The sequence below is a fragment of the Lissotriton vulgaris genome, chromosome 3_1 (genome assembly GCF_964263255.1).
Source record: "Lissotriton vulgaris chromosome 3_1, aLisVul1.2, whole genome shotgun sequence".
Lineage (NCBI taxonomy): Eukaryota > Metazoa > Chordata > Amphibia > Caudata > Salamandridae > Lissotriton > Lissotriton vulgaris.
The window spans coordinates 1,438,804,290-1,438,876,378 of NC_141689.1; positions in this window are offsets into that span (position 1 = coordinate 1,438,804,290).

Here is a 72,089-nt window from a genome sequence, read left to right on the forward strand (position 1 = left end):
TCGATTCCTGCATGGCTTGCATTAGCCAAGGCCTGTTTGCTCTGATCAAGAAGCCGACACCGCCATCAGCTAGAACCTTTGTGGGACAGCTTGTGACCAATGCTTGGACATCTTCGACCTCTTCGTGTCCACGTGGCTGCAGAGACAATCTTCACCTCTTCGCCTGTTTGCACCCGACATCGCGTGGTTCCATCCTGGTTCTACGGTAGTCCCTGGCTAGTGACTTTGAACATTGTACCCTCTGCTTTCAGGTCTTCAACTCTTCAGATCCACCCTTGGATCCACTGGAACTCCCCACGACGACCCGCCTGCAGCATCTTCATCTACAGGCTCCATAGACCAGCTTGAGGAAACCCAACACACTTTGAGACATATGCACCCGCTTCCTGTGGGTGAGGTAAACCTGGCACTCCGGTGCCCCTGTGTAGCAATACACCTCTAGTGTCTATGTTCCAAGTTTCTCGGTTCTAGGTCATCCAGAAGGTTCCATTTTCACTAACTTTGTAACTTTTACGCACCATTGACATTGCATTGGTGTATGCGTGTGCTTTAAGCGCTGCACCCGAGTCCCGCGGGCCTTTCCCGACTTCTTCACTGTTAGTCCCAAACAGCTCCAGCGATTCTCCAGGCCCTAGGCCTATTTCCTTTTCGATTTGTGGTACTTATACAACTATTTTAGTACATGCTTTAGGTGGCCCCTAGGGCTCATCCATATTGTGCAACTTTTGTATATTTAAACTATATTTTGTTTTAACGCATTTGCTTCTGTGCTCATAAAGAGTATAGGGGATTTGTAGTAAATAAATATATATATATATTTTAAATATATATCTGTGTGGTGTCCTTTCATTTGGTATTCAAAGGGATTGTGTACGGTAAAACAGCTTTCTTCACATGCCTTTACAGAGTTTAGCCTAAGACTGCTTTGTCCACGCTAATAGGATAGCTGGTCTATAAGGTTGACTTACAACCAATCATCATAAGGGTTGCTTGGCATGGTACAAGGTGATCACTAGAACTAGTGAGCATCACATACCAGGCCAACTTCTCACACACCTCACCTATTTTGCAAAATGTCATGTGTGACAAATGTACTAGCCCCTGTAACGCATGCTCATGCTGTAAGTGAACCACAGTGACACAATGCATTTGTGCGCACTGCTAAAAGAAGGGTAAAACGTATTCACAATGCTCTACAAGAGTCCCATAGACAGCACCACATGTCTTTTTTGGCATTTCACCTAGAAACTACAAGAGCATTATGGGGTTACATGTGACAGTGATTCTTACATCATATTTTGTGGAAAAATAGTATAAAGAGTTTGACGACCACTGTTATGGCCAATGTTTTAAATCTCACAATATTTATGGTATTTTTTGTGAATATATTTATTATTTTACATGAAAAAATATTTGGAACTGTTGGTTGCACATTATGCACTCAAGAGAATTGTGGGTAATGAAAAAATAATTCATTTTCTTGAATTTTAAATGTGTGGCAAGTGGTACCTTCTTTCAAAACATTACAGTAGAATATCGTGGACAGAATATCGCCTGACATAACTAGTGTGTCATAAATATGATTTACAAAAATATCGCCCTGTTGGACTTAGTAATAGAAATTTCTACACACAATGTAATATTTTTTACAAACAATTTTAGGACATGATATGTATAAATGACTACATTCTGAGAAAGGATATTCCGACATACAACCTTCTAAACACACTTGAACTGTAACTGGATGTGATTTAAATGTGGTTTAACCAGTATTTTGGCTTCCTTATCAGAGAATTTCTGTAAAATAATAAGCAAATATTGTGCCTTAATAATATTTATTTAGAGATTTTATGTCATCTATATTTGCTTCCAAGCACTCAGGTGTGAAGCAATCAGTCTCTGTGGATCTACAAGTGGGAGGATTAGCATCCAGTCAGCTAGATAAAAAAAGTTAATACTAGGTAAGAATATTAGGTAAGAATTAAAGGGCAAGGAGCATGGCCACTGACTCATTGTCAGTGAAATTGCTATCCCACCCTCGTAGCTCCACCATTAAGTGAGGCCTCCCCCAAGCCCCTGTACTCTTGAGTGTTGGTGTTCAAGGCTCTCATCCGCCCGCAGGTTATACCTGCGCCTCATCCCTGGTGGTCAGTGGACCTCTGTCTCCTTTCTCTCGCTCTGCTTTTCCTCTCTGTTTCACTAGTTTTTACCCTCATTTCAATCTATGCACCCGTCCACCACCCGACCGCGACCAGAGCCAGGAATCCTGGACCTCCGCACCGCCAATGCTACCACCCAGTGGCACTTCACGCACTCAACCCAGGCCACAACAACTGCAAGCTTGCATCACCAGCTGATACCCACGGACCCTTCAGCTGTCACCGCTGACGGCACACCTACAGCACTGCCAGAAACACTGACCCAGCACAACCCGCCCACAAGAAAACACCCGAACCGAATACCCTACAATGCATCCTCCTCAACGAAAGATCACTCCACAAACACACCACTGAAATCAGGGACATCCTCGACAGCACTATCCCAGATGTAGCATTCTTCACAGAAACCTGGACCAACACCACATCAGGACCAGGCATCTCCATCGCCATTCCCCAAGGATACAAGATCTCCAGGCAGGACCACCCCACCTGGAGGAATCACCATCATCCACAAATCCACCTTCTGCCTGAGCACACTCCTTGACTATCCCACAGACCTGATGGAACACCTGCACTTCAAGATACTGGCCAGCCCTACTACCACTCTCCGGGGAACCCTCATCTACAGACCCCCTGGACCCCTCGGACCATTCGCCAACTCTATCATGGACATCATCCCGCCGTATGCCATTGCATCCACCAACTACACTCTGCTGGAAGACCTCAACTTCCACCTCGACAACCAACTAGACCCCAACACCAAATCCCTCCTGGACAACCTCCACAACATTGGACTGCGCCAGATTGTGGGACATACCCTCAACCTCCACCGCCCAACATGAAACTCCATCACTTTCAACCACACTACCGAACTCCCATGGACAGACCATTTATGCATCCACTTCACCTTCAGAACACCCACAAGCCACAAACACCAGCACCTGCAGGAGAAGTGTGGCTCACTGGTTAGAGGAGGCGGACCTGGAAGCAGAGGTCAGCCCGGGACCAGGGTTCAATTCCCACCTCGGCGAGGTCTTGAGTCCTAAAATGTCCATGGACTCGACAATTCTCGCTCCGGTGCCTACTCGATTCACGGGTTCACACTCTGCAACTCTGGGCAATAGCTTGCTTAATCTCCACAACGGCCCCTCGCGGCGGGATGCCTGGCTTTTACCTTGCGATACCCTGCCGGGGTTATCTCACAGTGGAATACCAGGACGCGTTCCCTAAGCAAGCGCTTAGAAACCGCTTGGTGATTTGCGCTATATAAATTCCTGTACATTTACATTTACATTTACACACACAAAGCCCTCCACAACACCGGACCAGTATACCTCAACAGCCGAATCAACTTCCACGCACCCAAAGAACCCTTTGAGCAGCCCAGCTCTCCTATGCTGTGGTTCCCCACCCCAGAAAACCCAGATCAGGAGGCCTCTCCTTCTCCTTCCTCACGGCCAGAACATGGAACGCTACTACCGCTCCACCTCAGGCAATCAACAACACTCCTCATCTTCAAGAGAAACCTCAAAACCTGGCTCTTTGACAGATCCCCTCCATGATAGACTGGAACATGCACCTCCCCTCCTCCCCAGTGCCTTGAGACCCTTACGAGTGCGTAGTTGCGCTTAACAAACCCGTGATTGATTGAAAGGGCACCATATTAGGTGTTTTTGGTTTCCCCCAATGGTTTGAAACACACCCGCTCAAACACAAGGAGATGATGGACGGAGGACTGAAACTTTTCAGACAATCACCCCCAGTCACAGAGCTGGGTTGAATCCATCATTGTTCTTTAGCTCACTTCGCCACCCCCTTCAGACCTAAAAGCAGCAGTTTTGGCAAACCCGATAACACAAAGCGCTGAAATACGAAAGTGTCTTCAAAACAAGCAATCTGAAAGAGGGTTACGGGTGCAGCAGCACTTGTGAAAACTGAAGTGAATTTGCATATTGTTTTACAGGGTTTGAGGCATTCTCTTTCTAAGGAAATCTCAGGGATTACAAATGCTGAGTTTTAAAGCACACTGGGTTAGAAACTGTGTATGGTATGTGTCTCTGATGGTTTCTTAGCAACATATGTGGAGAATAGTACTGTTAAGCATATTTTATATTTTATCCAAAGGATAAATTGACTCGAGTGGTTTAAATTACATTTCTAATTATATTGGTATAAAAACAGAGATTTATTTGATGCACAAAACATAGGCACAGATACAAGTATTTCCCGTCCTCCAAGCTCATAGAAAAACCTCTAGCCTATAATCCCATATCTCATGCCGAGAACCTAGGGATCGTCAATGACAACAAACTCGACTTGACCGCCCAAGTCAGCACCATCACCCCTCACGTTTCCATACCCTGAAGATGTTGAGGAAGATTTTCTAATAGTTCCCAATCAGCACCCGGAAAATCGTAATGCATGTCCTCATCACAAGCAAGCTGGACTACGAATACTCCCTTTATGTCAAGATCAACAAAAAATCACCAAAAGGCTAAACACCATGGGGAGAATTTGTCATCCAGAATCACTTGAACGCTCCCACACCGCACTCACATCATACCACACCTGAAGGAGCTCCCCTGGCACCCCATAAAAATATGAGAGTAATTCAATCTCCTCACCCACACTTTCTAATGACAGGGGCTCAGCATACCTCAACAATCACCTCAGCTTTCACAAACCTTCCAGACATCTCTACTCATCTGGGCTCCTACTTGCATACATCCCACACATACAGAAAAACCGGATCCGGCACTCGAGCACTCTTCTATATAGCTCCTAAAGCATGGCATGATGGGCCACTACACATAAGAGCCTCCTCCTCACATCTTTTATTTTGCAAGAAACTAAAGACCTTGCTTTTGGAGTATTCCCACTAGATTCCAGGTGTGCCGAGACTCACACCTGCTGAAACAGAATACCTTCTTGGGTGATAGTGCGTTCTACAAATCTGTTTTTTTTTTTTTTTTTTTTTGATTTCAAGAAAATTTTATTGATAAAGAAGTGATAAAGAATAGAAGGAACAACATACAATACAAGTGATACAATTAAATCAAGAGAAATATAAAATCCCGTTCAATGTCCGTTCGCTTTGCAAGCACAGCCAAGACATTCATGAGTTGATCCACGATCACAAAATAGATCTTTTATTCATGACTGAAACATGGATGGGCCAAGCCTCCGATCCGGACTTGGTCATAGCCGTCCCGGCGGGATATACCACCCACAGACTTGATAGGCAAATCAAGAAAAAGGGAGGTGGCATTGCCATTATTGCCCGTGATACCTACACAGTAAGGTTCACTATTATTCCACAGACCTCCTGTGAAGCCATTGAATTCGCTATTAAATTGTCTCCATCTTACACTTTTAAAGGGATCCTCCTCTACCGCCCCCCAGGGCCCAGAAACGACTTTATCGGCTCTTTCAGGTCAATTCTGGAAGTATCTGCATTAGACAATCCTTTCACCATTCTGGGTGACTTTAACTTCCATTTTGATGTCCTTGACAATCCTGATTCAGCTACATTATTAGCCGATTTATCTACATTTGGCCTTGTTCCCCTGGTTCATGCTCCTACGCATGATGGAGGTCACATGTTAGATGGCATCTTTTCAAATGCCACAGGCTTCAAAGTCACACAAATACTCCCGCTAACATGGTCCGACCACCATCTTATTCTGACATCGTTACAAATACACGACCCCTTGTTTAATAAATCCAACTGCATCTCCCGCCAACCATATTTGGCATGGGAGGACATAGATGAATCCAGGTTAAAAAATCTGCTCACAGCTACCACCCCATTGTTATCCACCGACCCTAATACTGCTACTTCCCAATTTTACAACTGGGTTAGTTCAGCAGCCAAAGACCTGGTTCAAGTCAAGCAACGGTCACGCAACAGATCCACCCCCTCGGCCCCATGGTACACGGACGAACTACGCATACAAAAGCAACAGTGCCGAAACAGAGAGAGACACTGGCGGAAAGACTACTCTCAGGAATCAAAAGTCCTGTATAAAGAGTCAGTAGCCACATACAAAAATCTCATTATAGACGCCAAGAAAAAGTACTATTGTCATAAAATAGAAACTGCACATAACTCCAACAAATGTCTATATGAGACTACCAAACAGTTAGCAGGTTCATCTGCTGACCTAACTCCTCCCCGGTCTCAAGCTCTCTGTGACGCTCTGTCCAAGTTTTTTTTTTTAGCAAAGTTGACGACATATATCGAATCTTTGCTAATACTGCCACCAGCTCCCATGAGGCCTCTACCCAGCCTGAAGGACCAGTTCTTCATCAGTTTAGAGAGGTCACCTGCTTGCAGGTACTAAACACCATATCCTCCATTAAATCTGGGTCGGCCTTGGACCCTTGTCCGCTGAAGGTTATACGGCCTATGTTGGATGTAGTTCTCTCATCCATAACAGAAATCTGCAACTCCATGTTTTCCACAGGTACCTACCCGGATACCTTAAAGAAAACACTTATAAAACCACTCCTCAAGAAACCCACCCTTGATAAACAAGAACTCAAAAGTTACCGGCCTATTGCCAGTTTGCCTCTATTAGCGAAAATAGTGGAAAAAATTATGAACACCCAACTTTCCTTCTTTATCGAGGAGAACAAAAAGCTGGATGAATCGCAGTTTGGCTTCCGCCGATATCATGGAACTGAGACCGCCCTGGTCAAAGCGGCGGACGATATTAGATCTATCCGGGATGCAGGAGGCTCAGCCATCCTGATCCTACTGGACCTATCGGCGGCTTTCGACACGGTCGACCATGCCACCCTAGTCGACCGTGTCGAGAGCATGGGTATCCGAGGCAACGCCAAAAATCTTATTGCCTCCTTCCTGGCTAACAGGACCCAGGTTGTCACTGTGGGACCTTTTGAGTCCTCTCCCTTGTCATTGCCTTGTGGAGTTCCTCAGGGCTCATCCCTTAGTCCGACACTCTTTAACATTTATGTGTCGGACCTTGCCAAAGTCATCAGGGCACATGGGATGAGCCTGACGTCCTACGCAGATGACACCCAACTGGTCCTAGCTGTTAAGAACGATGGGCCACAAAAAGCCAATATGCTTAATCAGGGCATGCAGGCAATTGGCGGCTGGATGGCCGACAATTGCCTGAAACTAAACTCTGAAAAATCAGAAGTTGTAGTTTTCGGCAATCTTTCCCCCGGAGTGGTCCTCTTCATGGTGGCCTTCGTCTATGGGCCAGCCTCCAAACCCGGTTGATAAGGTCAGGAACCTGGGTGTCATGTTTGACAATCATCTGAACTTCCTACCTCATGCTAACCAGATCTCCTCCTCCGCCTTTTACAAACTCCGGCTCATTAAGAAAATTCTGCCCTTTTTACCCGAACATCTTGCCAAAACCTTGGTGAGCGCCCTGGTTCTCTCCACCCTAGAATACTGCAACGCCTTGTTTCTAGGTGCTCAGGAGAGAGTGCTAGCTAAAATGCAGGTTATCCAGAATGCAGCCGCAAGGCTTCTAGGGCGCATCTCTAAATACCAACCGGTCTCACCAACCATAAGACAACTTCATTGGCTCCCGGTGAAAAAGAGGATTAAGTTTAAGGCATTATGTCTAATATACAAGGCCCTACACAATGCCGGACCAGTGTTCTTCACTAAGCACCTAACCTACTACTGCCCGTCTAGAACACTGCGTTCCTCTAGTTCCTCTGATCTGGTGGTCCCCCGAACTAAAACTGTCAACTGGGGTGACAGACGATTCCTGGTAGCTGCACCGAAACTGTGGAACACACTCCCCCACTCAATTAAGACCAGCTCCTCCCTCTGGTCTTTCCGGAAAGGCCTTAAAACCTGGCTTTTCAATCTTTGATTTCCACCATCCTCTGTATTTAGTGCCTCCACGGGTTAAACATCGCAGTTATCTAGCGCCGAGATGCCTTAGGGCCGTCGTTCGCGCTTTATAAATGTTGTTATAAATAAATAAATATAAATCAGGGGCTAAACTTGAGAAGTAATCAAAGTAAAATGCGTTCTACAAATCTGTTTAACATAACATAACATAACAATCATTTTTACAGTACTCCACATTTATGTGCAGATGAACTTACACCATCCTTTAGTACTTCGTAAATGTACCGACGCTTAAGCACTCTCATGGTCACATTCATGTATTGATCACTGTCCAACTGAAGTTTGTGCCAATCAAATCTCAATGCCAATTCAAATGGTGTTCTTGCTAAATTCTCAGGCTGTATCCTTTTTTCAGCAACATAATTAGCAGCTTTAAAATCTGAAGCATCCCAAATCATTGAGTCACAAAACGACTCGGTTATTTCTTTACATAATGTGTGAAAACCTCATAAATTGATTCTCTTGCTAAATACTCATTGTACTCGACGGGTTCACTAGAATCGATGTATCGTCTCTTTTAGTGGGCAAGGCTGCCACTACGTCTGTGTCTTTTATTTGTCTGAGGTTTTAGTCAGAAGTCTATTTCAACCGGAGCCCCAATCTCATCTATTGGGACATAAATATTTAATTCTGGAAGATGAATAATTGATTCCTGGAGATGCCATATCAAATCAGAGAGGGCTAATTACAACCCTGTTTCACCACAGAAGCATGCTTCAGTTGAAAGGACACCCTCTCAGTATCGAATTCGGCTAATGCTGGTGTATCATATGTTTGCACGCCATGTTGCTTGCGTGCAGGTGCCCGGATGCTGGCATTCAGAAAATTCCTTGTCTGTAGGGTATAGTACGCGTGCCATTTGCTAATATCTCTGCGCTGTATTCCTCTTTGGGTACTAAAGTCATGCTAAAAATGCAGAAGTCGCACACAATATTAACAGCGACATGTCTTCTTTTATATTTGATATCCACATTTTCAGAATCCAGATTTCCTAGATAAACTGTATTTTCTCCATTGGGATAGTCCAGCAAGGACATCACTATGAGAGGTCCGGAATTCCTGATCCAGCCGGTAGCAGGGGTTGGTGGTCGGATTGGAAATCACGTGATGTGGGGTTATTACTGCACCTGGTACTAGTGGACATGGCAATCTCGCTTTCTTTACCAGAGACAAATACACCAGGTCTCACTTCGAGAACTTTGTCCTCAGTAAAAGGCCTGAAATTATGAGTCTCGAAAGCAGCGCAGTAAAGCCTGAATGCTATTTCACATTCTATAGAAGGACAGGGTTATCAGTTTGTATCCCTTCAGCAACACGTCACACATAATGAGAGGCGCTAGAGGCAGGTTAGTGGATGTGGGAAAATGGAGCTAAAAGGGAGAAATTGGTGGTATGGAGGCGGGGGCTGGGCATTTAAAGCCTTTGTATACTACCACAAAGTCGTCCTTTGAGAAAATTCGAAAAAACGTTTCCACGGAGATTTTCACACAAAATTCATATTGATATTTAGAAGTACAAGAAAAAAGTCAAAGTGCCTTTTTGTGAAAAGAAAAAAAAATGGCCCAAGCCACACCATATTTCAAGAAAGAGTAGCGTAAGAAATTTATTTACAGAGAAAATTGCTTTGACTGTGAAGAAAAATGAAAAAAATAATGGCCTGCTCTTGGGGCAAGGGAAGATTTGGAATTATTTATAGAAATCTGAAACGTAAGAAGGGGTGGCAATAAATATACTCCATGACATTTGTGGCATTACTTGTGAATCCGTCCTAAAATCTTCTGCTTGTAGTTTTTTTTCATTTTAGCATGTATTCCTTATTTTCTAAAATGCCTCATCCCCCTACCCGGAGACAAAATTGTGCCTGTCGTACTGCCTCTCATCACGGTGCGCCATGAGGAAAGCATGCCATGTTGAATCCTTGCATGAAAATGAATCCATGATATGCATACTGGAAAAGAAGACACAGCAACCATAGAGGGCCTATGCATGTCTCAGTAACTATAGACCCACAGCTAGTTCCATACACACATCTTTATTGTACATCGCAGAAGCAACAGCAAAATTAGAACAACATGTAGTAACAGATACTGCCTATTCTTTGCACAGCAAGAGATTTTTCAAGGTGTGCCCACACTCCCTGCTTCCTAAGCGGTTCTGCCCCACCCCCATACATTGAAAACTCACGACTCTAGGATGCCTTCACTAGAACTGAGGGAGACCTCCACGCTTTCGGGGACAAACACATTGTGACAAACTTCCACTCCCACAAGGTACGGTAACATTTTTAGTACCTGACTGTGATAAATCTGGCAATGTGGTGGGCTCTGATTGGAGCAAAGTTCTGGATGTATGTTGTACAATAACTAACACTTTGCAGGAAAGAACGAAGACCAAAAATATATTCAAGCGCCAGTAATAATGTGAAGCTCTTAAGTTTCCCTGGATATATTCAAATGCACTTTCGGAACATAATGCGTCATCAACATATCAGTGCCTCTTCTTTTTCAGTGTGAGGTTGACACTGACCAATGCGTGGCACACTTTCACGAGGGTCTCATCATGTTCCTGTTCAATTTCTACTAAATCCCTATTCACATCATTGTAGCTGAGCAAGCCAGGAACGCCTACAACACCTTTCTCTATCTCGTTCTGTTAATCTTAAGTAACAGATGGTATTCGAAAGCAGGTTTTGCATCTGAACAAACCCGTGCGGCAGCAAACAAGTAACATATGGTAATGACTCCTATTCTAAGTGAGGATAACCTTTGCTGAAGTTGAACCTGGATAATCATTTGGGCACCATCCATTTGGTGAATCTTGCTAGTTGCTTTACATGTGAAGGACAAGATACTACTTTCTTTAGATAACAAGGGTCAGCTGTCACATATCTAGGCAGGTTCTGATATGTCCTCTGGACTGTCTTTTTGGCGCTGGGACAACTGGATAAACAACTGGATAACCAAAAGGAATGGCCCACATTACTGTCTCAATAAAGTCCTCTTGAAGTAGTTTGTTTCTTAAAATCTTTATTTCGGTTGTGAAACCATAAAAGACAAGAAATAAAAAAGATTTAGAAAAAACGATGAAAAAAAAATAAATAAATAAATAAAATACATTAATAAAAAGAAAAAGATGTTTCATAATTAATCAATAACCATGGATAAAAAATGCATTTCATTGAAGTTTTAAAAATTGCAAATGAGCCCACCACATTGCAGCAAGAAATCGTGATGTAGCAAATCCTATATGCATGCTGGTGTCATGTTTTAAAAGCCTATACACATCTATTCAATGAGTTGCACCAATATTCTTACATAAGTGTTGTAGCTCTCTTCTTCTAATCTTTGAATAGACTTGGCAAACAAAGAAAACATGCAGTTCTGTTTCCTCGGCTAGACCACAGGCGGGGCAGGCCATGGGAACATCCTTAGACGATTTATTAACAAATGAAAGCAGGGGGAGACAACCATGTCGAAACTACAAGTAGAGTTTCCTAGCTATGGTTGGACGTATAAGGTCCAAGCACGGCTCTAGTTAGTAAATGGCTTTTATATCCATGAACTGGCGAGTCACAGAGCCGATGTTAGGGTCCTCTAAAATGATGTCAAATTTCCCCTTCCAATACTTGGTGGATAAATATGTGCGTGTGACCCTGGTGTGGGCAATTAGAGGACTCGCCCATAGCTCGGAACAGCCTATCTCATTTAAGCTTTTCTTGATATGCATAAGCCAAGGTAGCTTCCCTGCCCCAGGTAGGCTGACTTCCTCTTGCAATTTAGCTCTGTACTCCGCCAGCTCATTTGTTGCCCACAGACATCGCCAATACAGTAGCGGGCGCCTTGCAATTTCTTGTGCAATAGGTCTCATCCCCAAATCCATGTGCAGGGGCAACAGAGGGGAGCTACGCTGAAGCCCTATCAATTGCCTCAAAACATTATTTTCTGTATGGGTAATTGGCCTAAGATTCGAGTTCCCCCATAGTTCAGCCCCATAGAGAAGTGAGCTTCTGGCCTCCGTCTTATAGATCTCCATAGCCGGGGTCAGGGGTTTGTGGAAGGGCTTTCTAAAATGTTTAGCCAGACCCCCAGCTGTCTGCATTAATTTCAGATTGGATCTGGCCACTTGAATTTTCCAAGTCATGTTTTCATTTAGAGTGAGCCCCAGGTAGTCAAATTCTTATACCCTTTCTAACGGTACACCATTCATACAGAGATTAGAGCAGACATTCTTACTGGGGTTAAAAACCATGAATTTTTCTTTTTGTATGTTGATTTCTAAGCCCCTGCCCCTACAGAATTCGCAGAAGGCATCCAAGATTTTTTGCAAACCCATAGGGGATTTTGAGAGGAGCACAGTGTCATCTGCAAACTTAATTGCTGGTACACTCTTGCTTGCTAGCTTAGGGGCATTGATATTCTGAAATTATTTTATAGCATCCACTAAGCCATTAATAAAGATGCAAAATAGTGAGGGAGCTAACATGCATCCTTGCCTCACTCCCCTATTAACCAGAATGCGATTAGTGTGTTCCCCATTATTGCCAAATCTAATTTGGGCAAAGGTGCCATTATGTAATTTCCTAAGTAGGAGTAAAAGATAACGCGGAAGTCCCAACTCCTTGAGCACCTTCCATAGTGCCTCTCTGGGAAGCAGGTCGAAGGCACTTTTAAGGTCAATGAAGACCAGATATAGGCTACCACCCCCCATCTTTACTATCTTTCAATAAAGGAGCTGCAGCCTGAAAATCTGGTCTATCGTTGACATCTTGGCCCTGAACCCTGCCTGGAGGGGGGAGAGGATGTTATTATCCTCCATTCATAGTTGTAGGCGATCCAAAATGATCCTAGCGAACACCTTCTGAGAGACGTCGATCAGACTGATCGGTCGGTAGTTGTTTGGGAGAAGAGGTGAACCCTTTTTGAATATTAGTATCACCTCTGCACCCAGCCAAGTCTCGGGGGGTCAATCCCTTCCAGAATGGCATTAAAGACTACCCATAAATAAGGGCCTCAGATCTTAGGTTCCGCCCGATACAGGTCACCAGGAACCTTGTCAAGGCCAGCTGCTTTCCCTGGCACTATTCTGTCTAAGGATTTATACACTTCCTGCAGGGTGATCTTTATGGTGTCTGAATCTGTTTCTAAAATAGCTAAAATTTCCTGCCCCTGCCCTGTACATTCATCGGGACTTTGAGCATATAGGAGTTTATAATGGGCTTCCCATTTATTCTGCTGCTATATTAGGTTCGACAGCACCCTGTCCTCTTGCAGTTCCTGAGCTCACTATATTGCCAAAAGATTTTGGATCTTTATTTCCCTGAGCCTGTTTAAGATTTGTCCACTGTTCCTCTCCCCAGGAAATTTTAGCTGCATGAATGGCGTTTTTGTAAACAAGTCTTGCCATTTTTATAGTAGGACTACACTTTGATTTTATGGTCTCTACCAAGGCATTTTTCATTTTCTTACAATTAGAATCAAACCAAGATTGCAGTGGTTTACGGGCACCGATCCTACGACATTCTTTCCAAAAGACATCTTTCAGTCTCAGGAAAGCTTGGCGGTTGATTTCAGAAACCTTGCTCGCATGGGGTACTAAGTTATCTTAGTGCATGTACTCTAACATAGCCTCAAGGTCTGGGATGAACTCCCTACATAGTGTTGCCATTTTATCCTGGGAATTCTTTAACCATGACCACGTCACTCTTCTCCTGTTGTTACTGAGGAGAAACCCATCATCTTGAACAGTATGACCCGGGCTGTGTTCAGCCCCAGGGGAGATTGCAAAACTTACCATTAGCGCATTATGGTCACTGTCCTCACGTGGTATAACACTAAAATCAGAGGCTAACGACCATATTCTGGTTTCCAGCAGTATATAATCTAAAATAGAGGGATGGCCCAACCTGTTGTAAGTAAAACTACCTAGGGAAACCGCCTGTTGCATGCTCTCAGTGAATATCTGAGAGTTAGAGCTTTAATTTGAAGAGCTAAGGGGGACCATACCCTGATCCGAGGGATATTGGGCTCAGGAATAGCCCATAGTTCATTCTCTCCTGCACTGTCCAAATCCCCAAATTCCATTAGGGGCTCGAACTGACAGTTCAGATCGCCTCCCAGAATTTTAGCAGAATCTATGGGAATATCCGAGAGAAGATCATCTAAATGTGCAAGTACAGGGGACTCCTTGTCCGTCTTAACAGGCCTAGAATAGATATTAAATCAAAAGAATTTAAGATTATTAGGAAAGGATAGTATGAGGCAAAGGATATCTGGACTATGTGAATCCACTTGTCTAACATCGCAACCCAGATGGCAACCCACCCAAGTGCTAAGTCCACCTGAAGGCCTGCCCCTAGTTCCAGAAAGGGCAAGGATATAGAATGATGCGAAGTCTCTACGAACGGGGTGGTCTGTAGTAGGTATGGGCGAATTTTGCGAATCTCGCGTTCGCGAATTTTGCAGATTTGCGAACTCGCAATCCGCAAAATCTGCGAATTCTCGTGAATTTGCGGATTTGTTTTTTATGTTCGCACGGGTTTCTGCAAGTTCGCGAGAGTTTTGTACAATTTCGCAAATTGCGAAATTGTACAAAACACGTGCGAACTTGCAGCAACCCGTGCGAACACAATTATATGAAGAGAAAGAAGCTCCTGGTCACAGGAACAGCACGGGGATTGCGCTCATGAAAGTCAAGGATGCAAAGGCCTCTACCCAGCATCACAGCTGATTTTCCACAGTAGATTTGGGAAGAGGCACACCTGTCCCGCCTCGAAGACGCTCATGATTGTTTTTGGGCTAATGAATGAGTCACTGATTTTGAGCATCAACTAGTTCGAGCGACCATGCAAAGGCCGCCCTCTACCCAGCATCACAGCTGATTTTCCACGGTAGATTTGGGAAGAGGCACACCTGTCCAGCCTCGAAGACGCTCATGATTGTTTTTGGGCTAATGAATGAGTCACTGAATTTGAGCATCAACTAGTTCGAGTGACCATGTGTGTGTTACTATGCAATCGCCCTGAAGGGCGCAGGGGTCCCTTGAGTGACCTGTGTAAGGCTGTGCCTGTAACTATTTTACAATGGCGCCAGCAAGCTGCCAGCGCCGTTGTAAAATAGTTACAAAGTTAGCTTGCACAGGAAGCACTTAGATAAAATAAAGCAGCACCTGCTTCGTTGGTTCCTGTGCAAGCTAACTTTGTAACTATTTTACAACGGCGCTGGCAGCTTGCTGGCGCCATTGTAAAATAGTTGCATGAGTGGGGGTTCAACTTTTGAACCCGTTACGCTCGCGGATTTTTTTTTGCGGATTTTGAGGGAAATCCGCAAAATTCGCGGATTGCGGATTTCCCAAAAATCCGCAAAATCCCCGAGCGTAACGGATTTCCCGCTCATGCTTAGTCTGTAGCCCATGTTTCCTGAAATAAGCATATATCACAGGAATCTACAAAAAAAAACATTCTGGACAATGTATTTTCTTTTTAATACCAGCCACATTCCAGGATAGTAACTTGGTTCTACGGAGGGTGGACTGATTATCGGCTGAAGCCTTCATAACTAATACCCTCGTTGGTGGAACTACAGGATCGTTTACAGAGTTTTGAATAAAAGGAGGACCAACGTGCACTGCGTTCTCTACGATGCTTCCAGCTGAATTTAACGGTCTAATTAAAGACTGCTCAAGGGTAGATTGGATCTTGCGCGCTGCCCTTCCACTATCAGTGACAGTATTCAATTTTTCCGCTGCCCTCACTGTATTAGCTTCGAGCAGTGCTAGCCCAGCGTTGCTACATGGGGAACGTGGGATCGAAAGTCAATCCATCTATTCCAAACTCTCAAATCTGTTAAAGAGGGATAAATTAAATGGTTGGGGCCCTTGCATGCCTACCACCTGACCCCTCCCAGGTCGATGAGAAGGCCATTCCCTAATGCCATAACGTAACCCGACCCCTGGACCACAGGCGAGACCATGATTGTAGAAGTAAGTGAGGGGAAGAAGTCTGATGGTAGAACCCCCGTTAATCAGATATAAGACTTGTTGTACCAAGGGGGGGTTTCTGAAGTTGACAACTACACAGTCCCCACTAATGTCTTTAACCTGGTTGCCAATCCACTTCACCCTTCGGGTCATCAAAATGTCAACAGCATTGGCATAAGGGAACTGATATTGTCCAGCGAGCAAATGAAGACATTTATTTTTAAGTTCCAAATGAGTTTCTGTTTTATCTTCACCCAGTGAGTGCACTCCAGCAAGGACTAGTACATATGGTACACTTACAGGGGACAGATTAATGGAAGGTAGCTCTTGACCTCGGTGACCTTGAGGTGTGAGGGCTACTCCCGGGACTGTAGAAATCTCCTTTCGGCCAATGGGACCGTCTGCCTTTGCCACTGTAGTACGAGCTGTTGTATTGCTAGAAGTTGCTATCCCCATGTCTGCAATATGAGCTGTAGAACCTTCCCCTCTACTTTTCTCAGCAGACTTATTGCTCAGACTAGTACGCAAAGTTGGAGCTATGTTTCTCCCATGTGTGTTGGCTGGGAGTGGTAGATTTGATTGTGCCATGTCTATGCATGTGCAGGACTTGGTCATACTATCCAAACGGGCATGGATTAGGGCAAGAATTTCTTTTAAAAGCCAGCTGATTTGATTGAATAATGCGTTGGAAAATGAGGCAGCCCATGCAGGAATCATTAGTTCCATTTGAATTGGAGGCTCCCAGACACTCTGGTTGGCTCCTACCGACATAGCGGTTCCATTGTTTATTTTCCTCTTTTTGCCCCCCACATTCTTGGGTTGAGGATGATGATTTGCCACACTAGCATTAGCAGGGGTTTTGGTACGCCCTCTATTTCTGGTAGTTGCTTTGCATGTAGCTTCTATGGTTGGAGCAGGTGACTTAGGTGTAGAGACCTGACTTTGTATACTGTCACCCCTTTCAAGGGGAAGTGAAGGGTTAGATGGTGACAAGGCCAGGGGAGGTCCGGAGTTATAGACAGTCAGCGCTCAGTCCGCTGAATTTCTGTGGCCACCACTCCTATCTCCCTTTGTAGAATCTGATTGATTGATGTCTGTGGGAGAAGTTGAGGGGTGGAACAAGGGGGGGCATGGCATAAAGCTTTTACAGTTTCTTTGCCCATACTCAGCTCTATAGTGTCAGCTATGTTTGTAGGGGCTTTCTTGATACTAAAAATGACAACAAGCCCAGAGAGACAACTTAAGTTAGGAGAGTAAATAGTGGGACTTACAGTTGTGGCAGATGTTCACTCCTGCTGCATAACCCCTGGTCAGAACCCCTCAGCTCCAAATACTTTCCTCCAGGCGCGATTTTCGAACCAAAGGGGAATGGCCCAGTCTCCTCCGACCACTGACGGGCAAAGATGGGCCTTCCCTTGGCCTGGGCTTCGCCCGGCACTGCCCGCGCACGTCCCGCAACGCGGGTGCCTTGCACTCCTTATAAGCGCCTCCTGGCGCTTTCTCACCGCGTTGGCACTGGTGGCGTGCGTGCCACAAATGCTGCCGATCAGTGTAGTCCGGACCAGGCAGCTGCGGCAATGGCGGTGGTGGCAGCTAAGTTCCCGGGTACTCCCTGTAGCAACAGCAACAAGGTTAGTGATCCTTAAGCAGGGCTCCCGCTCCACTGGGGGCCTTGCACTCCTTATAAACATCTCCTGGCGCTTTCTCCCCGCGTTGGCGCTGGCGGTGTGCACGCCGCAAATGCTGCCGGTCAGTTTAGTCCGGACCGGGCAGCTGCAGCAATGGCGATGGTGGCGTCTAAGTTCCCGGGTACTCCTGGTAGCAACAGCAACAAGTTTAGTGATCCTTGGCAGTAGTTTGTTGATTTCTTCTTCTACCTAGTGTTGAGTATTGAAACAAAGGCCTCAGGAAAGTTGAACAACAGGGTCTTGCAGTTGCAATGTAATCGTCCCATCGGTCAACTTGCCTATACCTTCAGAAAGCTTTGTGAACATTTGCATTACTTTACAATCTAAAGATGTTTCAACCCTTGGAATGAGCTCACCAGCCTAATAGCAGATGTAAAACTCGACACGCAACCTGTGTCAGTAGCTGCCTCCATGATGTAAATGTTGAATCCCCTACATTGTGTAACATGGAATAAAAAAGAATTAAATAACCTTTGCAGACAAGTGATATGTGTCACCAATATGAGTATATTTTCAGATTCAAGAGCTGTTTTTTGTGAGGAAAGGTGCCAAATTCTGCACAAGTCATTCCATCGGTCTAGCTGCAGTGTCCTTAAGGAAAGACATTTTTACACCGTCGACCTAAATGTTGAGCACCGATTAGTTTATGTAACTCTCTTCCATTAGGACACTGCTGCTGATGGAGTAGTCTTTGCCTTTTGTAGATTCTATTTGCTCTGACTATGAAGAGTCACTTGTATTGTTGTCCCCAAGTATGAGTTTTTTTATCTGCTAGGTTCGGCCATGTTATACGTTTCCCTTCAACGAAACCACGTCTAGAAAGAGCTGAAATCAACATCCTTGGATAATCCCTTTCAAAGTTCATCTTGGACTTGCCTATGTTTCTAAATTGATCTTTATGACCACAAACAATGCATCAATTACTGGCCACACTTGGAGTATATAGCTAGAGGTGCATTAGGGATGGAACAAGCTGTTTCGACAAAGCAGATACACCAAGCACTGTGTCAGGATGTCTGGAGCAATCCATTGCCTCAGTTTGGTGGTTAGAAGTGTACACAGCACTCGTCATTTTCAAAATGTCTTCCCGATTCCTTGATGTCCTCAGTAGTTTCTTGCAAAATACAGATGACCTAGCAAACATTTTTGACTTGAGTCCTTCTACGTGTATGCTCATTGAACTTTAAGTATTTTGTGTGCACTTTCGAGTACCTGATGAAGGAGCAGATGGTCTCTCCTCGTTTGTGCAATGAAAAATATATCAGTCTTATTCAATATCTTTTTGAAGAGGGACTGTCCTTGAGAATGGAATATGGGCCACTATCTGCAGCTCAATTATCAAAAATATTGATATGTGTCGAGTCCCAAGTAGTGCATCAGAAGGCATCTGTTGAGTTATTATTCATTCACAGTCAGGATAGCACCCAATGCCTCAGATCTTTGGCTTCTCTAACCCAGAGAGGTCCCAGCTTTCTGGAATCACTTAAACTATAGCAACACACTGTGGGGAATTCACAGGTGTGAAAGCACTCTACTTCCATAACACTGACACGTGGCAACACAGATTCTTCCTTCAGCAGCACCAGTGCCCGGTCATCATCATAGTAAGCCATTGCATCAACATTATCAGAGCCACATGTAGCTGTATTCACTCTTTGGCGGGACTGAAGTACAGTAATTAAGCATGGCTTGTGAAGCTGCCTCATCACCAGTTTAGTGTTTCAAGGAGTACTGACACGACTGGTACCATTAACACATCTTCATTGCATTTTTCAGAAGCAACATCAAATATTAGAATGATGGATAGCAACCATATGCTGTCTCTGGTTTTTGAAGCGTGAGGCCTCTTCTTCAAGGGATCCATTCACTTTGTTAGCTGCGTGAATGTTCTGTAGGCATCATCCTTGCTCTAATTTGCACATCACGAGTTCAAACTCACCCAAGTACAACACATAGACTTTGTTAATGCACACACAATATGGGTGACCTTCTAGAACAATTCGGTATTTTAACAGCAGTGTCTGCAATACACATCAAGTATACTGTCCCTGGTTGCGCCGTAGGACATCATTGCCCCTTCATGCCTTCACTGGGAAGAGCACGTCAGTGAAAGACATGACTGCTATTTGTAACCATGAGTCCCTATTTACCTGGATGCAGAAGGGCCTCTATTTCAATAGGAAAAAGGCGTTCACCTCCACCTGGGCGCAGTGTGGTACTGCAACTCCTGGTACAACTACGCACGGGAAGGCTGCGATACAGATAGTCAAATGTGTGGAGAGACTCCAGATGGACGCCATTGACGGTCGGTAGGGAACAAGCCGATGAACAAGGATTGAATACTCCTGAACTTGTTTCCTTGCTGGAAAGCCAACGTGGATCAACGCGACCCCCCCAGAGGGAATAGCATCGCCTTATCCTCCCCAGGACCGTAAAGACTTCGCCGGACCCGCTTTGCGGGTCCCGCAGCGCCTCGTGTGACAGAGGCTGCATTCCAGTGGGAGCTACGATCACAGAGCGGGCAGGTAGAGGAGCCGGCGGGGCTGCGAGCACAGGCAGGGACTCCAGTATCCAGGAGCCCCTGCGCACCCATTTGACACACCTGGGCTGCTCTCCCCACTGGCCACACCCCCCTGTCCACCAACCTATGACAGACACTGATAGAGAACTAAACGGATCACGACACCCGCTTCGCGGGAGCGCGCCGGGAGAAGCCCGGGACAAGGGCGGGACCGCCTGTGGCCGTCCGGGGCCGCAGGAGGCCGGGCTGGGCCATCCCCCTGACAAGTGATCCGCAGCTCCTTCTCCAGTAAGTGATATTGACATACTGTATCCTATTGGTGCGAAGTAGGGCAATGTCTGCCCCAACAAATATTGCTAACAGCCGTTCAACTACTCCACCGGTTGAGAATGGTCCTCTGCCCATTGGCCCTTTAGATAAATTCTTTTTTAATCGTTCATCGTCAATTGACAAAGAGTTATCACTGGCCGAGAGGCGCGCAGAGCGCAGACTATCAATTGAACTACTTAAAAACTCTACGGACAAGCACCTAACTCTAACGTATCCCACCCTGGTAACTCCATTATCTTCTGTAAATCTTCCAGTTGCCAATGAACAATTTGAGAGACAGGCACAAATAACAAACAAGGAAATTGTTACAGAATTGAACAATTCCAGTGGGAGTAATATTCACCCTATATTGCTCCCTGACTCTGGTGCCAAGGTTACCCCGGCTCAACTTAAGCTCGGGTCCAAAAGGAAAAGATCAGGCCCACTGAGAAAATGTAAAATGGTGGCCAAACCCCCTCAAAAGCATAGGAAGCTACACAAAACTGTGAATATTGGAGAGGCTGTTACTGAGGAAAACCATAGCATAGAAAGTGTTCCGCACGTAAATCTTGCTCCTTTGGATAGCCCAGACACAGAAGAGAATACTTGTACTGAGTCTGCCTTACCAATTAATGATACGTTGTTATCACTTGCAAATCTGCTCCCTGAGCTAGAAAAATTACTTAGACTAATACTTACCCCCATAGAGGATAGAATTGTCAAGCTTACAGATAGGTTAAATCATTTTGAGCAGGCAACATTAGACAACTTTTATTCTACAAAATCCTTGATTAAAGTTAATGCTAGGGTGGATGTAAGTACAAAGCCCCAGGGCAATATTAACCTTGCTACTCAGGATAAAGGAAGAAGGTCTCAAAACAACTCCCCTTTACCTTCTAAGTCAAGTAACTCCACTGTCAACACAACTACAAAATCTGTTGATTCAGTACACATAGGCCCTGTCCAACTTCAGCCTAACACTACAAATCCTCCGCAGTCTATGGTACTCCAGTCACAAAACCCATCACCTGCTGCTGGTTCAGGGGCTATAGTACGCCCCCCAGCGGGTAAAGCTCCCGTACCTGCAAAAGCAACCAACAACAAGCAGATAGTTCCAAACAACCCCGTGGTCGGGAAAGGGGCTAATGTATGCCCTCCAGCGGGTAAAGCTCTAGTACCAACCCAACCAACTAATGACCATCAGATGTTGAAACCTGCGCCCCACCCTGTTCCTACAGTTTCTAAATCGATCCCACCTCCCTTGACAAAGCCACCCCACAGAAAACCCCCAGTGAATCTTACTCCGGATTCCTTCCCCTATGTAGCAGTCCTTATAAATGTTCCACCATTATCTATAGGTCAGAGAGAAACCTTCCAGATGCTCAAAAATAAGATCATGCACTGGTTAAGGGAAAATCGTCCTCTCCCTGGTGACATTGATGGGTTAATCATAGGGGTAAGGAGAATAGACTGGATAGGGTATACACCGAAAAGCCTGGGTGGGGACTGTATTGTGGTCAATTTCCAAGACCCAAGGGTGGCGGGATGGATAACTACGCAGGGATGGGGTACAAACAAGGGAGGTATCGGAATTGTAGACCTTACCTTTTTTTACCCGCGCCCAACCAGTGTACTGACTAGCCTGCTTAATGAACCCCTAAACCACCCTACTGTACCATGGCCAATCAGTTCCATACCAGCTCCATCATTTGGCCATAATTATACCACATGCACAAACTATAACCCTCATGTTGGATGGCAGGACCCGGGATGGGGATGTTGACAAACCAACAAAGAAAGGAACAGTAGGATAGGAGGGAATAATAATGAGTCCCAAGGGGTTTGTGGAGATCATGTAGGTACTACTGTTACAAGCTTAACTGTTGGTTACACAGAGATGGGGAGTTCTGTTGAAGAAGGTGGCACTGGGTTGGAAAATACAAATGCTAGCGCTGTGACATTACCCTTAACAACAGCTAACATGATTGTTGATTCCACTGACGACCCTGGGAAGCACATTAATAACATCGAAAGTCTGACGATTTCTCAAGTGTGCGCCAACATTAACAATCATGATGGGATTGAGTCTAGCTTTGGTACACTTCTATCTTGGAATGTTGCTGGGTTGGGTAGTAAGTTAGACTCCCAATCTTGGGTGGAATATATCAGTGGGTTCGATGTCTGTTGTTTCCAAGAAACCTGGGCTTGTGACCCCCTTTTTTGTTTTGGTTATTTAAACTTTTTCATACCAGCATCAAAAGGTGGAAGGGGTCGGCCTAAGGGAGGCCTTACTGTTTGGATAAAACAGGACTTGGACATCACCATCAAAATGTTGGACCTGGGAACTAGCGATTTACAGCTGCTAAGAATCTCCACGGGCAAGGGTTCATCAATGGATTTGTACAACATTTATGTAAGAGGCAGTAACACACCCAATTCTTCCACCTTAGAGTTGCTGTCTGCCTCCTTAGAGACCAAGTCCCAAGATAGCATGGTAATAATAGCCGGGGATCTCAACAGGACTTTCGAACCTTTGGACTGCACAAATGATCCCCTAGGGAAGGACGAGGACAATCTTTGGGGAGTACCTTCTCTATGTTTAAACCCCGTCCATCGGTGGACAAAAGACATTTTATTGTTAAATGCTATTTGTATGGAACATGGTCTAAGAGCACTGAACGGGAGAACATCAGGGGATAAGGAGGGTAGTTGTACCTTTGACAACGGTAACAGCAGGAGCAGAATTGATTATATAATATGTAGTCTTCAGCTGTGGCAGGGGGTTATTGATATGGCCATTAGTCCTAGAGTAGAAAGTGATCATAACCCCCTTTGTGTGACCCATAGGTGGTGGAATGTTGGAGTGGGAAACTTGCACCTAATGAATGATCAAGTTCCAGTTATGAGTAACGATGAACGTAGGTTAAAATGGCCAAGGGTATTGGCAAACGAGGATACCATGACCTATATCAACCATGAGGTTGATAGTGCAATTTCCGCAATGGAGGCGGCAGATCCAATAGTTCCTGGGGCCAGGGGCATCACCGATATCCACAACAAGTTATTTTCCCTCCTCAAACCATGTTTTTTGAACAAGAGCAAGAAAGGGAGGAAAACTCATGATGTCGGAAGGTGGTTTGATTGCCAATGCAGATCGGCACGACTAGAATTGGGACAAGCTATTAGGAACAGGGACCGTGCTGCAATAAAAGAGACAAGGAAACTGTACAAGTTGGCCATTTTTCAAGCCAAAAAAAAATGGGACGAAGACCACTGGGCCGAGTTAAAAGAGGCTTCTAGTAATAAGGACTCCAGGAGCTTTTGGAAAATTATTAAGTGGGGTAGAGGAGGTGGTCCTGCAAAGCCCGATAATAATGTAGCTGAAGACGCCTGGGTTGACTACTTTAGACCACAATATGCCGAAGTCATCCACCCCGGGGTAGGCGAGGGCATAACGCCAGTCTGCTATCGACAATTTGTTTTCCCTCAAAGAAGTAGAAATCGCGATTAGCTCCGTGAAATGTGGGAGAGCACCAGGGCTAGACGGGATACCCCCGGATATCTTTAAATATGACATGACGAGATGGGCGAGGTACATCTTTATAGTAGCAAATGCCCTTGCCAAGGGGGGGGGTGGTCCCCGACCTTTGGAAAGGTGCAATTATTATTCCCATTCACAAGAAGGGTGATCGCTCACTGCCTGCCAACTATAGGCCCATAAGCCTAATAGCAACCATGCAAAAAGTAGTGGGGAGAATGGTTGCAAACCAGCTTATGGACTGGGTTGATGACAACAACGCCCTTTCCCCATACCAAGCTGGATTTAGGCGAGCAACCAGCACCATTGACCAGGTCTTCCGCTTCACCATACTGCGGTGGAAGACGGTCTTATTAGGAAGGGGCTGTCTGTATGTCGCGTTCGTCGACCTGCGGGCGGCATTCGATCTAGTCCCCAGGTTTAAGCTATGGTTGGTCTTGCAAAAGCTGGGAATTCCTGTAGACTTGCTCACACTAATTATGCGACTGCCTGAATCCAATTTCGCAAGAGTTCAGTGGGGTGGAAATGGAGAGTCAACCTCGGACTTCCCCGTGGAACGGGGTGTCCGACAAGGCTGTTCCATGGCTCCCTTACTCTTCTCATTATTTATTAATGGGATCGTCAAGAGAATGTTGGAGGCAAGCGTAGACGCTCCGTCGTTAGCGGACACCAGGGTCCCGATCCTGATGTTCGCTGACGACACCCTTATCTTGTCTAAGACCCCTGCGGGGCTGCAACGTGCACTAAATGTCTTCGATATTTTTTGCGTAGAGCACGGGCTTGAAGTGAACGTGGGGAAAACGAAATTAATGGCCTTTACCCCACGCCGTAGAATATATCCCAAGGTAACCCTAAATAACAGCAGGTTAGATACTGTTAAGGAGTTCACATACTTAGGGGTACAGATAGCAGAGGGCGCTGGCTGGTCGCATCATTTGGAAAAAGTGGCCATAAAACATCAACAGCTCTCAGGTGCTTTGAGGGGGGAACACCGCAAATCCAAGACAAAACCGATCAAACCCGCACTCATAGTGTACGATGCAAAGGTCTTAGGTGCCACCTTATATGGTGCGGAGTTATGGGCTTTGGACAATCTTGCGGCCCTACAGACATCCGAGAATAAGTTCCTCAGAGGGATTACAGGACTTCCACAGAGCACCCCCTTAATCCCACTGTTTCTGGAGTTGGGTAGACGCCCAATTGCCGACAGAGCACGACTGCGCCCTGTCCTCTACTGGAGACGTCTCTGGACGACTCCAGAGATCAGACAATATGCGGAGGGCTTTCTTTGGATAATCAAGGAAGATATCTTCCACAAGATAAAATGGCTTAAAAATTTAAGGGCCATGCTAATTAACCTGGGGTTCTCCAATCTTTGGAATAACCCTGTGGAAGAAGACTTCCCAAGCAAAGAAGCCCTCAAATCACAATACTGGGATTGGGTGGGTGGTAACCTGTTGAAAGAAGCTAGGTCTGACTCTATGGCTGGTCGCTACCTGGAGACAAAAAAATTTCCTATCCTAGAAAATTACTGGGATACTATTACGGTACCAATGGATAGGAAGCTTGTCTTTCAGTTAAGATCCGGATCTATCCCTCTAAAGAAACTGACGGCAGGTTGGCATAGATCGACCAATAGGTCATGCCCAGCCTGTGAAAATGCTGTGGAGAGTGTAGGCCACTTCCTATTTGTATGTAAAGCATACTCATCACCCAGGAGAATATGGCTTACGCCTGTATGCAAAAACTTGGGGACACGTGACAGTGCAGTGGCTTTAAGAATTTTGTGTACAACAACTCAGGAATCGATAGTTATTGGGGTAGCCAAATACCTGGGTTGGGCTTGGGCAATCAGGCGACGATTTCTGGGGGGGATTAGATAATTAGGTTTTCCTTTTAATTCTATGGTCTAAAAATGTAAAACCACTTTGCCATATGGAAATTTTACTACGCTTATATTGTATGAGCTGCACAGAATGCTTATATGAATTTATATCTGTAAATGTTATGTTTTATTCTGTAATGTTTTAAATTTCCTACTGTGCTTTTATGAGAAATTATCTCGAATAAAGCTTATACAACAACGGTACTGCATATGTCTGAAGTGGGGTGCCTGGGGTCACCCTGTCTACTGCCTGTTCACCACATTTATGAAGTAGACAGTCAGTGTGCCTTCCAACAGCTTTGTTGACTTTGTGTCCCCATCTGTAGCATATGGTAGGTGCAACGGGAAAGAGTTCTCTCATTTTCATGGGGCTGGCCCTTAGGTAAATGAGAGAATGAGTTGTGACAGCTCCATTGAAATACGTGTGTCAGAGGGATCCCTAGTTTAGAAGAGGCCGACACCTTTGATAATACCAAAGTGCCCTAGCTGTATAAGAAGGGGGTGCAAATGTTGGTGAACCACATGGGCGCTTCCTGTAATCCGGCCCCAGGTGCGTACAGACCTAGCAAAAATATTCAGTGTTGATCATTTTCATACACAGGTATTTGATTAAAGAAAAAAACCTCTGGCTTGAGGTGATGGCTCATGCTTCTGAACTCTGTAGGGTGTACAGCGGTTTATGTGTCTCCAGGAGCCTTATGTAACAATACCAGTAGTCTAGTTCTCTGCCCACTACACTGTGCTTCACAGATGTCTTTTTTTGTTTTGTATGAGAATGGGAAAAACATTTAGAAAGGTAAACCCACTTCCAGTCCCCTGAGGAGTACCATACCTCATTCATATTTTACTCTATCACAACCGTAGCACCTGCTTTATCTTTCTCTCTCTATTCCTTTCAGCCTCTTTCTCACTGTTAACCATTCTCTACCACTATCCACATGTCTCAGTACCACTAACTCACTATTTGTCACTTTTCTTCACCTCTACCTCTTGCTACACCTTGTTCTGCACCACACCAATGTCTCTTTCTGTAACTCAGTGCCTTTATCTGTCTCTCTAACTTTACCCTTCTTTAAAAAAAGTTTTTTTAATTAAGATTGAAAAAGCAGTAACATGATATGACAATGGTATCTAGTACAGAGCAGTATAACTGTTAGTCAAGCTATAATATAAATATAACAAGTATCAATCACAATCTAATAATAAAGTATAATTAATTAGCAGCTCACATTTTTCGTTTAATATAAAATATGAAAAATAGAAAGAAGAAGAAAAGACAAGAGAGAAGTATAAAAGAAGGGAAAGAGGGAGAGAAGAGGTAGGAACAAAAAGTAGGGAGGAAAGGAGAAATAAAGCTAAAGTAAAAGCAAAAATATGCAGGCTATGATATAGATAGGTGTCAAGACGGAAAGGTAGTGAAAGGTAGCCAATATAAATCAGATTTAATTTTTTTGAGTTAACAAAGATGAAGAAACAGTAGATATGCTATGCTCATCACAAAAAAGATGACACTAGGTTAACATACATAGTTTAGAAGTATCTTTCCAACAAGAAAGTATAACCTTAAGAGCAAATGCAATAAAAAGATAAAATAGTAGAAACACTTGGGGGAAAGATTATCAAAATAAGCTGACATAGTTCCAAAGAAAATATTATGAATTGCTAGTGGAATGTTACATTGAAACATCTTTAAACATTTAGACCAGATAGATTTTCAAAAATTAAACACATGAAGGACAAAAGTATAGTAGATGGGGTAAAGTGCATCTGAAGAGGAACAGGACCATCGTAATTGAAAAGCAACTCGATCATCTTTATGAATAAAGACGGGAATCATAACAGCTCTATTACAAACAAAAAGCAAAGATTGGGTAATATTTGCAGCTTTTAAGGTATTGAACATTTTAAGCCATAGTTTATCCCACTGATGTACAAAAAACAATACAGAAAGGTCATGTTCCCATAACAGTTCAATAGGGGTGTTCAGTCTTACAAAAATAAGTAATAATAAAATCTTATATGTGAATGAAGCTTTGGGAGTGGAAGTATGATTAATAGTGTATATTGTTGTCAGGGGAGTGAACGGTATGGAACTGGGAGGAAAATTATTGCTTATTGAAAAGGATTGGAGAGCTAATGATAACTGGGTATATTCTTGTAAGGTGGACCTGGGCAAGTTACAGTATACTTGCAGTTGAGAAATTAAGTGAACCGATATGATGAACATGTGAAATGCCCTTTCTCTACAGTGCTCCAAATAAAATGATTTATGAGGAAATGTAATGAATGTATTATACAAAATTGATGATGCGAGAATTGATTGATAAAAATCTGAATCTTGGGAAGTGTTGTATTCATCAAATGTTGAGAATATTTTAAATATGTTTTTAGAAATAAAAGTACAGTTAGACATAAAAATTACATCATTAAACGAAAACTCATGTAACAAAGAACATTAAAAAACAACCCATTGTGACATGAGAGAGAGTCTTGATAGTCTTTAGTCAGTGCATAAAATTGTCAAATTAAAAAAGCAGTATGATATAGCTTAAAATCAGGGAGTCATATACCACTTTCACTCTTAGGACGAATCAATTTAGATAAGGCAATACGGGCTAATTTATTATTCCAAAGAAATCTGGTACAAATGGAATTAAATTGGGAAAAATAATAATTTTTAAATGTAACATGCAAATTATAAAAGGACATGAGGTACAATCATCATTTTGTTGGTATCCATTCCGCCCCACCAGGATAAGTGGAGGAGACCAGGAAGAGAGTGCATTCTGAAAATTAAGTTGTAAGCTAACAAAGTTATGAGTAGGCATCTTAGAAATAGTGGGAGAGAACCAAACACCCAGGTATTTAATTTTGGAAGGGCACCATGCTGCATTAGTATGAGTAAATGTACTAATAGCATGCAGAATTTAATTGTAAAGTCTCTGTTTTGGAGAAGTTTAATTTATAACTTGAAATATTGGAGTATACATTGATCTCTTGTACAAATGGATCAAAATATCATCAGCATAAGCTGAAAGTTTGATTTCAACAAAGTTATGTTTAAAGCCAGATATAAGGGGGTAACAACTAATGTGTTCGAGAAAAGGTAGCAAACAGAGAAGAAAGAGGACATCCTTGTCGAGTGCCTCTATGTACGTTAAAAAAAGGGGAGAAACATCTATTAACAAAGACACTAGCATGAGGTTCAGAGTATAATAGTTTGATGAATGAAATACATTTAGGACCAAAACCAAACCAGTAGAGAGTATTAAGCATAAATTGCCTATTAATACAGTAAAATGCCTTTTCAGCATCAAAGAATACGGCTGCAAGAAGATAATGGTATTTTTTAACCAAGTGCAAGATGTACAAGAGCCAGTCTACCCTTAATAAACACAGATTGGATGGGCTTAACAAAAAGGGTAACAACACTTTTCAATAAACTCTTGAAGAGTTACATTCTTTCGAAGAGCATTACAGGTATCAGAAATAGATGGAGGGTTGGGAAGGTCATCCCAAAAAGTTTTCATGTCACATTCTGGAGGAGTGGTATCTTCTGTATATAATGATTCATAATGAGATTGAAATGCATTAATAATATCTAGGTCAATGTCTTGGAAGGCGACCCTCCCACCCGCTGTTGGGGCATGAAAGAAAGACTTTGATTCCTCCATGGGACTGGACTTTCCAATTTTCAAAGCACTGGGATGCCCCCAGAAACATTCCAAAATATGGAAGTGATGGGCTTACTATCGAGGTATATATCTTGAAACTCTCCCCCAGCCTCCTGTGCCGAGGATCTGTCTTGATAATCAGCAGCTGGGTATGCACACCCTGATTCATTGGTCATATACTGATATGTCGCGACCTGAGTCATTACCACATATTACATGTATGTACGCTATGACACTGTTGTTGTTGTTTCACGACGTTTCATTTGTTTGACTCAGTAATATGTATCTTTTATTCCTCACCGACCTTATTGTAAAATGTTGACATCTTTATCAATGCCATCCCATGTATATGATGTATTGCCCTGGCCGCTCCTGGGCTCATATTGCCATTCAACAATAAAAATTTGTTGTGATAAAAAGTATAATATCTAGATCAGAGGACATTGTAGTATTGGTGAGTTCATTACAAATAATTCCAATATTTTTCCATTTGGATTTAATTTTTAAATAATTGTCCAACATTTTACCAGCTTTATTTTGACCTCCCTGATACTTAGATCTAATTTTGAGAATGATGTTACATGGATCATTAATAGCAAGTTTATTAAGGGTAAACTTTGCTTTAATCAATTCCTGTAAATTAGAGGAACATTTAGAAGTAAAATAAATATGCTCAAAAGTTTTAACATGCTGAAGAATTGAGAGGAATTGGAAGTTTAACCAAGTAAGGAATAGTAAAGGCTGTAAAGGAAGCTTTATAAGCACCCCAATTATTATGAGTAGAGCGATTACATTGGAAAAATTCCTTAATGAATGATGTAGCTTCCAAAATAAACAGTGAATTGTTAAATCTCCAACAACAATGTTTGGAATTATTGAAAGCTAAATCAAACAAGGATAGAACATGGGCATGGTCAGAGATAAAAATAGAACTAAATTCTGAAGATTGAATAGATGGGAGTAAGCCCTTAGAAAATAAAATATAATCAATTTTGGACATGGAATAGTGAACATTAGAAGAAAAGGTAACTTCATATGTAACAGGGTCAGAAGTTTTCCATAAATCAAAAAATGGATGCCTGGCAATGGCAGATTGGAATGCTTTATGGCATTTATCAGGTGTGAATTTACATTTGGATTTTCTATCAGTAAATGGAACTAACCAGTCATTGAGATCACCAGCAACAATAATATTGGGATTACCTATAGAAATCAATTTTAATGTAATACTGTGCCAGAATTCAGGATCAGATTTGACAAGACTGTAGATATTCAAAAAAGAAAATAGTCTGTTATAAATAGTGGCAGTAAGCAATGTTCATTTGTGTCACATTCAGTTGATAGGATTTAAATATTTAACAAATTATGGCATAAAATAGCAACACAACCATTATGATTAAAAGCAGGAAGAAAAACAACCTGGTCAACCCCTTATGTGAGTCAACATCATCACAATGAGTTTCCTGTAAAAAAGCAATATGTGAGTTAAGGTTTGACAAATGCGAAAGTATCTTTTGATGCTTAACCAGCTGTCCCAGACCACAAACATTCCATGAGGCAACATTAAACATGTTGGGGGATAAAAATAAGGACATAGGAACAGGAACAACATGCTGCAAAAACAAAAAGGGAATACAAAGATACCATATATTAACAATAATGTGACATAGGGATAATGTAAATAGAATAAAAAGGGAAGACAAATAAACAATCATACAATCACAGGAAAAGAGAGAGAGAGGAGAGTAGAAAAGAGAAAAGAGAAAAGGAAAAGGTCAGAAGAGAAAGAAGAAGATGAAATAGGATGTGAAAAAAAGGATGAAGAGACAGATCAAGGATAAATATTCAGATCTGAAGCAAAAAGAATGGAGAATGAAGAATGAGCACCAAAAAGAAGAACAGCATCGGGGAGAAAAAACATAAGAAATATGAAACATAGCCAATATAGTGAGAGAAATACAGAATAAAGAATGAAGAAAGCCAGGCGCAAAACAAAATGCTTAGGAACATTGAGCATTAGTATCCATTGTATAACTAGAAATATTTTGAATAAAGGATCTTAGCTTTGCTGGATCATCAAAAAAGCGAGAGACACCTTCATGGGTGATTTTACACAGCATTGGATGCAGAATGCCATAATGAATATTGAGTTGTCTCATTTGAGGTTGAAGGGCTAGAAATTCTTTTTGTCTAGCATTTGTGGCATTTGAAATATCTTGAGAAATGAAGATATTGTGATATAACCATGCAAAGCAGCATTTTTCTTTAGCGGCTTTCGAAACATGCGTCGTGTCAGTGAACTCCAGAAATAGCATTATGATACCTCAAGGTCTACTACAGGGTGGTTGAGGACAGCCCAGATGAAGCGCCCACTGAATATTGAGAGATGGTGTGTCCTGAAGACAAAGAAGATCAGGTAAAAATGTCTTCAAGAAGGCCAGAAGGTCTGGGCCGTCAAGGTTCTCTGGTAGATCAAATAGACGAAGATAATTCTAACTGTATCAGTTTTCAAGGTCTTCAGTGTGCAATTTAAGTTTTTGAATTTCTTGATCTAGCAAATGAAGTTTGGTAACCATGTCCTGAAGATTACTAACCTGTTGTTCCTTTTAAAGCAACTTGCCCTCCATAATGATCCAACGGTCCTCAATCTGCTGTAGTTTTTAATTTGTTTTACACATGAATGCTTTAAGGCCCGCACCTCATCCAAGATAATGTCTAAGACAGGATTGTGAGATTACATAATTGGCGGGTCAATTTTTGCTCTTTTAGGTTTCGTGCTAGAAGAAGAGGATTTAACAGAGTTGAGTGAATCACTCTCCATTTTGACGTAGTGTAATGAATGCTGCTGAATATTTTGAAAGGGTTGAATCTTGCCCAAACAATATGATCATGGCATTTGTACAATGAACTACTAATAATAAAAGCACAGTATAGTAGTTTCAAAAAGAAAAAAACAATAATAGAAGAAAAATGCAGTATACACAAAAAATGGGAGATGCAAAATATAGAGTGTTTGGTTCTATTCAAGCCATCAATTAGTAGGAAACAAAGTTAAATGCATAAATTTACTGTGCGTCGAAGAAAATAATATTATAATACACAGTCACTCCATTATGTTACCTATGCAAAGAAATACCAGTTGTAGCAGAGAGACAGTAGGCATAGACGATTGCAGCACAGGCTGAGAAAAATGAGCTTTGCACACAGAAAATGGCAGTCACTCACTGAAAAGCACAGATCATATTAGCAGAGAAGAAATGGTGTTTGAAAAGACAGCCTTCATAAATAATGTAGTCCATGGCTGTAATAAATTAGTGCCAAAAGACACATTGTGTGGGAATGAAACTGTTTACCGGACACAGCTGTAAGGAGCAGCAGACAGAGGGAGTGAGCGGCATACTGAGGAAATGGCAGCAGCTCGCGTTTGACAGGAATTTCACCGCTGTGGCACCGGGTGCAGGAGACCCTCTAGCTACAATGCAAGGAGTAAAGAGAACAACAGGTCCTCATCGGAGGGCACCAGGAACACAGAGAAGATGACTAGAAATGAAATATCGGTTCTGTGTCGCAACGGAGCTTAGCAACCCACCGCCATCTTGCACAGCACAGAAGCCACACCCAATCCTAACTCTACCTTTCTAAACCTATCTATGCCTCCTAAAATGTCTAACTCTGTGAAAAAATAGAACAAACAAATTTGGAAAAGGAAAATAGATAATCGGGGAGAGAAAGGAAAGAAAGTGAAAAGGGACAATCAGAGGCCGAGCCCAGACGGAAGACGGAGTTTAAAGGGCTGAAAGAGGACTTTTGTGATGCGAACATGAAGGGCCATGGAACGCGAATGAAGAATCAGAGAGACCCCACTCCCCAGCACTGGATCTGATAAGTGAATCTGAACCACATAGACCTGTGGAGCTCTCTAGGGATTCATAGGAGAGACCCAGAACCCGCTCTTCTGGGAATACCACAGCGAGGGAGCTTTACTATACTTCAATGACTCTCTACTCCCTTTGTCATCCTTAGCCGAGCAGGATTTCATCTTGTGGACAGGTAAACAGAGTAGCAAAGAACTTAGATGAGTAGAATATTATCAAATAATTTCTCCAGTTGACATTGTGCAATCCTTATAGCAGTAATTCTTACAATGTTACTTCAAGATGATTAGTTTTGAAGGAGAACAATTTTGTGTGATAAAAACCACCAAGAATAGCTGCAACGCCAAGTCCTAGGGTGCATAGATTATTTAATTGTAGTATTTGCATGTCTGGCTGAAAAAAACAGCTTTTTCCTCAAGTGGGTGAAACAGTCTGGTTGTGTTTTATGTAGTAAGAGGTGTCGGGAAAACACTGATACATAGCACAGTTAGTGGATTATGTATCTTCTGTATCAACCATACCTAGATCACTAGTCTCTCTGAGTCCCATAGAGAGCCCCAAGCAGAAGAGGTATTTGTGGTATAGTAAGCAATGAGTACCAGGAAAATAAGACATGGCATCATGGACTCCGGTATGGGACACTACAATATCTTCTTTTTTCAAATGAAAGCACTTGATGAACACTACAATGGTTTTCCAACAAAACATTCAGCAAATTGCTCTAAATGAACACCACCCGAGCTACTGACTAATATATATATCTATATATATATATATATATATATTGTTTCCAATAGACCGCTTGAATTTGAAGAGATCAAAGGGCACAACGGGGAACTGCTGGAGGATACTTTAATAACCTGTTGCAAAGCGTAATGCATTTCGGCATTCACTGCCTTCTTCAGACGCTGTAGCAAACTAAAAACGCTGCCAAACCCCTCCTTTTGTCCTCCTATGGTCCTCCCCCAAACAAGGAAAGTCAGCTGACCACGCCAAATTCACCGGCAGCTGTAGTCAGAATACTGTAGACCACACCTCCCATCATGCACCAGAATGGTAAGTGCAGTGGCGTGGTCGTTGCTTGGTACACACTGAAATAGCAGGCAAAAGCGGGGGATGATGTATCTCTTGGTTGCCCTGTAATAATTGTCCAGTACCTCCTCAGGTCCCCAACACTCTGCCTCAATACACCGATGTCGGGTAGGGCTGAAAGCGTGGATTTTAGTGATCCCACCTTCCCTCAATGACGAGCTGCTCCTGGCAGTAGCCACTAGCCCACGCTGTTGTAAGAGGCTGTCCTGCTGTCTTCCGAAACCTCGGGGATTTTGTAGAGAGCGTTGCCACTCGCGTCAGCAAAAGCCGCAGCACACTTGGAGAGCGGGGCCTCTTGCGCCGCCGGCAAGCGCAAAAAATTGTTTACAATAGACCGCTTGAATTTGAAGAGATCAAAGGACACAACGGGAACTGCTGGAGGATACTTTAATAACCTGTTGCAAAGCGTAATGCATTTCGGCATTCACTGCCTTCTACAGACGCTGTAACAAACTAAAAACACTGCCAAACCCCTCCTTTTGTCCTCCTATGGTCCTCCCCAAACAAAGAAAGTCAGCTGACCACGCCAAATTCACCGGCAGCTGTAGTCAGAATACTGTAGACCACACCTCCCATCATGCACCAGAATGGTAAGTGCAGTGGCGTGGTCGTTGCTTGGTACACACTGAAATAGCAGGCAAAAGCGGGGGATGATGTATCTCTTGGTTGCCCTGTAATAATTGTCCAGTACCTCCTCAGGTCCCCAACACTCTGCCTCAATACACCGATGTTGGGTAGGGCTGAAAGCGTGGATTTTAGTGATCCCACCTTCCCTCAATGACGAGCTGCTCCTGGCAGTAGCCACTAGCCCACGCTGTTGTAAGAGGCTGTCCTGCTGTCATCCGAAACCTCGGGGATTTTGTAGAGAGCGTTGCCACTCGCGTCAGCAAAAGCCGCAGCACACTTGGAGAGCGGGGCCTCTTGCGCCGCCGGCAAGCGCAAAAAATTGTTTACAATAGACCGCTTGAATTTGAAGAGATCAAAGGACACAACGGGAACTGCTGGAGGATACTTTAATAACCTGTTGCAAAGCGTAATGCATTTCGGCATTCACTGCCTTCTACAGACGCTGTAACAAACTAAAAACACTGCCAAACCCCTCCTTTTGTCCTCCTATGGTCCTCCCCAAACAAAGAAAGTCAGCTGACCACACCAAATTCACCGGCAGCTGTAGTCAGAATACTGTAGACCACACCTCCCATCATGCACCAGAATGGTAAGTGCAGTGGCGTGGTCGTTGCTTGGTGCACACTGAAATACCAGGCAAAAGCGGGGGGATGATGTATCTCTTGGTTGCGCTGTAATAATTGTCCAGTACCTCCTCAGGTCCCCAACACTCTGCCTCAATACACCGATGTCAGGTAGGGCGGAAAGCGTGGATTTTAGTGATCCCACCTTCCCTCAATGACGAGCTGCTCCTGGCAGTAGCCACTAGCCCACGCTGTTGTAAGAGGCTGTCCTGCGGTCATCCGATACCTCAGGGATTTTATCGAGAGCATTGCCACTCGTGTCAGCAAAAGCCGCAGCACACTTGGAGAGCGGGGCCTCTTGCGCCGCCGACAAGCGCAAAAAATTGTTTCCAATAGACCGCTTGAATTTGAAGAGATCAAAGGCCACAACGGGGAACTGCTGGAGGATACTTTAATAACCTGTTGCAAATATATATATATATATATATATATATATATATATATATATATATATATATATATATATATATATATATATATATATATATATATATATATTTACCAATTCCCTCCAAAGTTGTGAAGGAAGCCAGGACACACGGAGTTCGTTGCAAAATGTTTAATGGCAGCAGAAAAAAGTGCGACGCGTTTCGCCGATATGGCTTGATCACGCTCGTCATATAAACATAGTCAGCCATTTTTAAAGTGCTGAAAACACACCCCCAGTGTACGCTTATCCACACAGACGTTGATACAGAATCGCCATCTTGTAATGTGTTAAATACCGTATACAATTATATCACAAATTATAATTCATCCAAATTATAACATATTATACGTTTGGGGCTCAACACACATGTATAAGATTGGTGCTCAGAAATTCTCTGCCAGAGTGTAATGATGGCAGGATGTTTGGTTGCCCATTAGATTTTGTGCTTGTAAAACGACATAGTCAGATATAATATTGCTGGCACAATTGTTAGGTGCATATCAATCTCATTTATACGAGTATGTGTTTGATCTCATAATTGCGAGAAGTCGCGATCACATGGTGTACTGTGATACGTGATCTGAGCGCTCATTGGATGCTGTAAATGTAACAGCGAGTAAGACCCCATGTGATTGGATTTCGTCGCTAGGCAACATGGAAAACAACAATTGTCACGCTAGGGAGATGTGACTCCTTGAACATCGCCCAAGTGGGCAAATAAATAATAATGCATATATCATAATGGCATTTATCAACGTGCGCAGACAGAATCTATTGAGTATCATACATACTGCCCCAATACGCTGTAATCAATCATTGTCCGCACAAAAATCAGTGACAATTCAAAAGTCCTCGCCCAAGTGGGCATGTATATTGTACTTCCACATAATGTTCCAAACGAGGTAGTATTCAGATCCAATCAACTCATAGTATTTCGCAATACCATATAACGTCTTCAGTAAGCACATGGCGTGAGAGGTTCACCACTGTTTTATTCATTTGGTGTTCTTGCTCCTTGTTGACATTCCCATTGGAGCTTCTGTTGCGTTTGATCCTCCTCTTCTTTGCTTTCTTGTTCCTCCGGTTCCTCCTCTGCTTCCACGTCCTCGACCTCTTTGATTCCCCTTGTCCCCCTGAAAAGTCTCTGTCCGGTTCTGACTCATCATCTGATATTGAGCTAAAAAATTCACCCTTTTCTTTGTGGCCGCTGCAGGTTCTTGGGTGATTCCAGAGTTGGAGGCGTCTGATAAGTTACCGTCAGATATAGAGGAGGATCAAACGCAACAGAAGCTCCAATGGGAATGTCAACAAGGAGCAAGAACACCAAATGAATAAAACAGTGGTGAACCTCTCACGCCATGTGCTTACTGAAGACGTTATATGGTATTGCGAAATACTATGAGTTGATTGGATCTGAATACTACCTCGTTTGGAACATTATGTGGAAGTACAATATACATGCCCACTTGGGCGAGGACTTTTGAATTGTCACTGATTTTTGTGCGGACAATGATTGATTACAGCGTATTGGGGCAGTATGTATGATACTCAATAGATTCTGTCTGCGCACGTTGATAAATGCCATTATGATATATGCATTATTATTTATTTGCCCACTTGGGCGATGTTCAAGGAGTCACATCTCCCTAGCGTGACAATTGTTGTTTTCCATGTTGCCTAGCGACAAAATCCAATCACATGGGGTCTTACTCGCTGTTACATTTACAGCATCCAATGAGCGCTCAGATCACGTATCACAGTACACCATGTGATCGCGACTTCTCGCAATTATGAGATCAAACACATACTCGTATAAATGAGATTGATATGCACCTAACAATTGTGCCAGCAATATTATATCTGACTATGTCGTTTTACAAGCACAAAATCGAATGGGCAACCAAACATCCTGCAATCATTACACTCTGGCAGAGAATTTCTGAGCACCAATCTTATACATGTGTGTTGAGCCCCAAACGTATAATATGTTATAATTTGGCTGAATTATAATTTGTGATATAATTGTATATGGTTTTTAACACATTACAAGATGGCGATTCTGTATCAACGTCTGTGTGGATAAGCATACACTGGGGGTGTGTTTTCAGCACTTTAAAAATGGCTGACTATGTTTGTATGACGAGCGTGATCAAGCCATATCGGCGAAACGCGTCGCACTTTTTTCTGCTGCCATTAAACATTTTGCAACGAACTCCGTGTGTCCTGGCTTCCTTCACAACTTTGGAGGGAATTGGTAAATATTACAGGCCTGTCGGTGGCCTAACCGGGACCGCGCCGCGACAGCCCCATATGCACATACCGGCACTGGAGGAGAGAGAATATATATATATATATATATATATATATATATATATATATATATATATATATATATATATGACTAAATGGTACATAAAGGCAAAGTGACTTGAGCGTTGAACACTTGTTTTGATTCAGTGATTAAGGTATCTTGACAGGCTTTTCTGTGGTGTCCCCAAGCACCATGTTCTACCCATTTACTCTATTTTGTGAATCACCTGGGCAGTAAGCGTATCCCTGGGGAGGGGTGGTCTCTTGGTCGTGCACTACATGGATGACATTTATCTCATTAAAAGAGCTAGGGCCAAAAACACATCCATAATGTAGCTAACTGTACTAAAGTCTGTTGGTTGATGTCCGTCCAGAAACTGACCTTGCTTGGTGGTAGGCACAATACAAACATTATCAGAAAGGCCAGTCCTAGATTTTCAGTGCACTAGGAGAAGGTGGCTAAGTACTCCCCAACAACCACAAAGCCACACAGAGCTACAACAGAAACACATTTTTAAAGTATACTGCGCACCTTTAAATAGAGCCATCAGCAATCGGTACAGGTAGATAAGTTAGCACTCATCAAGCAAACACAAACCTGCAGCCATCCTCTAGCCCATTTGTATACCTGTGAGTCAATGATGCAACCCAAATTAATGACTAGAGAGATTGCTTTTGAAAGTTAATACTTTTAAAGAAAGGAGAGGATGAAAAAAGAAACGAGAGGAAAAAGACTGTGAGAATGAAGAGAAAGGAAGTGAGGAAACAAATACGGAAGGAACAAAATCAAGGAAGAAAGGAAAGCACAGGGAATGAAGAAAGAACAGACTAAGAGAACTGAAGAAGAGAAAGACAAATAGAAAGGGCAGAATGTGAGGACGAAAAGAGAAAAACAAAGACAAAGGAAAGAAACAAGATAAGGAAAGGAAATTGGCTGAACGACAGAAGGAATGAAGGAAACTAGAAGAAAAGGAACAGAAGGAATGAAGGTGAGAAGTACAGAAAATAATGAAGTGATGAATGAAGAATAGAAGTAAAGGACGAAAGGAACCATAAAGTCAAGAAACTAGTGAATGATGGACAGGAACAAAAAGGAGAAAGAAAGAAGAAAAAGACAGGGGAGAATATATAGAAAGAAAATAAGGAATTGTTGGAGGGAAATGTGTTAAACAAAAACCAATATACAATTGACAAAGTAATATGGGTTTAAACAATTGCAGCTGGGGAGATCAGCCACCTCCAGGGAGGCTTTAATCTGATGTCCGAAGTACTGCCCATAGGCAGCGATATTAAAACTCTGGAACCACAAAAGAAAAGGTTACAAGTACATCATGTGTTTAAGCAATGTGTATACCGGACATACAAGATAATGTCAGCAGAGGTTGCAAATTCTCAAAAACAGAATTGCATGTAATGGGTCACATGATGAGTGGAAACCCCCATGTGGGTTTAGGTTCCTGGATTTAAAGTATATAAAAGCACATGTTTAAGTAATTGCACAACAAGTGGTCTGATCTTGCTAAAATGCTAATTGGGCCAGGCTATTTTACCTGCTAAGCTATCTGTCCTTTAGGTGTGGATGTGTGGTTTTGCAGAAGCATGCACATGTGCATCAGTATGTTCCAAGGCAGGATTGTGCATCTGGTATTTTTTCCTATGTACGTGTTTAAGCAAAAGGTGTAAGAGACGGCAACGTTTCAGAGGAAGTGGGCTCTTATGTGATTGGTGCATCTCGGCTTGTTCCCCTAGCAGATGGGGATTCAGGTAACCTATTTGTGTGACCTATTTGTGACTTATTTGGTACAATGTCTCACCTGAACTAAGCACTAAATACTCTGTCAATAGGGTGATCAGGATTCTAAAGCCATAAACTGGGACATGTCACAAAAATAGAAGATGGACTACAATTTTCCTTCAAGCGAGCGCACAGAATGACAGTGCCCCTCAGCAGAGAATTACAGAACAGACAGTAAGAACATACATAAAAAGCAATTTTGAAACCCAATAGGTTGCCTGTTAATTAAATAGCTTTCTTGAAAGAACTGCTAACTATCCCTGCTTTGTAAAACATAAAAAACACCGTCCTCCGTTTTCAATCGACCCTCTCTTAAAACCGGGACATGAGCTAATTTTCTTGAAAATCTGCTGCGACACCTGGTGAAAAACCAAGACCGTCCTGGCAAATCTGGGACACCTGGTCACCCTATCTGTCAAGTTTCCGGAAACTGAAGAGAAATGTGACCTATTTTTGTGCAACCGCTCAGCTTGCACTAACCAAAAGATGGTTTCTGAAACTAATGTGTGATGTGACCTGTCTATTTCTGGTACACCCATTGCATTTCAACGTGAAGATTGTTTCCATGTACAGGCCTGTCAATAATTACACAGGTTTAAAACTGTCATTTATCTGAAAAGTCTGCATGGGGGTCTGGGGTCTTAGTTCTGTGTGGGTCTCTATACGATACATCCCATTCTTCCCTCTATCATTAACCCCTATAGTTGATTCTTCAACTATTTCTCCTATCCTCCCATGTCTCCATGGCTGTCATTAGGTCCAGCGCGTATCTGTGCTGCACAACCATTGGTCTAATAGCACGTTGTTCTTCCTTAACAGCTTGGAATCATCTTTGATTGCCTTCATCAATTCCCACTGCATGATCTGCAGCCATCAGGCAGTTGCATTTGCCTGAACAAATGGTAGGTTACTGCCAAAGTTAGAGCTGGGCATCATTGAATAGTCTGTGTTCCTGCGAAATGTCTCCCCAAACTGCAGTGCCAAAGTACTCCTCAGCTCTTATCTTCACATGGTGATGCAACAAGATTGTTGGATGGTGATGAAGCGAAAGTGTCACCAGCAAAATTGCAGTTTTGTAAACAAGAAGTGAAATATCTTGGTCACTGAATTGCAAAGGGAACCAGAAAAGTGACAGTTGAGAGAATCAAAATGATTCGAGCAATACAACCACCGACAACACAAAGACAGGTGAGAATGTTTCTGGGAATGGTTGGTTACTGTCGACAATGGATTAGTGGGTTTTCAGTAATTGCAAAACCACTTCAGAGACTAACAAAAGCAGATATAAAAGATCCAATTAATCTGTCAAAAATTGAACTGGAAGCTTTTGAGCAGTTAAAAAAGAGCTTATGTGAAGCTCCTGCTCTGGGAATGCCAGATTATGAGAAAGAATTTGAACTCTACTGCAGTGAAAGAGAAGGTTGTGCATTGTCAGTGCTAATTCAGAGGCATGGGAAGTTGAGAAAACCAATTGTATATTTCTCAGCTGTTCTGGATCCTGTTGCAAAAGCTTTGCCAGGTTGCTTAAAAGCAGTGGCCCCAACAAGTGTAAGTCTTGAGCAAAGTGAAGGTATCATTATGGGATTTCCTGTAAAAGTATATGTACCTCATTCAGTTGAGATTCTTCTTACCAGAAGTAGGACTCAACATCTGACAAGTAGCAGACTGACAAAATATGAAAAAACTATTTTGGGTTCAGACAACGTGTCAATTGTAAGGTGTGTGAACCTAAACCCTTCCACATTATTACCTGATGGAGTTATTACTGAGGTAAGTAACGAAGATGACATTGATCATGAATGTCTGGATGTTGTAGATTACTGCACAAAACCAAGACAGTACATAAAAGATGTTCCATAACCTGAATCAGACATAATCTATTTTGTAGATGGATCTTGTTTGAGAAATGATGAAGGGATTCTGAGAGCAGCATACTCAGTGTGCACAGTCTCAGATGTTGTTGAAGGTTCACCTTTGGATGGAATTCGTTCCGCTCGAATTGCAGAATTAATTGGTTTAATTCGAGCTTGTGAAAATGCAGTTGGCAAAAGAGTAACCATAGTGACTGATAGTCAATATGGTTATGGTGTTGTTAATGATTATGGACAACTGTGGTCCAATAGAGGTTATTTAACTTCTGCAGGAACACCGATAAGAAATGCGAAATTGATTAAGAGATTGATTGATGGCATTCAGTTACCAGAACAAATTGCTCTAGTAAAATGTGCAGCTCATAAAAAAGGTGATGATTACATCACCAAAGGAAACGCTTTCGCGGATGAGATGGCAAAATACTGTGCTAGAAACAATTATGCAATCAATCGGGAAAAAGACGAAAGTCACACAATGAATTCTCTCATGCTAATTTCTGTAGTTGAAACATGGCAGGAAGTAAAAGACTTACAAGATGAGGCAAGTGAGGAAGAGAAAAACACATGGTTAAAAAGTGATTGCAGACCAAGAGAGGAAGATGGAATTTGGGTACACAAAGATGTAATTTCCGGACAGCACGATTGCTGATATGGCACGGATGTGTCATGGTCCAGGACATGTAGGAAGAGATTCTATGGTCAGATTATTTAGAGAAACATGGTTCAATACAAAGTTTAGAATAATTGCAGAGTCACTTTGTTAGAGATGCTTGACCTGCCAACAGATGAATCCCAACAGAAAAATTGTTGTAAGCCTGGGAACCATAGGACGGGAGGGTGGTCCTTTTACCAGATTACAAATGGATTTCATTGAGATGCCGAGGCATAACGGTCTAAGTTATGTTTTGGTATTTGTTTGTCTGTTTTCAAGATGGGTGGAAGCTTTCCCAACTCGTCACTCTGACTCAGTTACTGTGGCAAAATTACTTCTTAGGGAGATCATACCTAGGTATGGATTTCCAGTCACTATTGAAAGTGATCGTGGAACTCATTTTGAAAACAGATTGATGAAATTGGTTTGTGAAGCCTTGAATATTGAACAGAAGCTGCATTGTGCTTACAGACCAGAAGCATCAGGTGTTATTGAACAGATTAATAGAACCATAAAGAATAGGATTTCAAAAATGTGTGATGCTACAGGAGTAAAGTGGACAGATGCACTTCCACTTGTTCTAATGTCAATGAGAAGCATTCCAGATAAAAAGACAGGTCTTAGCCCACACAACATAGTGATAGGTAGAGTAATGAGACAAGCATTTGTTCCAGTTGGCAAACTAATGAGTATTAATGATAGTGCAATCATTGAATATTGCCAAAACCTGTCTGACGTAGTCAATTCTGTGTTTCATCACGTGGGAACAGATATAATATCAAAGGAAAAGATACAAGCTCATGATTTACTACCTGGTGACTGGGTGAGGACAAAAGTTCATCGAAGAAGGAACTGTTTAGCCCCAAGGTGGCAGAATCCACGACAGTTTATCTTAGTTACAACAAATGCAATCAAATGCAAGGGACTGAAAAGGTGGATTCATCCAAGCCACACAATTCGTGTGCCATCTCCTGAAAATTCTGATGAAGAGAGTGATACAACAGCTGATTCAGATTCAGAAGGAGACCCAGAATATCCTGATTCTGATGATCAACAAGAAAATCAACATCAAGAGAATCTAGATGAGAGTCAGAACTTGAATAAAGAAGATCTGAATATCAAAACTGGAAATCGAGGTGTTGATGATGATCTGCTTGAAGAAGAGTCTCTAAAAGAAAAGAGAGATTCAGAAGAAGCAGAAAATTCTGAGCGAGACGAAAATCTGAGCCAGAGTATTGAAAGGCAAAAAAGTAACTCTGTGAACAAACAGCTTGAGGCTGGGAAGCTGAAGGTGATTCCTGAAGAAGAAGAAGAATTACCAAGTACCAGTAAAGGTATTGTTTCAAATGGAGTGAAGCTGCCGAGTAAAGAAGTTCCTAGGTACAGATTTGAAGTCTCCGATACAGACACTGACGAAAGTGATGAAGAATCTGAAATAGGAAAATACAGGAAAAGAGCTTGGAAATCTGAATGTAACGAATGTGTGCCAAAGAAAAAAGTCTTGAGAAAAGGAGACATTTGGCCTGAAGACAATTTGAAATTCAAACTAGTGAAGAAATCAAAAGAACAAATCAACGAGATTTCTAGTCAGGGAAGTGAACTTGAAAAGAAAAATGAGAATGAAAATTAAAAAAAGATAGAAGTTATCTCTCGAAAGACAAAAAGAGCAATTAGGCCTAATCAGAAATATAAGTCCCCAGAGAGGACCTATATTATCATTCCACCAATTGTTGAGGTGGAAAGTAGCAATCAGGAAGATAGTGACAAGGATTGAAATTGTTAGAAATTAGTTGAGGATTTATTTCCTGGCATAAGGCTGAAGAAAATCTGTTAGGTAACTTTTTGTTTCCTGGCATAAGGCTGAAGAAAGCTTGTTAGGTGACTTTAGGTCGAAGTAATTGTGTTTAGTTGGAGAGCACATATTTATGTGACACAAGGTCGAAGAAAAGCTGTTTAGGGTTGTATTCTAAAAATAAAAATAAAAAAAAGGGGGGATATCATTTTTGTTAGTTAGTTACATAAATTTGAATTTAAAATTTTTGTTTTTGAATTTAGAAATGCCTAACTCAGATACTTCTAGGTGTTCAATTTTTAAGAGATGCTGTAAAATGACTTCAATTTGTGTGATATTATTAATTTTATTTTGGTTAATTTTAGCTGTGGTCTATCCTTTTGATGTTAATAAGCAAAAATCCAAGACTAATATAACTAGTAAAGTAGAGTCTAAACATGAGAAACATGCTGGCAAGTCCAGCAGAGTTATTAATCATGATCCAGAGTCTCATCAAGATAGATCTATTGGAGATTTTTCAAGCAATTCATTTTCAAGGCTTTTGTCTGAATATGTCAAAGTAATGAATTTTAAGGATTGCTATGTGTGCGTAAAATTACCTGCTTCTGTTTCAGAGGGGGTGACTTATAATATGTTACCTCTCATTTATGGCATTACCTGTAGTGTGATTGCTAGCCTGTTTTATCAAACTGGTCGTCTGGAATATTATTATTCAGACTTTGATGAGGTTTTTGCAAATCTCAAAGTTGTAAATAGCTTAAGCAAAGTTAGGCCTGCGAAGCAGATGAGGGAATTCTTTTTGGTTACTAATGAACTCAACTATGAATATGCCTATAGAAATAATTTAACATGCAAAATGAGAGCTGAAGAAAAGACTTTCCTAAACATGGTTGAGGAGAGAAGAGCTGTTTATAAAAGAAATGAAATGCTAAAACATGCTAAATCTAAATACTGGCAGTTAGAGGACGCAAAATTAAATGGTGTTAATACTAATGCAGCTATTCATATAGACGAACCAGTTAGTGGTAAATTTTGCATCAGAAGAGATAATACTCTTTATGATAATCTTTTTGTGGGTGCTAGTCAATGTGAAGATACTTATCGTATCGTAGGGGGATGGGGATTTAAAGGTGGGAAGGATCCACTTTTTCCTGGAATTTATTTTATCTGTGGTAATAAAGCATATTTTCGCCTTCCAGACCACTGGTACGGGACATGTTATCTTGGCCTGGTTTTTCCCCAAAATTTTCATGTTGACAGAAATGAAAAGGGTACTTTTGAATTTGGTGAACACTTGAATCTGAATAGGTACAAAAGAGAAAGTTTTTCAGAAATCCTGGGAGACATCTTTGGTGCTGTTATTCCTATGGTGAGGATTACTATGAATTCAATCAAAATCAAAAAAGTTTCCACAATTGTAGATAGGTTGTCAACTGATACTGCAAGTGGTTTTCAATTGGTTAGCACAGAACTTGTTGCTACCAGAAGTATGGTTATGCAGAATCGTCTTGCTTTAGACATTCTGCTTGCAAAAGAGGGTGGAGTCTGTGGGGTCTTGCATGTCCAACATTGCTGTACTTATATACCTGACAAAAGTCTGGATATAGAGTTACTTGTTAAAAATATAACACGTTTCCATGAAGAAATAAAACCTATGGAGGAGGAGACATTTACAGAGAAAATTGGAAAGAGAATGGAGGCTATTAAAGATTGGTTTTCTGAACTTGGCAGTTCAATTATAGGCAAAGTGCTCTATCCAGTAATTGTCATTATTATAGTGATAATGCTGCTAAAAATTAGTTGTTTGATCCACAAGAGGAGGAAGAATCAGAAAGAAAAGAGAAGGATTTCTAAACTCAGAAAGGAACAAGAAAAGGAATATGAGTTAGAAGAAATGCGAAGGGTTCAGTTTGAAAGAGATGATCAGACAGCTGAAACAGGGGTTTAGGGAAACTAATATCGAGAGAATTCAATGTGTGTTGTCTCCAAAATGGGTGAAAAATTTCTAAAAATGTTTGGGTGTTGTTTGGTGATTTTAAAATCACCAGATGAGGGAGTTGATGAAGCGAGCTTCAGAAAATATTTTATTCTGACTCGTGGATTTAATCTCCCATAACATGAACTAATTTATTAATGAGCTGTTGTATGATTTGTTCAATTAACTCAACCTAGATTAAGTTTGCACCACAGATGAACACGCAGGAATTAACAACATGTGCTCTTTTTGCATTTGCAAGTCTGTTTTGTAACATGTGATTAATATTGTTTTGTTTGTCATGTCTGTCCTATTGTCTTTGTCACTATTAATATGCGGCAGATTATTCATGGCATGTGCTTTTTATATGTGCTTACATGTTTGTCCTATGTTGTGTTTGTCTGTCTGTGTATCATTTAATCATCTTTTTCCTCTTTCAGAAACATAAAGCTGGATTACATGAAGAATGGTAGATATTTTATGTGCTGCTTTATTTGTTTGCTTTTGCTAAATGTCTTTTATTAGTGGGTTAATTAATAATTAGCAAGGGTTGGGTGGTACAGAAGGGTTTGCTTTACCTGAATTAATCACTCTTTTTATGCTTGTTTAAATAATAGCCCGAGAGTGATTTGAGGCCTAGCCTCTGTTTCTGAAGAAAAGTTGGTCGGCCTGAACTGAGCAGAGTTGGAGCCAAGTGCACTCATCTTGGAAATCTTCCATGGAGAGTTTTGTTTTACCTTCTTCGTTGAAAAGACTGTGGCTCTGACATTTGAAAAAAAACTGTGGCTCTGACAATGGAACTTGTTCACGAACTGCTCTGGATGTTCTTTTCTCAAGGCAGAGGAAATGACAGGGATGATTTTTGCCGAGTTTTGGTGGAAGTCAGAGATGTAACGTTTTAAATTGTTTCAAAAGACGCTCGGAAGTTGATGTCACTCTATGTCAATGAACAATGGCATAGTGACGCTCATTCCCTGGACGAGGTGGCTTAGTGGTCTGACAGCCATCAACCAATCACAGTGCTGAACTTTTAGAAAAATATTACATTTAGTTAAATTTGAGAGCAAAAATGATATAAAATTGGCTCTCTTGAAGGGTTTGGGGCTGGCTGTTTCCTGAGGGCGAAGTACTGTCCGATGTCCTTTGGATTGTAAGCATTCAACTGTTTATTAATTTGTTTCCCTTTCAGGTCAGAAAGCTAACTTAGAGAATAAGATTTATGTTTTACTTTATTCATTATTTTGAGCAATGCTGAATTGACAGTTATCTTTGTGCCAATGTTTAATGCATTTAACTGAATTAATAAAACTAAATGTTTGATTTTAATAAAGAGAGTTAATAAAGATTATTCAATTATGAATTTTAAAATAAACTTTTAAAATGACAAGCTGGTCTTGTTTATTGTAGATAGTTTATAGTTAAAAAAACATACATATTAGATCCATTTGCCTCATGATTCAGCTGCTCTATTGTTTCTTATGGGCCTGGTATTGATTGGTAAGTGTGATAGTGGATTGTGACATCATTTATAAAGTATTTTAGTTGGAGCGCTGGATCAGACGGCTTATTGGGTAATGTGGTATCACCAGGGAGGGTGTGTGTAGAGTCACTAGTGAGAAGAGGCCATTCCAGTTCAGGGGTAGTTGCATGTGGAGCCGGGCCCCACATTACCTGTAGTGGTCCATCAGGCTGGAGGTACCCCCCTGCATATCGGTGTTGTAGATGGTGGTGTTGCACTTGAGGTTACTCCCCATCTTAACTGCCCCATTTCCTTTGAAACAAAGAGAAAATTGCATTGCTATTCGAGGGTGTGTGGCAGTTCCTGTCCACGTATATCTCTGTATGTTCACATCTGATATTTTCTGACACTTTCCTATTATCTTACCGAATCTTAAAGGGCTGTCTGACTCAGTACCATTCCATAATGACTTAGCTTTGCATGTGAACATGACCCCAGGATGATAATTGTCATGGGCAAGTACTGATCTTGTTACCCAGAGACCTGGTCTGCCCGTGCAATTAGGGGGTAAGGGCTTAGCCTTAGAGGTATTAAAGTCAAATGACGGGTAAGTAATCCATATAATGCCTTGGTCTATTATCAATTTTTCCCACTTTGGCCAATCTCTCTTATGACCTGCTTTGTCAATTCTTGATATCTGATCTCTTATCTCTCGTCTATCTGCCAGGATCCGTATACTTCAGGGGTGGTATTGAATCTAGTTGTGTTAACTCGTGCAGTAACGGGGCTTACATGTGTTGGTTGCTGCTCTGCTTTTATTCTACATAAAAAGAGGTGCCAGGGACTGTGTGAAATGTTTGGGGATACCTCTTTAGGGTAATGCAATTTGTCTACTGCGGTGGCATAGGGAATGAGGGAGCATACGTAACAGCTGGCACTTGATGTGGATGTGCCTATACTATGCATGTGCTGGTACAACATATTCTCAAACTTAGCAGTGTGGAGAGGGTGATGGTCAGTATCATTGTCAGCGGTTCTGTGCCTGTGAGAAATAGTTGATGTAGGAAAAATAGAAATAGAAATACATGAGGACTAAAAGCATCAGTATTAGTACATCGAGGAGGAAAAACAAAAATTAAATACATAACTTGAAATACGTATTATCTCTTGTTAGAATGGAAGAGGGAGTCTTTACTTCAGTCGTTTCACCTGTTCTCCTCCCCTCTGTTTCCTGCTCGGTTTCTGAAGCGACAGATGGCACAGCTGAGCCAGGCAGATGGTGGAAAGAGACATCCATGGCTTCTGACCGAAAAACTTAATATCTTTGAAAATATGGCCCTCTCCTGCTCCTTCACTATCACGCAGTGCAGTGCAGCCTCGTGGGAAGCTGCACTGCGTTTGTTGGAGATTTAGAAAATCTCCATTAAAGTTCCCAATGGCAAGGGTGTCTATTGGTAATGTACTGGAGGACCGTAAGCTGGAGGAGCATTGATGCGTCAATCAGCTACATATGTCACCTGTATAGAGATGGACTTTGACGCTTTTGTTAGCTGGACAAGTAAACAGACATTTCCGTTTGTACTACTTCAGATCCACTCTCAATCTGCAACTTTTGTCGAGTTAGTGGCACAAGTATGTTCATTACTATCCCAGTCACTATCTGATGTGGGGGTCGAATGATGATCTAATCCTGGAGTGTTTCTTTAGGTGAGCAGCGCTAGTGGGAGACAGTACAACTCAATGTTACACACAGATTACTCATTTTGGTTTTTTTAGGAGGCCGTTGAGGCACTCCACAATAGCATTGCTGTGGGAGGCTTAAGCTGTCAAGAAATTGGGTTTCATTCCTAACAAAGTTGTGAGGTGGAAGAAGATATTATTGATGAAGTGTGTGTGTCATTATCAAATCTGATCCCCTCAGGAACACCCCACCTGGGTATTACCTCGCAGATTAGAAAATTAGCAGCAGACTTGGTATCACAGTGGCACAAGGTCTGGCTTCAGCACTGGTGGCGTCCGGTGTGACAATGTTTGTTGGTGCCCCCCAATAACCACCTCTGCCACAGATTCCCTCACTAACACCCTCTAACAGGGCCCCTGATGTCTCCATATCACTCTCTCTCAGATGCATTCAATTAGTTTTATAGCGTGGATCATGCCAGTATTGTTTGTCAGAGCACTTTACATCACACCCACATTACATAGAGACAACCAATCATGGGTGTGTCAATCAGGAATGAGGAAATGTTACACAAGACAGAGAACGGCTAGGTGTAGCAGTCACATGTCATCCATATTGGTAGCCAGTACAGCCTAATAGTGGTGGTCTGGGGAAGCACAAACTCAGCGTTAAAACTGTAACGCAATGGTTGGGGGATCTCTTTAATAATAAGAATTGATTTCTAATTTTTACAATATTAGAAAAACAAAAGACTGGGCAAAAAACATAGTGCTCTAATCTATACTTTGCAGTATGAATGCAGCTCTTTAATAAGTGCTATTAGCTCACTGTTCTATTTATGATTTTAACTTATAGACGGTAAGTAACAAAAGGATCTTTCCGACAAAAGCAACAACCTAGTTACATTGTAGGCACTTTGTGATCTTCATGGTACAAGTTCTTTGCAGCAGGCATATCAACCCTCTGAGCTACCTTACAATGAGTCAAAACCTCCACTAGACAAAATCCCACTCTCTCCCCAGGAAGAACTTTAATCACAAAAGTTAACTTGACATTTTTATTTTTGCCTGAGATTTGCTGGAGGTAAGAAATGCAATAGCTAGTGCTTTAAAAACCATAATATACTTGCAGATGGAGTCCCCACCCAAGGTCTGCGCCCGGTGTGGTGGCACAAGTTGCACCGCTCTAAAACCGGACCTAATTCACCTGGAGAGCCCTTGTGGGTGAGGTGTTGTGGAAACTATTACTTTGGAGGTGAGGTTTGGTGAATACTGCTGGCACACGCTGCACATGTGTATGCTTATTGTAAGCCAATATTTGCATATTTGGCAGGCTATGTTGTCTCTGAAAGTGTGTGAAAGAAGATAAGGCTGGTTTATGGCTATCAGTAGTAATGCTTGGGGCATGACAGGTTTCCCTGTGGATATCTGTCTGTATATTACATCTGTTACTGTCTGTATGCATCCTCTGGCTTCCCACAACTGTTCCTCATGCTCTGGGGTGCTTTCTTGTATTTCTCTTAGGTACAAGTGAGCTGTCTGTCAAATATCTGGAAGCATCCAAGGGGCCTGAAGGGGAAAATGTTCACTAGCCAACAAAACAATGGTATGTGTGTTACTAAGGGGGTATTTTGCACTGTTGTGGTGACATAGGCTGAATCAAAGTATACTGTTATTGCTTCCCCTTGTTTAAGGGTTGGGACTAAAGCTACTAGTTCAGCAGCCTGGGCTAAGTAACAAGGTGGCAAAGTTATCTGATCTATTATTTGCAATATATCTAAAGAGTCATGCTGCATGGTTTTGAACACTACAGCACCTGTGTGTCTCAATCCCGCATCCTAATCTATTGGGGAAAACCCACCTACAAAATATACAACACTACCTGCAATGGAGTCTTCTGTTGCTTGGGTACACTCATCTGGAGTACCTGTGACCCAGTCACAGGCATAATCATTTGTATCTGAAATAAGGTATGCAAAGAAGGCAGCTATGTTGATTATATGATACTTGAATAGGTGAGTCAGCAGAGGAGAACATTGCTTTTCTGTCTATGTCGGCTCTTCTGCTTTGTTATTACTTGGACCCTCTGGCTTTAGCCATTTTCGCTTCCTTCTTCTTGGCCTCTTGTGGCTTGTGCACCTACTACTTGCGTCTGTGTGTGACTTTGTTTTTTACTGTTATTGGGTCTGCCTCTGAGTCTGTTCTAATTAGGAGGGCTGGAAGAGTACTGGCTTTTCTTTGTACTGCCCTTAAGTCTGCCCCTGGATCTCATTTGAGTGGGTGGGCTCCCGGGGGCAAAGGTGTGTTTGTTGTTGTTCAGTTGCTTTTTGTCATTCGTTACAATGTTTTCCTATCCATTCTTTGGTTCTAGGGAAGTTTTCACCCAGCTATTCTTTACAGGGTTTTTCTATCCAGTCTTTGTCACTCGGAAGACTTTGACTAGGTGTTCTACAGGGGACACCATAACAATTTGGTGAACCTTGTCTTATATTTCAGTCCTATATCTAGTCCAAACTTTGTTTTTCATATACATAATCAATCTCCGTGGTTGAATTATTTATATAGTATTTTGCTGTACTGGCTATTGTATCCTTTACAACATAAATGGATCCTTATTCACTAAATGGGTGCTGCTTGACTTCACAAAAATTATAGTTAGGCCTTAAAGGTGAGCAGCAACCATATTTAACCCACATCTTTTATAAACTTCCCCCATACATTTGTCTGGGATGGATACATTTATGGGTGGCCTGAGTGTATTGTTACCTGATGCAAAGGACATCATAACATTACCATGAATGTATGCAATTATTTGCGGTGTTTGGGGGTTATTCATGTAATAAAATCCTACAATTGTGAACATCCATGAGAAGTGTGTTAAGTAGACTTTCTAATCCTTAAAGCGGGAATGTTTATTGTGTGAAGAGATTTGTGTCATAAAGGATCTTCTGGGACTTTGTGAGCAAAAACGAGGCAAAGATAATAAAGCGATTATTGCATCAAATATAATGTACATTGTTGGTCAATATCCAAGGTTTTTGAGGGCTCACTGGAAGTTTTTGAAGACTGTAGTAAACAAGCTTTTCGAGTTTAAAAAAATAAATAAATAAATAAAAAGAAAAATAGAAAAAAAAGAGATCCGTGCATCCCCCCCATTGTTCTTCTCTCTAGCTTTGCTCCTCTCCCCTCCAAGGAAAATATGGTTATACACAATAAGTGAGGATGCACGATGACCCGGATGTTGCACTGTGCAATTTTTTTGTATTGTATTTTGCTTCACAAGTTCATTTACTGGCACATTTTGGATAGTTCCCTCAGGGACGCTGCTCGTGTACTTTATACTCTTGCATAGATCTCTTTCATATGACCTGTTTTGTTTTTGAAACTATTAATAAACACATTTTTCAAAAAAGAGACTTTCTAATATTAGTGGCGAGTACATTATTATTCCATGGACGGAACACCACATCGGTTGTCCATAGTCCCACTGAAATGATAATATGACTTCAATATCATCTGTCATCAGCCACAAGGTGGCATCAGTGTCACCCATGAAGATCTATATATTTTAAAAGAACATCTTTGCACAAGAAGGCTCACTTTGTATTGGTTCTGCCATTTATTTTATCAGGCAGGATATTTCCCCACTTCCAACATGTTTACATTTTTATTATATGTGTATTTAAAATAATATTAATGTCTTGTTGTGCCTCTTCCCTATTTATATATCACTTAACATGGAAGCAATTGGGGCGTTTGGGCAATTTTTCACTATTTGTCCTTAGTGATCGTTATATGTTATCTTTTTGTCACTCCCCTCAACATTCATAAAGGGGATAAGTATGTACTTTTGAAGACCTTTAGAGGATATTTCACGATTAGTTGGACAACCGCAACAGGTTTTGTATACTTTCAAAACTTTACCTCTTTATTTACCTCTTTACACTTTACCTCTATTTTAACTGCAGGAGAGTCCCACTCAAAATCACTTTTAAGATATTTATCTATATCACTGTCTATATTGCCTAATAATTCTGCCTCTGTCTGTATTCCGTTGAGAGAGTTATCTATATTCCTATCTATACTATCTAATCATTTCTTTTATTTCCAAACCTGAGGGAATGTAGTTACGATTTTATGATGGGTTTAATAGTTATTATTATTTCAATTTGTTATGGTGTTCATGAAGCCACTGTATTACTACAACCTTCTGTTATCTAATGACAATGTCCTTGTTGGATGTTGTGGTGGCATGAACACTTAGTTTTAGAAATGTTTTTAATCAGTCCTTTGAAAGGCTCATTCAGTTGTCTGACTGGTCTGCTGTCATCACATCAATGTGTGTTGTCTTAAGACCTAAAGGTGATGTGGTGTCAGTACCTAGGCGTTCAAGAATTGTTTTCCATTAAGGGATTATTAGGTGGTACTGGTATTGGTAGTCGAATGGGGTCCGTGCCGTGGGAGAAGCCTATACCCTGACTGTTATAAAGAAGTACAAGGGGTGTGGTTAAGCACGGTAAAATGGCAGACACGGCCTGAGAGTGGTACATGTCCTGACCCACGATCTGGAGCCAGCCATCCTGCTGTTGCTGCACAATAACCTCTGCTGTGGGCTCAAAGTGGAACAGGTGCCCACAGGAACTCGGCGAGCATTTAAATGGCTCAAAACGCTACTGTGGCTCACTGGGTGCTCCCTGGAAGTTGGGAGGCCTTGTGATGATCTGGCCTGGGACCTGGATTGTGAGGTCTGCGTGGGCCTGGCTGGAACACTGCGGTGATATTGCCCTACGGCGTGAATGTGTGGGACTGGAGTTAATGGTTTGGCCTTGATGTGAAGAGACTGGCTGTGTCCTGCAGTGAAAAGCAGCAGGCTCTGAGGGGGCCGGTGCCAGATGAGTGGTGCCCTGGGGGCAATGCTGTGGGCTCAGAGGAGTTGCTGAATGACCTTCCCCTTCATGGAGGGCTGGAATATAATCCTGCTGGCAGGGACTGAGTGCCGAGGCTGGTGGAGGAATTGTTGCGCAGACCTTGGGCCTGTAAGCCGCGGTAAGTGTGGCTGACTGGGGCCCTCTCCACCAGGGGATTGATGATGCTGGCAGGCTTGCGGGGTTCGTAAACTACCTGGAGGGCCTGACTACTAGTGAGGGCCAAGATACGGGCTGAATGGAAATTTAACACAAGGAGCAGGGCGCTGAGTGTTGAGGCAGCAGCTGAGGCTTAGTGGGGGACTGGGACCACTTGTGCCCCTGTCCCTCCTGTTCCCACTGCGACTTTGCTGTGTGTGGAGAGAGGTGAGGCAAGTCCCTTAATGGTATGCCCCACAGATGGTGCAACACCCTCACAGGGCCGTGGAGGCCTGTTGTTGTAGATGACGGCCTGCGATTCCCCCAGTGTGGAGTTTAGAGGACGCTTTGTTCTGCTTTGTGCAGCAGCAGTGGACGCTGTCTCTCTACACTTGTTCTCCCTCAGTGCTACTGTAAAGTGTGACTGGCCCCTGCGCTGGAGAGCAGCACAGGCATACGGCTGTTGGGCCACTGTGGGTTGCTGCTTTTGTAGAAATTGGGATGTGGGGGCTCCCATTCCGCCCTTCCTCCTATATTTCCTACACTACCCCATGAAGACTGGCACCTCTACTCTATACCTGGAAAGTGGATGCACCTTGCGACAGCTGTGCTGATATACTGAGCTGGGTGCCTGACACTCCTACGTGATTTGAGGGTGGTCTGGCCATCCCTCTTATATTTTCCATCCCTGTGATGGCAGGGAATCCTAGTGGGTTACAAATTGTGACCTACCTCATCACATACTTTAGTAATTGTTGTTATTGTTGCCTGAAAGCTGATTTCCACACATTATCATTTATGTGAAATATAATTTTATCAGTAAAACTGTACATCTGTGCAAATTAAGTGGCAATTTCAATAGAAAAAGTTCTGTCTGTAAATGGCACCAGAAAGGAAGCTGATCTGACTATGTTGGGTGCTGTTCATAATGCATCTACTTGCCAATCGGTTTGGAAACCAATTGATAATTATATTGTTAATTAATAGTGGAATCACCAAGCAACACACCATAAGACTACAAACCATCCACAACTCAGCAGCCAGACTCATCCTCAACCTCCCACATGGAATTTACATCACACCACACCTCAGGGAGATCCACAGGCTCCTGAAACACAAAATCACTCATTTGAAGCACCTCGCAAAAACGTTCAAGACACTACACAGCTTAGGCCCCTGGTACCTAAACAGTTGCATCTCCTTCCACCAACCATCTAGACATCTCCACTCTGCACAACTCCTACTTGCACACATCCCAAGCGTAGACAGAACCAGCTCAGGTAGAAAGATATTCTCTTACATTACTCCTAAAGCATGGAACGACCTACCCCTCCATATCAGAAACTCCACCTCTCTTCCTAAATTTCGCAAGAAACTCAAGACCTGTTTTTTCAATTAACCATCCTACCCTAAGCAAGACTTGCCACTCACACCTGCTTAGTGCAAGGATACCCTCACAACTTATTGTGCACTACATAACATAACATGTTGAGTTTGCCAACACTGATAGCTGGAGCCTTGACTGGACTGAAGTTTGAAGCCTCTTAAGGGAGATCTAGCAGAGACAGACTAGGGAGATGGTGATGGGGATGAACACAGCTGGACAATTTCTTAATTTCTTTTTGATGTGACAAGTACAAACTAAGCCTCAGGTAGATAGGTATGTACTAAATAGATGGGGCTTCCTACTTTAATGAATAGAGATGGTAATTGAGTTTAATCAGGAATCTATTAAAAAATAAAACTTATTTTGAATAAACATATTTGTTACTAAAAAATCCAAACTCACCACCAATCACAACTAGCTCACCCCTTCTATAAACCCTAAAAAGACATCTAATCTAATCTAACCTATGCCCAACTGGTCCTACACACAAGAGGTCCAGCCCTCTTCCTAATTATTTGTTCAAAGCCCCTCATTAATGCTCAGCCTGTCCAGGATCTCCCTCTGGGTATCTCTTTCATTTGTTGGAGTTCTTTGACCACTTCCATAGGATGACCTATATGCTCTTTGAGTAGGTGGGGGTCTGGGCTGGTCTGTGATGGTGATGATGAAATTAGGCTTGGCCGTAAGAGGAGGTTTCAGTGATGGTCTAGTAGCCTAGGTGGTTGAACTACTGAGGACCATTGGGGCTTTGGCTACCCTTGCCTCCTCCTCATCTTCTACCTCCAGTAGACTGCCACCATGGCCTCAACGTTTGGGAGGTGCAGCCAGTAATGGTCTGTTATACCCTGGGAGTCTGGGGCCAGTCCTTGGTGGAGATAGCTGGATGGTCATAGAAAAAAAGAAAACAAATGTAGTTCCCACTTCCAGAACATGGAATGCAAAGTCAGACAGGGATGCATTGTTGCTGGTTTTCTAGGGCCACTGGAAATATTTTGCAGTGATTCTGTGTGCCAGATACTTTTCTTTTGCAATAAATTCACATACTACTCTACTATTTGCACTCCGTGGCATTATTTCTCACATGGGGACCACTTGCATAATGAAAAAAATGAAGAAATGGATGAAAAATGCACTTAACCCCTTAAGTGCTGCGTCGGGGCATTGGCCGACGGCAGCACTACCTCCCCAGTGCTGCGCACGTCCATTGAACGTTCATTCAGCACTAGTTCGAATGGACAGCGCAGCACTGGGGAGGGAATTGCGCCGCAGCTAAGGTGTTAAAGCCCTGCAGGTATTAAGCCCTCTACAAGTCAAAATTAACAATAACAATAACAACAACATCTTGTATTTCTTCCTTGTACTACAGTTGTGTTTAGCCCTTAGGATCTCCCATCAGGAGTGCAAAATTTCAGTGCAGAAGGATGATACCTGTTTGTCCTTGGTATTCTTCCTATGTAGAGGTGTTTTCATTTGATTGCCCTCAATGTTTATGTGAACATCTAAATATTCTATTTCTTTTTTGCTCATTCTTTAAATGAACGTCAAGTTAAGATTATTTTGCCCTAGCCCTTTAATAAACCTCTTTGCTTCTTCAGCCTTCCCATCCTTAAATCAGAAAAAGGTCATCAATATATATGAGCCAAATGGGCATGTGTTTGGTGAAATGCTCATTTTCATTTGCCCAAACAACCTACACCTCCAATCAGCCCACAAAGAAATTCGTGAAGTTGGGGAAAAAGCAGGTGCCTGTTGCTGTTTCATTTTTAAAGAGAAAAATATTCTATTTAAGACCTAAATTCATCATTGAGAGAGATATTTCCATATGATTATTTATAGCAGGGTTCTCCAAAGACGGTCCTGGAGGGCTGGATCTATGCGAGATTTTTAGCATAGCCCCATTTAGATAAATGCAGTTATCTTAAAAATCTGGAATGGATCCGGCCCTTCAGGGCCAACTTAAGAGAACCCTGGTATAAAGCAATAGGTCTATTTGGAAAATGTTTTTGCATTCATTTACACCAAGATTACGCTGTATACTAGTGAATAATGAGCAGATGTCAAGTGAAATCATGGTTTGATACCTCCCAAGTAATGCTGCTTATCCTGAATAAAAAATCTGCACTGTGTTGGCAAAATAAGTGTACTGCGTGCCATGAGGTGCTAGAAAGTGGTTAAAATATTTTTCCATATTTACAAGCAGTTGCCCATTTAAGGACTGAATGGATCTCTCTGGTGATATAGAGGGATGCTTGTGTATTTTAGGGAGCAGGTACAGACAGGGGATTCTGGGTTTGTCAGTTTTTAAAGTATTTATCAATGTGCAACAACCCCATTTCATGGCATTTGAATTGCAACCCATAAGATTTCTTAATTGATTTAAAGTAAGTTGTTAAGTCTATGATCTCATAGCAGTTAGTGTATTCTGTCTAGTTGTTTCTGCTCTGTATTCATCAGTATCTATAAAACTATATTAACTCCCTTATCCATTGGATTTATCACTATGCTATGACCTTCGGTGAATTACCGTAATGCCGCTATTTGTGCAAGAGCAATTGCCCCAAGTGTGAGTGTTATTATGGCACAAGCTCATTAATTCATGTGTCGAAACATTATAAAATGCCTGATCATGAAATGCCTTATCTCAGGGCATGTTTGGATTGGTCCTAGATTTGGGTTTAAAACTTCTACTTAAGGCGACTTCTACTGGGAAACCAATTTCTTGTTGTACATTCCTCGTATCCGACACCTAGCTCTGAGATATCTTGATCGAATACCTAGTCCAGAGACACTAGTGAGGCATGTTAGGACTGGAGTGAACTCAGGAGAACTGGTAGTGGATGTCATGTGAGTCATAATGCCTAGTATTGGGATTGAGCGGGAAGATCGCCCACACAACTCGCTGTGGAGTGTTTCAGTACACTGTAGCACACTGATTGCCGCTCTAAGATCAGATACTGACTGAACACTATTGACCAGAGTTCTCTGTTTAGATACAACACAATGGGGCCTGCTTGGTTTAAAAAAAGTTCTCCTTCGCCTGAGGTTGCTTTAGAATCACAGCATTTTCTTGAAAAGACTCAAAGCTTTAGTTAATAGGGTCCAAATGTCAGCATAACCTCAGGGGTGTTACCACAGGAACTGATGTCAAACTATGACTCCAATACTGTGTATTGAACTAGTACCGTCTATACTTACATGACGGTCTGAATTCCATGTACATTTCTAAACATTATTCACATACCGAGCACTTCTGTGACACTGCACTGTGTGCACTAGTTAACACTATATACTGTATTATGATCTTTGAATAATACAACTCATCAATATATCTACAGTGACCCTGTTGTGCCTTAATTTCTTTACTATTACACCTAATGTTTAAGAACTACCTAAGGTGTGTGGATCAGTACACAAGTTTACCCATAGAACCATTGTCTATGCTTTACTTTCCAACCCCGGTTCCATATGGTGTATAAGGGTTTGTCTTGAATGTTTATATCGCGTGACAGAGATAATCAAATATATTGTGTTGCAAAAAATGTTATCAGCATAAATTAATTTGCCAATATATACATTTCCTGTTAGATCACATATTAAGTATCTGGTAAGTGTGTGCCCCAACAATTTAGCTAATTAAGATCACAAAGTGCATACAATGTAAATAGTTTGCTGCTTTTGTCAGAAAGAAACTTTTGTTACTTACAGTCTATAAGTTAAATTCATAAATAGAACAGTGAGCTATTAACTATTATTAAAGAACCGCATTCATACTGCAAAGTGTGGATTAGAGCACAAGGGGCATATTATCAAGCACAGCGTTAACATTATCGCCGCTTTAGCGGCAGAAAACTGCAGCTAACGTGGGGATAATGGACTTGATAATACACCGTAGAAAATTCCCATAGTAGCCCATGTTCACACCAGAACATGGGCTTCTATAGGAATTCACAAGGGCATATTATCAAGCCCATTATTGCCACTTTAGCAGCAGTTTTCTGCCGCTAAAGCAGCGATAATGGTAACGCCGTTTCTTGATAATATGCCCCTATATTTTTGGCCCAGTCTTTTGTTATTCTAATGTTGTAAAAAGCAGAAATCAGTTCTTATTAGTATTATCCTTAAGGTGACAGGAGTTTGTAAACACCAATCCCCATGTTAAAAAAATCAAGCAGCAATTTGTTAGAAGACATATCTGGAGGTTTGACCTATGTCTTTGATGTGCAGCAAATGTGACAAAATTAATTAAGTATTTTAAGGCCACTTTATTTATTGCTTGGCCTATCACGACCCACAAAAAATCGGCTTGCGACTAACTAGAGTAAGCATAATGAACGCTTAAGTCTCAGGACTCAGGAGAAGGGTATTTCAATGTAATCTGTGAGGTATAAATTGTGCAAACAAATGCACACTACCTATCCCTGCCCAACCATTGTTATAGCTTATCATGCAATGAAGGAGAACAGGGAGGCCCTAATAAACAAACAGAAACAACCTCAAAAGTGTGTGGTGCCTTCCCCTTAGCGACCACAGGTAAATAATGTGAAGACAGACTAGATTTGAGATCTAAAGGCAAAGTTGTCATTCAAAGGCATTTTCTTCTATATTCAAATCTTTTATTTTTATTGTAGACAAGAAACTGGTCAACCCATGTTTTACTACATTAAGGCCAAAACATTAACTTACAGAATAAAAAAATAATTTCAAAACAGACAGTGCACGTAACCAGATACAACAAAGGAAAAGGAACAGTACTAAACAAAACATTCCAACAAGAAAATCCAAATATTAGAATCATAAGTGAATAACCTCATGGTAAATTTAAATTATGAAATCCGAGACCCGACAACTTTATCAACATTAGAAGTAATAGGGGAAAGATAGACCAATACATCCCAGTTGGTTCACTGACAGAATATCGTCACCTAAAATATCCCCATTCTACAATATCAAGTTATAAATATTGGTCAAAAATATCGACATCCTGAATTTATAGTGCAAAAATATTAAAAACAACTATGGATGTAAAAAATATAGTTGCACAACATATTGTTTTCTATATATAAAATAAACAATTAAATAATAAATATATTAAATAATAAAATTAACTAAAAAATAAAATTAGATATAATATACATTTTAACAAATAGAAAAAATGAACTTAATTTAAAAAAGTTAAACACACATATATAATAATTAATATATATTTACTTTAAAACAATAAATACATTAATTAATTTTTATAATTTTAAAACTATACACATATTTACAAATAGGTGCATATATATATATATATATATTTATATATATATATTCACTTAAAAACCATAGGTTTCAGGCCTTATATAGTTAGGAATTAGCATTTTAAAAACCTTGCAAATTCACTTAAAAACCATAGGTTTCAGGCCTTATATAGTTAGGAATTAGCATTTAAAAAAACCATTGAAATTGCTCCTATATGGTTAGTTGTACTAACTATATTTCGCGCACCCGCAATCCACTGCTGATGATGTCACATATTACATCATTCATGACATGGTCAGTGACATCACTGATGACATCACTGATGCTATCTCAAATGACATCACTGATGACATCTCATTTGACATCACTGATGACATCACTGATGACATCACTGAAGACATCATCCAGTGACTGTGTTTTTCTGTAAAGTTTAAATATGTTTTACATATGGAAGAATGAGTGGATGTATAAGTGTCTAGATGAAGGATTAGTGGGGGGGTGACTGACTGTATGGGTGAGTGATTAAATGTGTCTTACTAAATGCATGGGTTAGTGACTAAACTATCTGAATGTGTGCATCAGTATGTCTGTTGTTGTGTAAGCTGCTGCATGTGTTGATCAGTAGCTATATGAGTGGCCATATGGGTTATTGATTGGTTGCCCAAGTATTTGAATGGGAGACTGAGTGTGTGTGTGGGTGGCTGGGAGGTGTGTGACGCTGTGCATAGATGTGTGAGCAGTTGATTCACTAGGTGTATGAGTTCAAGAGTGCATGTGGAAACTGCTATATGGGCGGTTGACTGTGTGCATGGGTGTGTTGGGGAGTGAATGGATATCTCAGTGCTACATGTCCAAGTAAGTACATATGTAAAACACAGTGCATGTGAGAGTTGGCACATATAAATGACTATACATGAGAGCCAGTGAATGTGCGAGTGGCTGTATGGATCATTGTGTACTTGTATCAGTGATTGTATAAGAGAGTAAGTATGTGTTAGTATATGTTTGAATAAGTAAGTTGTTGTGTGTATAACTGTATAGTTGAGGAAATGGAAGTGTGATTGATTCTTTGCATGACTGACTAGGTGTGTGAGTAACTCCATGGATGAGTGGCAGTGTGTGAGTGTCTGTATAGGTGTATGAGTGCATATGATAGTGTTGTATTGATGAGTGACTGTATGTATGAGTGATTCTATGGGTGAATGAGTGAATGTGTGTGTAGACCTAGGAATCAGTGAGTGCGTATGTAGTAACTGGTATTGGTGTGTCAATGGTTTCAAGAATGGTAGTCTGTATTTAACACTGGGTGTATCAAAGGTTATATTAGAGTGTGAGGAGGTGAATCATATTATCACATGAATGATATCATCAGTGATGTCAAATGAGATGTCATCAGTGAAGTCATCAGTGATGGCATTTGAGATGTCATCAGTGATGTCATCAGTGATGTCACTGACCATGTCATGAATGATGTAATATGTGACATCATCAGCAGTGGTTTGCGGGTGCGCAAAATATAGTTAGTACAACTAATTATATAGGAGCAATTTCAATGGTTTTTTAAATGCTATTTCCTAACTATATAAGGCCTGAAACCTATGGTTCTTTAAGTGAATTTGTAAGGTTTTTTAAATGCTAATTCCTTACTATATAAGGCTTGAAACCTATGGTATTTTCAGTGAATTTGCAAGTTTTTTTAATTGCTAATTCTTAACTATATCAGGCGTGAAACCTATTTTTTTTCAATAAATTTCAAAGGTTTTGTAAATTCTAATTCTATTAGCGGATAACGTTTATATATGTTATTATCCTTCTGGGAACACCTGAGCAGCCATCTTGTTTCACACGAGAAGTGAGGCACAAGAGAGCACAAAACAAGAGTGGAAAACGCGAAAACAGGACAGGGTTGAGACCCTCTGACCCCCCCAGCTCTTCTCAGGGTGTCCCAGAAGGACCACCAAGTGCAAAAAAAATGTATTTGTTTTTTAAATCGCGGGGTACGCGCACGGTACGCGTACCGTACGCGTATGGTGCGCATACCCTGCAATTTCTTCGAATTTTCTTTTTTCTTTTGCCTTTGGGGGTCCTTTGGGGACCCCCTGAGAAGGGCTAGAGGGTTGGGGGGTCTCTACCCTGCCCCCTTTTCGTGTTTTCCACTCTTGTTATCGGCTCTTTTGGGCCTCAGTTCTCCTGAAAAACAAGATGGTGGCCAACACTTCCTGGTTTGGACAGTTTGGAATGTTAACAGTCGACTGCCAGCCGATCAGAAACTCGCTCGCGCACGTAAGGGTACATGCACGTACGAGTACGGTATGCGTACGGTACGCGTACCGTACGCGTACGGTGCGCGTACGTTGAGCGCATATAGATATATAATTTCCTCAAATTCCATTTTCTCAACAACTACTGGAGGGATTTTCACCAAATATAGAAAAAAGGCACTACTGCATACCTGTCCCTGCCATTTTGCCAAGTTTGGTGTAATTCCATTCAGCCGTTCGGGCTGTAGCCGTGTCTAAAGGTCCCATAGAAAATCCCATTTGAAAAATTTCAAATTCAATTTTCTAAAGAACTACTGGAGGGATTTTCACCAATAATAGCAAAGGCACATATGCATACCAGGCCCAACCATTTTGCCAAGTTTAGTGTAATTCCATTCAGCCGTTCGGGCTGTAGCCGTGTCTAAAGGTCCCTATGGAAATTAACATGGGAAAAACACGTTTTGGGACCCCCCCCTTTCGGCCCCACTAGAAGAATCCCCCCAAAATGTTCAGGGAAGGAGCGGAGCGGAGCTGGACAAAATTCTGAAAAATTACACACAGATTCCTCAATCGGCGCAAAAGTTATTCCCAATAGAATGTTGAGCGCACATAGATATATAATTTGATCAAATTCAATTTTCTCAACAACTACTGGAGAGATTTTCACCAAATATAGAAAAGGCACTACTGCATACCTGTCCCTACCGTTTTGCCAAGTTTGGTGTAATTCCGTTCAGCCGTTCGGGCTGTAGCCGTGTCTAAAGGTCCCATAGAAAATGCCATTTGAAAAATTTCAAATTCAATTTTCTCAAGAACTACTGGAGGGATTTTCACCAAACATAGCAAAGGCACATATGTATACCAGGCCCTACCATTTTGCCAAGTTTGGTGTAATTCAATTCAGCTGTTCGGGCTGTAGCCGTGTTTAAAGGTCCCTACGGAAATTAACATGGGGAAAACACGTTTTGGGACCCCCCCTTTTTTCTCGCCCCCTGCTTAACAAATCCCCCCGAAACTTTCAGGGAAGGAGCGGAACGAAGAAATTTTAAGGAAAATTACACGCAGATTCCTCAATTAGAGCCAAAGTTATTCCCAATAGAATGTTGGGGATTTCCTATGGTAACTTGGTCATAACTATATATACCTACTGGCCAGCGCCAGTAGGTATATATATATATATATATATATATATATATATATATATATATATATATATATATATATATATATATATATATATATATATATATATCCTTACAAATACAACTCATAAGTGCGCTCTCAGTAAAGGAAGATGCCGTGTTCATCAATATCCACTGCAGTGAATATTGACGGACACAGAGACTTCCTTTACTGAGAGGGTGCTTATAAGTTGTATTTGTGAGGATTGAAACAGCCGGTGTGCTTCGCCGGCATGCGCGCCACTCTCCATGGGTCCCATGCAGGCAAGAAGGAGTGCGTTCGTTTGTGATTTGTATATATATATATATATTCACTAAAAAAACCATAGGTTTCACATCAGTTATAGTTAGCTGGAAATTTTACTGACATAAAACCAATGAAATTCCACGTTATAGTTAGTTGGACTCACTATAACTTGCGCGCCTGCAATGCACTGCTGATGACGTCACATATTACATCACTCATGACATGGTCAGTGACATCACTCATGACATCACTGATGACACCATCCAGTGAATGTGTGTCTTTATGAAAAATAAATATGTTTTATATTTGTATTTGTAAAGGACGATGGAAGAATAAATGGTTAAATAAGTGTGTAAATGGATGCTTTTTTTTAAAAGAATTGATTGGTTAACTGCCTTATTAAGTGTATCTTAATGAATACATATATTAACGAGTATTTTTTATATTTTTAAATATATGTATCAGTGTTTCACTTTGTGTATAAGTGGCTGCATGGGTTGGTGACTGACTCACTGTTTGTATGTTTTTTGAAGACAGCATATGTGCAGGACTGTATGGGTGGATGAGTGTGTATATGTGTGTGTTAGTGAGTGAATGCCTGTCTCACTAGTGTCTTTATGAGTAACTACATATGTTTTAATCTTGTATATATGAGCATTGATGTATATAAGTCAGTATATGTGAGAGTGAGAGATTGAAAGAGTTCCTTTTTAAATAAGTATGTGTTTCTATAAGTGATTGTTTAAGAGAGTAAGTATGTGTAAGTTTCCTTAGATGTAATGTGCTAATGTATGTATAGCTGTATATGCAAATAAATGGATGTTCATTAGTTTATTTGCATGTGTGAGTATGTGTGTGAGTAACTTTTGTAAGACTGTCGGTGTGTAACAGGATGTATATGTGTTTCACTATATATGATGAGTGAGAATATGTATGAGTGACTATATAAAACTGTTGGTGTATGAGTGGATGTGTATATAGATGGTGGAAATACTGAATTGGTTTTTGTAACTGGTATGGATATCTCCATTTTTTTTGAAAATGTTAGTTTCTATTGTTTGAATATGTGTTTCAATGGTTACATTACACTGAAAGGAGGTCTATCAGTCTGCCACAAGGATGGTGTCATCAGTGATGTCATGAGTGATGTCACTGACCATGTCATGAGTTATGTAATATGTGACGTCATCAGCAGTGCATTGCAGGCGCGCAAGTTATAGTGAGTCCAACTAACTATAACGTGGAATTTCATTGGTTTTATGCCAGTAAAATTTCCAGCTAACTATAACTGATGTGAAACCTATGTTTTTTTTAGTGAATTTAATAAGTTTTTTAAATGCTAATTCCTAACTATAACTGATGTGAAACCTATGGTTTTTTCAGTGAATTTCATTGGTTTTTTAAATGCTAATTCCTAACTATAACTGGTGTGAAACCTATGTTTTTTTCAGTGAATTTCGAACGTTTTTTAAATTCTAATTCCTAACTATAAGTCTCACTTTATAAATATGACTGTTAGCACTCTAGTTGTTCTTTAGAACACTCTGGTACATTCTGTCATTGGGCTACAGTTGGGCTACATCTAGCTGATATTTGGGCTACATTTGGATTTTTTGGTCTCTGGTGGCCATCTTTGGGCTACATTGGGCTACATTGGGCTACATTTGGGCTACATTTTGGCATATATATAGCCCAATGTAGCACAATATATATTTTATCAAAGTTAATTTTCGTAAAAACCACTTAAGAATAGGGCTACCAGTCCCTACAATTTTTCCCGATTTTTTTTTTTATTTTTTGCTTTGGAGCGCTCCCCGTGCGCTTCCCGGGGAGCGCCCCGAAGAGGGAAGTTTTATAAAGCGCCCCCGGGCGCGCTCCGGTGGAGCGTCCCGTAAGTGCCAATATCGCGAACGAAAACATGTTCATGACGTATCGCGTAGCCGCGTCCGCGTGATACGCACGGCGTAAGCGCACCCGGAAGTACTCGAGCGAATACGATCGCGCAACGTAAACATCCGACGCGCTTACGCTACGCGACCCGGAGCGCCCCCGGGCATGCCCGGGGGCGCTTAGCGTAAGCGCGTCGGGTCATGTGACCTGAAAATAACACTTTTCATTGGTTCATAACAGTTTTAGTTTCATAATGATGAAGCCCCTGGTCTTGTGACCTGAAAATAACACTTCTCATTAGTTCAGGACAGTTTTTTTTCAAAATGATGAAAGACCCCACCTTTTTTCCTTATTCTGACTTTGTCCTTTGACTGAGGAAGACCTGTTTGTACATCTCTGTACCTTTTTGATCTTAATAATGGCTTCAGTAGCAGCAGCAGCTGGTGCATCTGCCCCACCACCACCACCACCACCACCAACAGGACCAGCTCCAGATTATATTGGTGGTCAAGAAGAGGAGGAGGAGGAAGAGGAAGAGGAGGAGGGGAGGAGAAGATGGCTGCCTGAAGAAAATACCCCATACAAACCCAAGCCACACATTGTATGGGAGTTTTTTTCAATCCCAGAGGGCAAGAAAAAAGTGAATGCGGCCAAGGTAACTTGCTAATCTGCAATGAAGAACTTTCACGGGGCAACCCAAACAAAAAATATTCATTTGGTAACTATACCATGATTCGTCATATGACCCGAAAGCACCCAAACAACTACTCTCGTGCAGAGTTCAGGGAACTGGCCAGTAACCTCCCCCAGTCGTCAAGGACCACCTCCCAAAGAAAGCAACCCTCTTCATCGGGACCAGAAACATCAGAGATAATGCCTTGTATTCAGCCAAGATTTGCTGATTTTAAAATCACTTGTTCTGCATGTGGCAAGCTTATCGCCTATGGTGAAAAAAGCGTAAAGCCCATCGTCCTTGCAGGTGATAATCACAAGTGCCCCAAAAAGAAGTAATTTTTTGGGTTTTTTGTTTTTTTGCTCCAGTTGAGCCAGTTTCAATTCCCTTTTTTGGTTTCTCCCCCTAAAAAAATACAAAAAAAATATAAAACTGTTTTGAAAAGCCAAAAAAAGTACAAAATGTTCAAAAAACACAAAAAAATATAAAACAACAAAAAGAAGAAAGTTCTTTTTAGAACTACCTCCAATTTCTAAATAAAGGCTTTTTTTTTATAAACTCTGTCATCTTTTTCTCTCATAGTATGCTCCCCGAGCCGCTCCCCGGTGCGCGTACCGGGCGCTTCCCCCGCGCAAAACGAAAAAAAAAAATATTTTAAATGCCCCGCATCAAACCTAGGGGGTCAAGGGGGGGTCTACCCTGCCCCCTTATGGTAATTTCCCTCTTTGTTTTGCCCACCTCTCGTGTCTCGATTCTACCGAGACACAAGATGGCGGCCGCTCCAGACTGTTTCGAATGTTTACAGACACCCGAGAGCCAATCAGCTTTCCGTGCGCACCTCGCGTGGCGTGCCCGGTGCGCGTACCGGTGCACGTACCAGTGCGCGGCTATAGATATATATATTTTTTTGAACCTTAATTACTCAAAATCCACTGGAGCACATATCTTGAGACATAGCAAAGGAACATCGGGCTACCAGTCCCTACAATTTTGCCAAGTTTGGTGGAAATCCATTCAGCCGTTCGAGCTAAAGGTGAAATCGACCGCTCTGTGGAAATTAACATGGGGAAAACGCGTTTTGGGACCCCCTTTTATCTCGGCCCCCGCTTGACAAATCCCCCCCAAACTTTCTGGGAAGGACCGGAACGCCGCGAGGCCATTTTGAGGAAATTTTGAGGCAGATTCGTCAACCGGCGCCAAAGTTATTCCAAATAGAATTTTGAGATTTAACATTGAAAAAAATCCTAACTATAACTACCTACTGGCGACCGCCAGTAGGTAATATATATATATATATATATTACCTACTGGCGGTCGCCAGTAGGTATATATAGTTAGGATTTTTTCTCTATGGAACTTTTGAAAATTCTATGTCTAATAACTTTGGCGTTTGTGGACGAAATCGGCTGAAATTTCAGGAAAATGGCACATTTTGTTTCTGATCAGCCCCTGAAAGTTTGGGGGGGTTTCGTCAAGGAGGGGCCGAGAAAAAAGGGGGGTCCCAAAACGCATTTTTCCCATTCGTTTTTCCATAGGGCGTTTGGCCTCACTTTTAGCTTGAACGGCTGAATGGATTTACACGAAACTTGGCAAAATTGTAGGGACTGTTAGCCCGATGTGCCTTTGCTGGGTCTCAATATATGTGCTCCAGTGGATTTTGAGAAATTAACGTTTTAAAAAACAGATATATCTGTGACAGCGTCCTAGATAGCGTACTAGTTCGCATACTTTTCGCGTAACGGAGCTTTGCGAAGCGAAGCTGATTGGCTCTCCGGTGTCTGTCAACATTCTAAACAGCCCTTAGCGGCCGCCATCTTGTCTCTCGGTAGGATCGAGAGACAAGAGGAGGCCAAAACGAAGGGGGAAATGAAGGAAAGGGGGCAAGGTAGACCTCTTCTGACCCCCTAGGATTGACGAGGGGGATATTAAAGTGCCCGCGGGGCCCAAAAAAAAATTGCGATTTTTTGTCGTAGAGGCGCAAATCGGTACGTGAACCGGGCAGCTAACTGGGCAGCTAACCGGCAGCGTAACGGGAGTCTGAGGAGAAGCTGATTGGCTGTCAACATTGTGAACAGTCTGGAGTGGCCACCATCTTGTCTCTCGGTAGGATCGAGAGACAAGAGGTGGTGAAAAACAAAGGGGGAAATGAAGGAAAGGGGGCAAGGTAGACCCCTCCTGACCCCCTAGGATTGATGAGGGGGATATTAAAGTGCCCCACGGGGCAAAAAAAAAAAAAAAAAATTGCGATTTTTTTGCCGTTGAGGCGCGTCCCGGTACGCGAACCGGGCAGCTAACTGGGCAGCTAACAGGCAGCGTAACGGGAGTCTGAGGAGAAGCTGATTGGCTGTCAACATTGTAAACAGTCCGGAGCGGCCGCCATCTTGTCTCTCGGTAGGATCGAGAGACAAGAGGTGGTGAAAAACGAAGGGGGAAATGAAGGAAAGGGGGCAAGGTAGACCCCTCCTGACCCCCTAGGATTGATGAGGGGGATATTAAAGTGTCCCGCGGGCAAAAGAAAAAAAAAGAAAATTGCGATTTTTCGCGGTAGAGGCGCTTCCCGGTACGCCAACCGGGCAGCTAACCGGCAGCGTAACGGGAGTCCGACATCTTGTGTTTTTGGAGCGTCCGGTTTGCGTACCGGGTAGCGTTCCGGTAAGCGTAACAAGGGGAAAACCAAGAGAAACAGTAAAATAAAATTTAAAGGAATAGATTTCCACCAAACTTGGCAAAATTGTAGGGACTGTTTGTTTGATGTGCCTTTGCAAGGCCTCAAGATATGTGCACGTGTGGATTTTGTCTAATTAAGGTTAAAAAAAATATATATATATCTGTAAACGTGCTCTGGCGCGCTTACGTTACGGGTTTTATTTGCGCTGCAGAGACGATACGTCACGTTTATGCGACGTGTCATGAGGCGTCTCACGTGGCTACGTGATACGTCACGTAATAAAGAATATATTTTACAGCTATAGATATTAGCTTTTAAAAAACCAATGAAATTCACTGAAAAAACCATAGGTTATAGACCATATATAGTTAGTAATGCGCACTTACAAAACCTTCAAAATTCACTGAAAAAACCATTGGTTATAGACCATATATAGTTAGGGATTAGCATTTACAAAACCTTAATTTACTGGCACAAAACCATAGAAATTCGAATATATAGTTAGTTGCAACAACTATATATCGCGCACCCACAACCCACTGCTGATGATGTCACATATTACATCATTCATGACATGGTCAGTGACATCACTGATGACATCACTGATGACATCTCAAATGACATCACTGATGACATCTCAAATGACATATATATATATATATATATATATATATATATATGTATATATATATATATATATATGTATATATATATATATATATATATATATATATATATGTATATTACCTACTGGCAGTCGCCAGTAGGTAGTTATAGTTAGGATTTTTTTCAATGTTAAATCTGAAAATTCTATTTGGAATAACTTTGGCGCCGGTTGACGAATCTGCCTGAAAATTTCCTCAAAATGGCCTCGCGGCGTTCCGGTCCTTCCCTTAAAGTTTGGGGGGGATTCGTCAAGCGGGAGCCGAGATAAAAGGGGGGTCCCAAAACGCATTTTCCCCATGTTAATTTCCATAGGGCGGTCGATTTCATTTTTAGCCCGAACGGCTGAATGGATTTCCACCAAACTTGGCAAAATTGTAGGGACTGGTAGCCCGATGTGCCTTTGCTATGTCTCAAGATATGTGCTCCGGTGGATTTTGAGTAATTAAGATTCAAAAAAATATATATATCTATAGCCGCGCTCCGGTATGCGCACCGGTACGCGCACCGGGCGCTTACCGCGACTTGCGCGCAGAAAGCTGATTGGCTCTGGGGTGTCTGTAAACATTCTAAACAGTCCGGAGCGGCCGCCATCTTGTGTCTCGGTAGGATCGAGACACGAGAGGTGGCCAAAACAAAGAGGGAAATGACCATAAGGGGGCAGGGTAGACCCCCCTTGACCCCCTAGGTTTGATGTGGGGGCCATAAAAGGGCCCCGCGGAGCAAAAAAAAATTTAAAAAAAATTTTGATTTTCGCGGGGTGAGCGCCCGGTACGCGCACCGGTAAGCGTACCGGGGAGCGTACCATGGGGAAAAAGAATGACAGTTTTAAAAGTAGCTGTTTAAAAAAAAAAATGTTTTGTTGTTTTTTTTTATACATACACATACATATATATATAAATGCATATGCATATATATATATGCATATATGTGTATATGTGTGCGTGTAGAGAGAGGTAGAGAGGTAGAGGTGTAGAGGTAGAG